Raw genomic sequence first — 72,089 nt, forward strand, 5'->3', positions numbered from 1 at the left:
CATCTTGGGTGTTCCGGTCCATAAAAAATCTCCAGGAAGTTTCGCGGTGTTTGGACTCCGTTTGATATTGATTTCCTGCGATGTAAAAAACAAGCAAAAAACAGCAACTGGCACTGGGCACTGGGTCAATAGGTTAGTCCCAAAAAATGATATAAAGTTTCTATAAAATGATTGTAAAACATCCAAGAATGATAAAATAACAGCATGAATGCTTGATAAATTATAGATACGTTGGAGGCGTATCAGCGTCCCTGTTGTTTATGATGTCGTTGAGTGGTACTTCGGATGCCACCGTTATCGAACACTCTTGAAAATAGTGTCGGAGTTTTCGGGATGCCATAAAGACCATGTAGGCTATCTTTTGGTAGTGAGGGTATCGTGATTTTCACGGTGTAAGGACCTCGAATACGTAATAGACTGGCTTTTGGATGGGGAATTTATGCCCCTCTTCCCCGCGGTCGACAACGAGTACGATGCTCACTACCTGGTGAGTTGCAGAGATATAAAGAAACATAGGCTCGCCAACGCTTGGGGCGGCTAGGATTGGATTGACTGCTAATAAGGTTTTTATTTCTTCCAATCCGGTTGTGGCCGCTTCCGTCCATTCAAAGTTGTCGGTGCATCTGAGAAGTCTATAAAGTGGTAATGCTTTTTCTCCTAATCTGGAGATGAAGCGGCTCAAAGCCGGCACGCACCTGCTACCTCTTGAGCATGCATTGGTTTTCCCTTGAAGAGGAATGGGTGATGCAGCAAAGTAGCGTAAGTATTTCCCTTAGTTTTTGAGAACCAAGGTATCAATCCAGTGGGAGACTACACGAAATCCCTCGTACCTGCACAAACAACCAAGAACCTTGCAACCAACGCGATAAAGGGGTTGTCAATCCCTTCACGGCCACTTACAAAAGTGAGATTTGATAAAGGTAATAAGATAAATATTTTTGGTATTTTTATTGTATAGATTGGAAAGTAAAGATTGCAAAATAAACGGCGGAAAAAATAGCAAATTAATAAGAAAATAATATGAAGGAAGATAGACCCGGGGGCCATAGGTTTCACTAGTGGCTTCTCTCAAGATAGCATAATCTAAGGTGGGTGAACAAATTACTGTCGAGCAATTGATAGAAAAGCGCATAGTTATGAGAATATCTAGGCATGATCATGTATATAGGCATCACATCCGTGACAAGTAGACCGAAACGATTCAACTTTCATGCAATACATGAGCGTGAGCCATGGACATAGATCTATGGGTGGAATAGAATATAATGATGGGGATTGTGTGGAGAAGACAAAAAAGGAGAAAGTCTCACATTGACGCGGCTAATCAACGGGCTAGGGAGATGCCCATCAATTGATGTCAATGCAAGGAGTAGGGATTGCCATGCAACGGATGCACTAGAGCTATAAATGTATGAAAGCTCGAGAAAAGAAACTAAGTGGGTGTGCATCCAACTTGCTTGCTCACAAAGACGTAGGGCATTTGAGGAAGCCCATTGTTGGAGTATACAAGCCAAGTTCTATAATGAAAAATTCCCACTAGTATATGAAAGTGACAAAATAAGAGACTCTCTATCATAAAGATCATGGTGCTACTTTGAAGCACATGTGTGGAAAAAAGGATTGTAGCATTGTTCCTTTTATTTCTTTTATCTTTTTTGGGCCTTTTTTTATTTGGCCTTTCTCTTTTTTTCCTTTTTTTATTTGGGACAATGCTCTATTAATGATGATCATCACACTTCTATTTATTTACAACTCAATGATTACAACTCGATACTAGAACAAAATATGACTTTATATGAGTGCCTCCGGCGGTGTACCGGGATGGGCAATGAATCAAGAGTGACATGTATGATAAATTATGCATGGTGGCTTTGCCACAAATACGATGTCAACTACATGATCATGCAAGGACATATGACAATGATGAAGCGCGTCATAATAAATGAAACGGTGGAAAGTTGCATGGCAATATATCTCGGAATGGCTATGGAAATGCCATAATAGGTAGGTATGGTGGCTGTTTTGAGGAAGATATAAGGAGGTTTATGTGTGATATATCATATCATATCACGAGGGTTGGATGCACCGGCGAAGTTTGCACCAACTCTCAAGGTGAGAAAGGGCAATGCACGGTACCGAAGAAGCTAGCAATGATGGAAGGGTGAGAGTGCGTATAATCCATGGACTCAACATTAGTCATAAAGAACTCACATACTTATTGCAAAAATCTACAAGTCATCAAAAACCAAGCATTACACGCATGCTCCTCGGGGGATAGATTGGTAGGAAAAGACCATCGCTCGTCCCCGACCTTCACTCATAAGGAAAGCAATCAAAGAACACCTCATGCTTCAAATTTGTTACACAACGGTTACCATACGTGCATGCTACGGGACTTGCAAACTCCAACACAAGTATTTCTCAATTTCACAATTACTCAACTAGCACGACTCTAATATCACCATCTTTATATCTCAAAACAATCATCAAGTATCAAACTTCTCATAGTATTCAATGCACTTTTTATGAAAGTTTTTATTATGCCCGTCTTGGATGCCTATCATATTAGGACTAATTTTATAGCCAAAGCAAATTACCATGCTGTTATAAAGGACTCTCAAAATAATATAAGTGAAGCATGAGAGATCAATAATTTCTATAAAAAAACCACCACCGTGCTCTAAAAGATATAAGTGAAGCACTAGAGCAAAATTATCTAGCTCAAAAGATATAAGTGAAGCACATAGAGTATTCTAATAAATTCCGATTTATGTGTGTCTCTCCAAAAGGTGTGTACAGCAAGGATGATTGTGGTAAACTAACAAGCAAAGACTCAAATCATACAAGACGCTCCAAGCAAAACACATATCATGTGGTGAATAAAAATATAGCCTCAAGTAAAGTTACCGATGGACGAAGACGAAAGAGGGGATGCCTTCCGGGGCATCCCCAAGCTTAGGCTTTTGGTTTTCCTTGTATTTTACCTTGGGGTGCCTTGGGCATCCCCAAGCTTAGGCTCTTGCCACTACTTATTCCAAAGTCCATCAAATCTTTACCAAAAACTTGAAAACTTCACAACACAAAACTCAACAGAAAATCTCATGAGCTCCGTTAGTATAAGAAAACAAGTCACCACCTTAAGGTATGGTAATGAACTCATTCTTTATTTATATTGGTGTTAAACCTACTGTATTCCAACTTCTCTATGGTTCATACCCCCCAATACTAGCCATAGATTCATCAAAATAAGAAAACAACACACGAAAAACAGAATCTGTCAAAAACAGAACAGTCTGTAGTAATCTGATTTGTTCGAATACTTCTGGAACTCCAAAAATTCTGAAAAAATAGGACAACCTGGATAATTTGTATACTGATCTACTTCAAAAAGAATTAGCAGTTTATCACGTTCTAGTGAAGTTTAACAATTATTTTCGTGACCACAAAGTTTCTGTCTTTTTCAGCAAGATCAAACAATTATCACCCAAGAAGATCCTATTGGTTCTACTTGGCACAAACAATAATTAAAACAAAAAAACACATCCAAACAAAGGCTAGATGAATTATTTATTACTAAACAGAAACAAAAATCAGATCGGATTGCCTCCCAACAAGCGCTATCGTTTAACGCCCCTAGCTAGACATAAAAGCAATAATAGATCTAGGTATTATCATCTTTGGTATGCAATGCATACGTGGCTCTCATAATAGATTCATAAGGTAATTTAGTTTTCTTCCTAGGAAAGTGTTCCATGCCTTTCCTTAATGGGAATTGGTATCTAATATTTCCTTCTTTCATATCAATAATTGCACCAATCGTTCTAAGGAAAGGTCTACCAAGAATAATAGGACATGTAGGATTGCAATCTATATCAAGAACAGTGAAATCTACGGGCACATAATTCCTATTTGAAACAATAAGAACATCATTAATCCTTCCCATAGGTTTCTTAATGGTGGAATCCGCAAGATGCAAATTTAAAGAACAATCATCAAATTCACGGAAACCTAACACATCACACAAAGTTTTTGGAATCGTGGAAACACTAGCACCCAAATCACACACAGCATAGCATTCATGATATTTAATTTTAATTTGAATAGTAGGTTCCCACTCATCATAAAGTTTTCTAGGGATAGAAACTTCTAATTCAAGCTTTCTTCATAGGATTGCATTAAAGCATCAATGATATGTTTAGTAAAAGCTTTATTTTGATCATAAGCATGAGGAGAATTTAACACAAATTGCAACAAGGAAATACAATATATCAAAGAACAATTATCATAATTAAATTCCTTGAAATCCAAAATAGTGGGTTCATTTCTATGTAAAGTTTCGACCTCTTCAATCCCACTTTTACTAATTTTTGCATCAAGATCTAGAAACTCCGAATCATTGGGACACCTTTTAACTAAAGTTGACTCATCTCCAGTCCCATATTTATCAAGATTCATATTGGAAAACAGAGATTTAATAGGAGACACATCAATCACTTTTAGATCTTCATCATTATTACCTTGAAAACTAGAAGAACGCGCTTTTACAAAGCAATCTTTTTTAGCACGCGTCCTAGCGGTTCTTTCGTTGCACTGATCAATGGAAATTCTTATAGATTTGAGAGACTCATTGATATCAAGCTTAGATGGAATAGATCTATGTTTCAAAGAATCAACATCAAGAAAAATTCTATCCATGTTCCTAGCCAACTCATCAATCTTAGGCAATTTTTCTTCAAGCAAAGCATTGAAATTCTTTTGCGCAATCATAAACTCTTTAACACTAGTCTCAAAATTAGAGGGCATCTTATTAAAATTTCCATAAGAGTTGTTGTAGGAATTACCATAATTGTTAGAGGAATTACTAGGGAAGGGCCTAGAATTAAAGTTTCCTCTATACGCATTGTTACCAAAATTGTTCCTACCAAAAAAATTCACATCCATAGATTCATTATTATTCTCAATCAAAGTAGACAAAGGCATATAATTAGGATCAGAAGAAACACTCTTATTAACAAACAATTTCATAAGTTCATCCATCATTCCACTCAAAACATTAATTTCTTCTATCGCATGAACCTTTTTACTAGTATATCTTTTGGTGTGCCATTGAGAATAATTAACCATAATATTATCTAGGAGTTTAGTGGCTTCTCCTAAAGTGATTTTCATAAAAGTGCCTCCCGCGGCCGAATCTAAAAGATTTCTAGAAGCAAAATTCAATCCGGCATAATTTTTTTGTATAATCATCCATAAATTCAAACCATGTGTAGGGCAATTACGTATCATTAATTTCATCCTCTCCCAAGATTGTAACATGCTCATGATCAAGTCGCTTAAAATTCATAATATCGTTTCTAAGGGAGATGATCTTAGCGGGAGGAAAATACTTAGAGATAAAAGCATCTTTGCACTTATTCCATGAATCCATACTATTTTTAGGCAAAGAGGAAAACCAAGTTTAGCACGATCTCTAAGTAAAAATGGAAAAAGCTTCAATTTAACAATATCATTATCCACATCTTTCTTCTTTTGCATATCGCACAAATCAACAAAGTTGTTTAGATGGGTAGCGGCATCTTCACTAGGAAGGCAAGAAAATTGATCTTTCATGACAAGATTCAACAAAGCAGCATTAATTTCACAAGATTCAACATGGGTAATAAGAGCAATCGGAGTGCTAATAAAATCATTGTTGGTATTGGAAAAATCACACAATTTAGTATTGTCTTGGGCCATCATGACAAACAAGCAATCTAACACACAAGCACAAAAGAAGCAAGCAAAAAGAGACGAACGAAAAAGGGCGAATAAAACGGCAAAGATGAAGTGGGGGGAGGAAAACGAGTGGCAAATGGCAAATAATGTAATGCGAGGGAGAAGAGTTTGTGATGGGTACTTGGTATGTCTTGACTTGTGCGTAGATCTCCCCGGTAATGGTGCCTGAAATCGCACGTTGGTGGGAGATCAAATCTTGACTTGACTTGGCATGAGCCTCCCCGGCAACGGCGCCAGAAATCCTTCTTGCTAACTCTTGAGCATGCGTTGGTTTTCCCTTGAAGAGGAAAGGGTGATGCAGCAAAGTAGCATAAGTATTTCCCTCAGTTTTTGAGAACCAAGGTATCAATCCAGTTGGAGACTACACGCAAGTCCCTCGTACCTGCACAAACAATCAAGAACCTTGCAACCAACGCGATAAAGGGGTTGTCAATCCCTTCACGGCCACTTGCAAAAGTGAGATCTGATAAAGATAATAAGATAAATATTTTTGGTATTTTTGTTGTATAGATTGGAAAGTAAAGATTGCAAAATAGACGGCAGTAAAAATAGCAAATTGATAGGAAAATAATATGATGGAAGATAGACCCGGGGGCCATAGGTTTCACTAGTGGCTTCTCTCAAGATAGCATAATCTACGGTGGGTGAACAAATTACTGTCGAGCAATTGATAGAAAAGCGCATAGTTATGAGAATATTTAGGCATGATCATGTATATAGGCATCACATCTATGACAAGTAGACCGAAACGATTCTGCATCTACTACTATTACTCCACACATCGACCGCTATCCAGCATGCATCTAGAGTATTAAGTTCGTAAGAACAGAGTAACGCATTAGGCAAGATGACATGATGTAGAATGATAAAATCAAACAATATGATATAAACCCCATCTTTTTATCCTCGATGTCAACAATACGATACGTGCCTTGCTGCCCCTGCTCTCACTCGGGAAGGACACCGCAATATTGAACCCAAAGCTAAGAACTTCTCCCATTGCAAGAAATATATCTAGTAGGCCAAACCAAACTGATAATTCGAAGAGACTTGCAAAGATACTAAATCATGCATATAAGAATTCAGAGAAGAATCAAATATTGTTCATAGATAATCTTGATCATAAACCCACAATTCATCGGATCTCGACAAACACACTGCAAAAAGAGTTACATCAAATAGATCTCCAAGAAGATCGAGGAGAACTTTGTATCGAGATCCAAAGAGAGAGAAGAAGCCATCTCGCTAATAACTATGGACCTGAAGGTCTGTGGTAAACTACTCACACATCATCGGAGAGGCTATGGTGTTGATGTAGAAGCCCTCCGTGATCGATTCCCCCTCCGGCGGAGGGCCGGAAAAGGCCCCAAGATGGGATCTGACGGGTACAGAAGGTTGCGGTAGTGGAAATAGGGTTTCGTGGTGCTCCAGTATGTTTTCAGGGTATATGAGTATATATAGACGAAAGAAGTAGGTCGGTGGAGCCATGAGGGGCCCATGAGGGTGGGGGCGTGCCTACCCCCCTGGCCGCGCCCTCCTACCTCGTGGCCGCGTCGTTGCTTCCTTGACGTCCACTCCAAGTCTCCTGGATTGCGTTTGTTCCAAAAACGATCCTCGCGAAGATTTCATCCCGTTTGGATTCCGTTTGATATTCCTTTTCTGCGTAACACTGAAATAGGCAAAAAAACTGCAATTTGCACTGGGCCTTCGGTTAATTGGTTAGTCCCAAAAATAATATAAAAGTGCATAATAAAGCCCATTAAACATCCAAAACAGGTAATATAATAGCATGGAACAATAAAAAATTATAGATACGTTGGAAACGTATCAGCACCCTGCTAGCTTTTGGACCTGCTTTAAGTCTGTTCGCGTAGACAATTGCGACAAGGCTCGGATTTTAGCTGGGTTTGCTTCAGTTCCTCTATGGGAGATGATGAACCCTAGTAGCTTCCCGGCTGGAACACCGAAGACACATTTTGCCGGATTGAGCCGTATGTCGTATGTTCGGAGGTTATCAAACGTGACGTGGAGATCATCCACCAATGATTCGACGTGTTTAGTCTTGATGACTACGTCGTCCACATATGCTTCAACTGTCTTGCCGATTTGTTTTTCCAAGCATGTTTGAACCATGCATTGGTAAGTGGCACCAGCGTTTATAAGCCCAAAATGCATAGTGTTGAAACAGAAAGGCCCGTACGGGGTGATGAACGCCGTTGCGGCCTGCTCGGAGTCCTTCGTTTTAATCTGATGGTATCCGGAGTAAGCGTCGAGGAAACACAATGAGTCATGTCCCGCGGTCGCATCAATGATCTAGTCAATGTGGGGCAACGGGAAAGGGTCTTTAGGGCAAGCTTTATTGAGGTCTTTGAAATTGACACAAAGGCGCCAAGATTTATCCTTTTTCGGCACCTTGACCAAGGTGTTTGATTTCTCTGATGAACCCGGACTCGAGTAGTTTGGCTAGCTCCTCCCCCATAGCTTGTCGTTTGGGTTTGGAAAATCGGCGCATCGTTTGATTGAATGGTTTGAACCCTTTGATTATGTTGAGGCTGTGTTCGGCCAGTCTGCGTGGGATCCCGGGCATGTCGAAGGGTGCCAGTCAAAGATATCCTAATTTTCTCGTAGGAACGCGCGTAAGGTGGCGTCTACCGTCGGATCCAGTTGTGCTCCGATGGACGCTGTTTTATTAGGATCCGTCGGGTGCACTTGAAATTTAACTATTTCATCTGCTGGCTTGAAAGAGGTGGATTTAGGTCTCTTATCGAGAATCACATCATCCTTGTCCACCGTGGATCATAGGGTGGTTATTACTTTGGCCGCGAAGGCTTCAGATAGTACCTCTAGGGCCAAGGATGCGGTTTTGTTTTCGGCGCGGAGTGCTTTATCTGGATCACTCGTAACTGTGATTATTCCATTGGGCCCTGGCATTTTAAGCTTCATGTACCCATAATGGGGTACGCCTTGGAAGCGTGAAAAAGCGTCCCGCCCTAGAAGGGCGTGATATCCGCTATTGACGGGAACAATGTGAAAGAGCAACTCCTCCGACCTGTAATTCTCAGGCGTGACGAATACTATGTCAAGTTTAATTCTCCCCGAACATCGTGCTTCTCGACTGGGGATGATGCCTTGAAAGGTGGTACTGCTTTGCTCGATGCATGTTCTATTAATCTGCATTTTGTCGAGCGTGTCCTCGTAAATGAGGTTAAGCCCACTACCGCCGTCCATGAGCACTTTGGTAAGTCGAAAGCCGTCCACAATGGGGTTTAGTACTAAAGCGTCAGGTGCTCGGACTGATCGGACCCTTGGTTTGTCATCAGCGGTGAAGGTTATTGCCGCATCGTTCCATGGGCTCACTGCGGTTACTTGGTGGACTTCGGCGAGGTTGCGAAGTGCCCTCTTACGTCGATTATTTGAAGAGAAAGTCTCGAAGACCGTAAGGATGTTAAAATCGTCATCCTCTAAAAAATGCTTCTCTGGAGTGGCGGTGGTGAGGATGGCCTCCCCACTTTTAGTGTTGGGGAACGTAGTAATTCAAAAAACTTCCTACGATCACGCAAGATCTATCTAGGAGAAGCATAGCAATGAGACGGGAGAGTGTGTCCACGTACCTTCGTAGACCGAAAGCGGAAGCGTTTAGTAACGCGGTTGATGTAGTCGAACGTCTTCAGGATCCAACCGATCCAAGTACCGAACGTACGACTCCTCCGTGTTCAGCACATGTTCAGCATGATGACGTCCCTCGAGCTCTTGATCCAGTAGAGGGACGAGGGAGAGTTCCGTCAGCACGACGGCATGGCGACGGTGATGATGAAGTTACCGGCCCAGGGCTTCGCCTAAGCACTACGATGATATGACCGAGGTGTTAAACTGTGGAGGGGGCACCGCACACGGCTAAGAGATTTTCTATTGTGCTTTGGGGTGCCCCCTGCCCACGTATATAAAGGAGGGGGGAGGAGGAGGCCGGCCAAGGGGGAGGCTCGCCAAGGGGCGGGGCGTCCTACTAGGACTCCAAAGCTAGTAGGATTCGCCCCCCTTTCCTTCCAACGGAGAGGAGGAAAGGGGAAAGGAGGGAGAGAGAGAAGGAAAGAGGGGGGCCGCGCCCCCTCCCCTTGTCCAATTCGGATTGGGGCAAGGGGCGTGCCCCACCTCCAGTGGTCTGCCTCCTCTCCCCCACTATGTCCCATTAGGCCCAATAACTTTCCCGGGAGGTTCCGATAACCTCCCGGTACTCCGATAAATCCCTGAACCTTATCAGAACCATTCCGATGTCCGTATATAACCTTCCAATATATCAATCTTTACCTCTTGACAATTTCGGGACTCCTCGTCATGTCCGAGATCTCATCCGGGACTCCGAACAAACTTCGGTCATAAAATCACATAACACATAATACAAATCATCATCGAACGTTAAGCGTGCGGACCCTACGGGTTCGAGAACTATGTAGACATGACCGATACACATCTTCGGTCAATAACCAATAGCGGAACCTGGATGCTCATATTGGCTCCTACATATTCTACAAAGATCTTTATCGGTCAAACCGCATAACAACATACGTAATTCCCTTTGTCATCGGTATGTTACTTGCCCGATATTCGATCATCGGTATCTCCATACCTAGTTCAATCTCGTTACCGGCAAGTCTGTTTACTCGTTCCGTAATGCATCATTCTACAACTAACTCATTATTCACATTGCTTGCAAGGCTTATAGTGATGAGCATTACCGAGAGGGCCAAAGATACCTCTTTGATACACGGAGTGACAAATCCTAATCTTGATCTAGGCCAACTCAACAAACACCTTCAGAGACACCTGTAGAGCATCTTTATAATCACCCAGTTATGTTGTGACCTTTGATAGCACACAAAGTGTTCCTCCGGTAGTCGGGAGTTGCATAATCTCATAGTCAGAGGAATATGTATAAGTCATGAAGAAAGCAATAGCAATAAAACTAAACGATCATAATGCTAAGCTAATGGATGGGTCTGTCCATCACACCATTCTCTAAAGATGTGATCCCGTTCATCAAATGACAACACATGTCTATGGTCAGAAAACTTAACCATCTTTGATTAACGAGCTAGTCAAGTAGAGGCATACTAGGGACACTCTGTTTGTCTATGTATTCACACATGTACTAAGTTTCCGGTTAATACAATTCTAGCATGAATAATAAACATTTATCATGATATAAGGAAATATAAATAACAACTTTATTATTGCCTCTAGGGCATATTTCCTTCAGTCTCCCACTTGCAGTAGAGTCAATAATCTAGATTACATAGTAATGATTCTAACACCCATGGAGTCTTGGTGCTGATCATGTTTTGCTAGTCGAAGAGGCTTAGTCAACAGGTCTGCAACATTCAAATCCGTATGTATTTTGCAAATCTCTATGTCTCCCTCCTTGACTTGATCGCGGATGGAATTGAAGCATCTCTTGATGTGTTTGGTCCTCTTATGAAATCTGGATTCCTTCGCCAAGGCAATTGCTCCAGTATTGTCACAAAATATTTTCATTGGACCCGATGCACTAGGTATTACACCTAGATCAGATATGAACTCCTTCATTCAGACTCCTTCATTTGCTGCTTCTGAAGCAGCTATGTACTCCGCTTCACACATAGATCCCGCCATGACGCTCTGCTTGGAACTGCACCAACTGACAGCTCCACCATTCAATATAAGTACGTATCCGGTTTGTGACTTAGAGTCATCCGGATCAGTGTCAAAGCTTGCATCGATGTAACCATTTACGGCAAGCTCTTTGTCACCTACATAAACAAGAAACATATCCTTAGTCCTTTTCAGGTATTTCAGGATGTTCTTGACCATTGTCCAGTGATCCACTCCTGGATTACTTTGGTACCTCCCTGCTAAACTTATAGCAAGGCACACATCAGGTCTGGTACACAACATTGGATACATGATACAACCTATGGCTGAGGCATGGGGAATGACTTTCATTTTCTCTCTATCTTCTGCAGTGGTTGGGCATTGAGTCTGACTCAACTTCACACCTTGTGGCACAGGCAAGAACCCTTTCTTTGACTGATCCATTTTGAACTTCTTCAAAACTTTATCAAGGTATGTGCTTTGTGAATGTCCAATTAAGTGTCTTGATCTATCACTATAGATCTTGATGCCCAATATATAAGCAGCCTCACCGAGGTCTTTCATTGAAAAATTCTTATTCAAGTATCCTTTTATGCTATCCAGAAATTATGTATTATTTCCAATCAACAATATGTCATCCACATATAATATTAGAAATGCTACACAGCTCCCAGTCACTTACTTGTAAATACAGGCTTCTCCAACAGTCTGTATAAAACCATATGCTTTGATCACACCATCAAAGCATATATTCCAACTCCGAGAGGCTTGCACTAGTCCATAAATGGATCACTGGAGCTTCCACACTTTGTTAGCACCTTTAGGATCGACAAAACCTTCCGGTTGCATCTTATACAACTCTTCTTTAAGATATCCATTAAGGAATGCAGTTTTAACATCCATTTGCCAAATTTCATAATCATAAAATGCGGCAATTGCTAACATGATTCGGACAGACTTAAGCATCGCTACGGGTGAGAAGGTCTCATCGTAGTCAACTCCTTGAACTTGTCAAAAACCTTTTGCAACAAGTCGAGCTTTGTAGATAGTAACATTATCGTCAGCGTCAATCTTCTTCTTGAAGATCCATTTATTCTCTATGGCTTGCCGACCATTGGGCAAGTCAACCAAAGTCCACACTTTGTTCTCATACATGGATCCCATCTCAGATTTCATGGCCTCAAGCCATTTCACGGAATCTGGGCTCATCATCGCTTCCTCATAGTTCGTAGGTCCATCATGGTCAAGTAACATGACCTCCAGAACATGACTACCGTACCATTATGGTACGGACCATACTCTGGTTGACCTACGAGGTTCAGTAGTAACTTGATCTGAAGTTTCATGATCATCATCATTAGCTTCCTCACTAATTGGTCTAGGAATCACAGGAACTGATTTCTGTGATGAACTACTTTCCAATTCGGGAGAAGGTACAATTACCTCATCAAGTTCTACATTCCTCCCTGAGGGAGTCCTGGATTAGGGGGTCCTCGAACGTCCGGGCTATGATATGTGGGCCGGACTCGTAGGCCGTGAGGATACAAGATGGAAGGCGTTCCCCCATGTCCGAAAGGGACTCCCCTTGGCGTGGAAGGCAAGCTTGGCGTTCGGATATGAAGATTCCTTTCTTTGTAAACCGACTCTGTACAATCCTAGCCCCCTCCGGTGTCTATATAAACCGAAGGGTTTAGTCCATAGACGCAATCATAATCATACAGACTAGACATCTAGGGTTTAGCCATTACGATCTCGTGGTAGATCAACTCTTGTAACCCCTATACTCATCAAAGTCAATCAAGCAAGAAGTAGGGTATTACCTCCATCAGGAGGGCCCGAACCTGGGTAAATATTGTGTCCCTGCCTCCTGTTGTCTTCGATCCTTAGACGCACAGTTCGGGGCCCCCTACCCGAGATCCGCTGGTTTTGACACCGACATTGGTGCTTTCATTGAGAGTTCATGTTTTCTGTCGGCAGAAGGTTCGATGGCTCCGTCAACCATCTACAACAACACCGCCGTGGGGGAGACTTTTCTCCCCAGCCAAATTTTTGTATTCGGCGGCTTCGCGCTGCGTGCCGACTCGATTGGCCACCTTGAGCAGATCAACAGCTACGCCCTGGTTATCAGATCTGTTTTGGGAACCTAAACTATGTCGTCGACATCCGAGGAGACTTGATCTTCGAAGGGTTCATGGCCCCAGTTGCTGCTCCGGCCTTAGATCCAGAGCGGGTTATCAGGTCCAAGGACGGGAGTCTAGAGCCCGCAGGACTCCCTGCAACTATGGAATTAGCTACCGGAGATCCGGAGGGGATGACGTCAGCGGCAAACCCAAAGACGAACCGTAGTCCCCTTGACGCTCAAGCGTCGGACACTCCGCCGGACTCTAAGTCCAAACTCTCAGGGTCCGTGTTAAGTAGGCGCGACCAGGAGGCACCAACCCCGGATAGCCCCACGGACTCTCTTTCCTCTGCCCAAATCTCGCTTTTGAACGAGGCTCTCGACATGATGCGATCACGCGCCATTACGGAAGGATCGCTTTTGGATTATGCCCAGCCCGGACTAGGGGCTGAGAGCAGGGAATCTTGCTTCCCACCCACCACCCACTTCATAGCCACTGTCGAGGATTTAACCGACATGCTCGATTACACCTCCGGAGACATCGGCGGTATAGACGACGATGCCGAAGAGGAGCATACCCAAAACACTCCGTTTACCGGATGATGGACCGCCACCTCCACATACGACTTATACATGGTGGATACACCCAAAGAAGATGACGACAACGGCAAGATGGATCCGGCTGAGCCTACCGAAGTACCTCCAAAGCGCCGACGTCAAGCGGCGCCGCTCAAAATCACAGCACAAAAAAGCAGGAATACCGTGACCGAAGACAATAACACTCTGGAGAACCCCGAAGACCAACAAGCCCCTGTCGAGCCAACATCCGATCAGGATGGTATGGAAGACGAGCAGGATAACCCTGATGATCCAATTGGGAACGAGGACTCGGAGGATAATAACTACCTACCAATTTCCGAAGAGGATGTGAGCCTCGACGACGAAGATTTGATTGTGCCAGAGGAACCCCTCGAACAGGAGCGCTTTAAGCGCCAGTTAATCGCCACGGCGAGAAGTCTAAAAAAGAAGCAGCAGCAGCTTCGAGCCGACCAAGATACGCTCAATGACAGGTGGACTAAAGTCCTGGCGGCCGAGGAGGACGGCCTCGCGTGCCCAACTAAGAGCTACCTGTAGCGCAAGCTGCTACCACAATTTGACGACGAGGCCCTCGAGCCAATACCGCCAAAGCATAAATCTGCTGATGAACCCGACCGACCACCACAGGGACCGGACAGGCCGGCTACTCGCGCTGAACACCAGCCTGCGCCACCCTGCCGTCGGGACAAGGAGGCGGCAGGCTATACCTATGACCTACGGAAGGACCTGGACAATAGAGCCGGTCAGACAAGATCATTCTATGGGTCAAGGGGGCGTGCTCCGACACGAGAGGACGGCCATCAGGCCTGGCGTGACAGGCACAACCTCACCCGAGCCGAAAATTGCGTTCGGACATCATTAGAACTACGTCACGACATCGCTCCATACAGAGGCGCCGCACACCCCTTATGCTTCACCGATGAGGTTATGGAGCACCAAATCCCCGAGGGATTTAAACCTGTTAACATTGAATCATACGATGGCACCACAGACCCCGCAGTATGGATCAAGGATTTTCTTCTCCATATCCACGTGGCTCGTGGTGACGATCTCCATGCCATCAAGTACCCCCGCCCCCTAAAACTCAAGGGGCCAGCACGACACTGGTTAAACAGCCTCCCAGAGAACTCCATCGGTAGCTGGGAAGACTTGGAAGACGCCTTCAGAGACAACTTCCAAGGTACCTATGTTCGTCCTCCAGATGCCGACGACCTCAGTCACATAGTTCAGCAACCCGGAGAGTCAGCCCGGAAACTCTGGACCAGGTTCTTAATTAAAAAGAACCAAATTGTAGACTGTCCGGACGCCGAAGCCCTAGCAGCATTTAAACACAGCGTCCGTGACGAGTGGCTTGCCCGACACCTCGGCCAACAAAAACCGAAGTCTATGGCGGCTCTTACCTCACTCATGACTCACTTTTGCGCGGGAGAAGATAGCTGGCTAGCTCGTGGAAGCAACAGCGCCAGCGACCCTGGCACCTCCGAAGCGAGAGATGGCAACGGTAAACCACGACGCAACAAACACAAGCGTCGAAACAACAATGAGGATACCGAAAACACGGCGGTCAACGCCGGATTCAGTGGCTCTAAACCTGGTCAACGGAAGAAGCCATTCAGAGGAAACAATGAGGGTCCATCTAGCCTGGACCGAATACTTGATCGACCTTGCCAGATTCATGGCACCCCTGACAAGCCTGCCAATCATACCAACCGTAATTGTTGGGTCTTTAAGTAGGTCGGCAAACTCAACACCAAACACAAGGGGAAAGGGCCACCCAGCGAGGACGATGATGAAGAACCTCGTCCACCGAACACAGGGAGACAGAAAAATCCCCCCCCCCCCCCCGAGGTCAAAACAGTGAACATGATCTATGTCATCCATATTCCCAAATGGGAGCGCCAGCGTGCACTAAGGGATGTCTACGCCCTAAAGCCAGCCGCTCCAAAACTCAGCCCATGGTCCGCTTGTCCAATCACCTTCGATCATAGAGACCACCCGACCAGTATCCGTCATGGAGGTTCGGCAACTTTGGTCCTCGATCCAATAATCAACGGATTCCATCTCACGCGGGTCCTTATGGACAGCGGCAGTAGTCTCAACCTACTTTACCAAGATACTGCCCGCAAAATGGCATTGAGCCATCAAGAATCAAGCCCACTAAAAATACCTTTAAAGGAGTAATACTTGGTGTAGAGGCCCGCTATACGGGCTCAATCACATTGGAGGTCGTCTTCGGTTCGCCGGACAACTTCCGAAGCGAAGACTTGATCTTCGACATCGTCCCTTCCGCAGTGGCTACCACGCACTGCTCGGACGAACCGTGTTCGCTCGCTTCAACGCGGTCCCGCACTGCGCTTATTTAAAGCTCAAGATGCCTGGTCCACGTGGTGTCATTACAACCAACGGAAACATGGAACGCTCCCTCCATACCGAGGAGCATACCGCGGCCATCGCGACCGAAGTTCAAACCGGCCCTCTCAAGCCGCACACCACATCGTATATTAAGCCGTCGGGCCCTATTACACAAGGCCGGCCAATTCCGCATACTGACAGCTCGGGAATTCCAGAGCTGGATTAGCAGTTTTGCCTCCGTCGGTCGCCATGTACATCCTTGAAATACGTACCGTGCATGCATAATTACGCACTCAAAATACCTCGGGCATCCGCGGAGGCACAATATGGGCAGACTTATAGTATGGTTTGACCCTATATGGCCTTCCCCTTTCTTTAATTATTTTTTCTCTCTTACCCCAGGTGAATCAAAACCTACTCATCCTACGGACTCGCAAGGACTCTCTCCGAGCCTAGTTTCATACAAATAGTCAAAGACCATTCCTCTCAAGGAATCTTTCTCTCTCAGGCAAAAGCGGCGCAGACGTGCGGCAGGAAGGTGCAAAGGATTTTGCAAACCACAAACCTGTATAGAGCTTTTTTCCTTAGTCCTAGACCCCCGGCATGTAAAATGGCTTTCGTGATTATGGCACCCTCCGTAAGATTACGTTTTCATGTATCAATCAGAATTCCAGCGAACAAAATTCTTATTCGGTATCGTCTTTATTTACAGACATTATTCCGTCTCTTTAGTTGTCTCACGCACACACCTCGACACAAATTGCCAGGGGCTCTATATGGCAACATAGGTGTTGCCAAACTAAAGTCCGAACAGCTTTTCAGCACAATTCGACATCCCAAGCTTGGCATTATATGCACCGGCTCCGAATCATGTCTTTGGTCAATAGTTGGGTTGCCCGGCTCCTGTGCTTGCTACCTTACGTTCCGTCTAATCGGCTAGGGTAGTAAAGGGAGAACTACTGCGATTGTGTTTCTGGTTCGTCCGGTCAAACACCTTAGTAGAGAAAGCCGAAAATGACTGTCATGATGCGGCGAGAGCTGGTCAGCCACTCGGCGACTTAGTAAAATCTTTTAGCGATTTTTTCCGTATTACAGGAAGGACTGCTTTCCGGTCATATATGTAGCACATCCACATTCGGATAGCCGCGCACATACCAGGGGCTATCTAGTAGACCCATTGTCAAACTCCTATCGCTAAGTGAGAGTGATAAAGCCTCATAATCTGATTGCCTAGTTCGCCGCACTAACACCTCCTTCATGGACCAAGACGTTGCATCAAGTGTGACCAGGTGCTATTCCGAACACCCCCGTAGCATCTACATGGGGGCTGAAGCCGACGACTGGAAAACTCTCAGGAATAGAAAAACGGCCGCACAGGAGGATAGAACTTTCCATTAAAGTCACAAATACATCATAAAGCTTTAATGCATGATAGAAACATCCAGGCGGTTCGGTACATTCATTCGAACATAATGTCTTTTGAACATTGCCCCTCTATCAGGCGGGCACCCTCTAGGACGTCGTCTAAGTAGTGCTCTGGTGTCCGGTGGTCCTTGCCTCCGGGAGGGCCCTTAACGGCAACATCGGCAGCCTTCATCTTTGCCCAGTACATCTTGACGCGGGCGACGGCCATCCATGCACCCTCTATGCACACCGACCGCTTGACGGCGTCAATTCGCGGCACTGCATCAACCAGTCGCCGCACCAATCAAAAGTAGCTGCCCGGAAGGGGTTCGGTTGGCCACAGCCGAACTATAACATCCATCGTGGCCGCTCCGGATATCTTATGCAGCTCGGCCCATTGCGCCATTTGGTCGTTCAGCAGTGCCGGGCGCTCCTGCGCCACGAACTGTGTCCAGAATAGCTTCTCCGTCGCGTCTCCCTCCTGAGTCTGGAAGAATTGTGCGGTGTCGGCGGCACTCTTCGGAAGATTCACGAAGGCGTCTGGAGAACTCCCCAGCCGATTAAGCAAGGCATATCTCTAATTGCCAAACTTAGTCTGTAAAAGAAAGGGCTTACCAGCCGCTATCTGTCTGGCTTGCCGGGTCTCCTCGCGAGCCGCTCTCGATTCGGATCGCGCGTTTTTTGCCTCCTAAAGGGCCTTGTCGAGTTCGATTGCCTTGGCCTTATTCTCCTTCTCGAGGGACTCGCACTTGCAGGCGGCGTCCTTGAGCTCTTGCTCTATGACGAATATTCGCTCCTCGCATTGGCGCCGGGTGGCCTGTTCGGCCTTCAAGTCCGCAGCCGCTTTATCAGCGGCCGCATTGCTCACCCTAGCCTGTTCTTTGGCCTGGGAAAGTTCACCCCTGAGGGTCTCAACCGCGGCGGCACCATCTGCAGTTACGCAAATAACATCGTTTGAATTTCAAACTAGTATTCGCACATTCATATAGGCATAAAAGGAGTGATTAAGAATACCTTGCACCTCGTCTAACCGCCTGTTAGTAAGGACAATGTCCTCATCGGCCAGCTTCAGTTTCTGCTTTAGTTCGGAATCCTCCGCGGCCTGGGCGGTTGCCGCTAACAATGAAGCCTGTTTTTTAATTAAATAAGTATGTTAGTTCCCTCAGATATCTATAGATCCTCTGCTTGCCCTTTTGCATGGACCACCAGAGTCTCAGGGGCTACTATCTATATACAGGTGTATTTGTTCATATACAGGGTGGCTAAAGACATTACATCGCATACCTCGAGGCCTGTTAGTAGGCTCGTGAAGGCTTCATTCAGCCCACTTTTTCTGGACTGAATCTTCTCAAACACCGTACCCATTAAGGTACAGTGCTCCTCCATGATGGACACACTCTGTAGTACGCCCATCAGGGTATTTGGCGCCTCCGGGTTCATGGAGGTCGCCGTAGTGTTAAGCGCTCCCTCCTTTGTAGAGGGTCGCTCACCTGACTCTGGATCTGTCTCCGGAGCGGTATTCGGCTGGGGGTCGAACAATCCTGGGCCCCCATCGTTGGTCTTCATGGGGGCCGCACCTCCTATGCCCCCAACAACCAAGTCATTCCCCTACAGTGCCGTGTTGAGGGTCCCTTGTGCCTCTCGGCGATATGGAGAAGTCCTCCGGGATGACACCTCAATGTCGTCTGCCCTTGGGGGCGGGGAAGCTTGTGGGGGCGTCTCGCTCTCCATCATCTCCGGCGGTAGATCCCCCGATGACGATGATACTTGAGAAGGATCGCGGGCCGGGCTGCAGCGCGTAATTTAATATTATTCCCGCAAGGAACTGGATGTGTATAGAGCGTCCTTAGTTACTTACGATTCGGCAAGGGGCTTGACCCTGGGGCGATGCTCTAGGACGGCTTCAGCTTCCGAATCCGAGCCATGCGGCAGGGTTATTTTCCCCCTCTTGGGTGCCTCTACCTCCAGGTCTTCGGAGGCCGCCCTCTTCCTTCCTTGGGGAGGAGGGTTCTCACCCTCTTCCTCCTCTTCGTCTTCGCCTTCGGAGGAGGGAGACTCGGCCACCCGGACTTAGCGTACGATGTACCTCTAAAGAGTAGGTCACCCTCGGCTTTCTTGCTCCTCTTCTTCTTGTCCTTCGCCGGTGCTTGATACAGCACGGGGACCAGCATCTTCATTAACAGAGGATCGGTGGGTGTTCGGGAAGAGGGGCTGAACACTGGATTCGCTCCTCCTTCTTTATCCAACCCTGGTTAAAGAGGGGGAATCCTCAGTACATCACCCTAGATTAATAGACTAAGCTATAAGCACTTACCAGGGTGTCCGGATGGTTGCAGTCGAGGCCGATGTCCTCAGATGTATTCAGCCATGACTTTTGAGTCTTGAAGAGCAGTTCCCGATCCCTTTGTGCGTTGTGCCAAAGAAATGCTGCAGGGTTCGCGGCCCTTCCGGATTAAACTCCCACATAAGGAGACACCGTCGCTGGCACGGAAGGGTTCGGCGGACAAGCATCACCTGGATCACGTTGGTAAGTTTGTTGTCTTTGTCGATGATGCTTTTGATGCGATTTTGCACCATCAACACCGCGTCGGACGATCCCCAGTCCAGACCCTTATTGGTCCATGATGCAAGCCGTAGTGGAGGGCCAGATCTAAATGCAGGGGCGGCCGCCCATTTGGTGTCGCGGGGTTCGGTGATGTAAAACCACTCCTGCTGCCATACCTTGACGGTTTCCATGATGGCTCATGTTGGCCAGGTAACGTTGGCAAGCTTGCTCACCATAGCACCGCCGCACTCCGTGTGCTCCCCGTCAACCACCTTCGGCTTCACATTGAATGTCTTGAGCCACAAGCCGAAGTGTGGGGGGATATGGAGAAAAGCCTCACACATGACGATAAACGCCGAGATATGGAGGAAAATCGTGAAAATCTAGCCCGTAATAGAACATAAGACCACAAACGAAGGGGTGAAGTGTGAACCCTAACCCGTAGAGGAAGTGAGGGATAAATACAACCCTCTCACCGGGCTTTGGTGTGGGGATGAGCTGCCCTTGGGCAGGAAGCCCGTGTGGTATTTCCGTAGTCAGGTACCTCGCCTCCCGGAGCCCCGCGATGTCCTCCTCGGTGATGGAGGAGGCCACCCACTTGCCTTGAGAGCCGAACCCGGACATGGCCGGAGTGCTTGGTGGCAACAGAAGAAGTCAAGATTTGGGCGTTGGAGCTCAGGGATGGAAAGGCTGAGGAGGAACAAAGGCGCAGGGGAGAAAGATGGGTCTTTATCCCTTTATAAAGGCAATGAATACCAAGTGCCTCCTCACAAGCCTTAAAACTCGCCTGCTCCCAAGGGGTCGTACAAACGACGCGGTTGGGTTATCCAAACCAATGTTAATGAGAATCCCTCAATAAGGGGACGAGATCTCTGCTTGGACAAGACGTATCGATGCGGGCCGTGCCTCGAAACGCGAAGCGAGAGGTTTAAAACGGTTCAAGATAATAACGAAGCCAAGCGTAAACGTCATGTCGAAAAAAGGGTTGTTGATAGACGTAACTTGTTGTTGAATATTTTGTTCCTGTGATAACGGGTGGTAACTTTTAAGCAGATCCGGATATAGTTCTTGTTGATCAGACTACCTAGAAGTGTTTAGAAGAGGAACCCGCCTTGCAATGCCGAAGACGATCTGCGCGCCGGACATATCATCATTGAAGCCAGGTTCAGGGGCTACTGAGGGAGTCCTAGATTAGGGGGTCCTTGGACATCCGGGCTATGATACGTGGGCCGGACTCGTAGGCCGTGAGGATACAAGATGGAAGGCGTTCCCCCATGTTCGAAAGGGACTCCCCATGGCGTGGAAGGCAAGCTTGGATTTCGGATATGAAGATTCCTTTCTCTGTAAACCGACTCTGTACAACCCTAGCCCCCTCCGGTGTCTATATAAACCGGAGGGTTTAGTCCGTAGAGGCAATCATAATCATACAAGCCAGACATCTAGGGTTTAGCCATTACGATCTTGTGGTAGATCAACTCTTGTAACCTCTATACTCATCAAAGTCAATCAAGCAGGAAGAAGGGTATTACCTCCATCAAGAGGGCCTGAACCTGGGTAAACATTGTGTCCCTGCCTCCTATTACCTTTGATCCGTAGACGCACAGTTCAGGACCCCCCTACCCGAGATCTGCCGGTTTTGACACCGACACTCCCACTCACTTCTTTCGAGAGAAACTCCTTCTCTAGAAAGGATCCATTCTTAGCAACGAATATCTTGCCTTCGGATCTGTGATAGAAGGTGTACCCAACAGTCTCCTTTGGGTATCCTATGAAGACACATTTCTCCGATTTGGGTTCGAGCTTATCAGGTTGAAGCTTTTTCACATAAGCATCGCAGCCCCAAACTTTAAGAAACGACAGCTTGGGTTTCTTACCAAACCACAGTTCATATGGTGTCGTCTCAATGGATTTAGATGGTGCCCTATTTAACGTGAATGCAGCCGTCTCTAAAGCATAACCCCAAAGCGATAGTGGTAAATCAGCAAGAGACATCATAGATCGTACCATATCTAATAAAGTACGGTTACGATGTTCAGACACACCATTACGCTGTGGTGTTCCAGGTGGCGTGAGTTGTGAAACTATTTCACTTTGTTTCAAATGAAGACCAAACTCATAACTCAAATATTCACCTCCACAATCAGATCGTAGAAACTTTATTTTCTTGTTACGATGATTTTCCACTTCACTCTGAAATTCTTTGAACTTTTCAAATGTTTCAGACTTATGTTTCATTAAGTCGATATACCCATATCTGCTCAAATCATCTGTGAAGGTCAGAAAATAACGATACCCACCGCGAGCCTCAACACTCATCGGACCGCATACATCAGTATGTATTATTTCCAATAAGTCAGTTGCTCACTCCATTGTTCTGGAGAACGGAGTCTTAGTCATCTTGCCCATGAGGTATGGTTCACAAGAATCAAGTGATTTGTAATCAAGTGATTCAAAAAGCCCATCAGCATGGAGTTTCTTCATGCGCTTTACACCAATATGACCTAAACGGCAGTGCCACAAATAAGTTGCACTATCATTATTAACTTTGCATCTTTTCGCTACAATATTATGAATATGTGTGTCACTACAATCGAGATTCAACAAAAATAGACCACTCATCAAGGGTGCATGACCAAAAAAGATATTACTCATATAAATAGAACAACCATTATTCTCTGATTTAAATGAATAACCATCTCGCATCAAACAAGATCTAGGTATAATGTTCATGCTCAATGCTGGCACCAAATAACAATTATTTAGGTCTAAAACTAATCCCGACGGTAGATGTAGAGGTAGCATGCCGACGGCGATCACATCAACTTTGGAACCATTTCCCACGCGCTTCGTCACCTCGTCCTTAGCCAATCTTCGTTTAATCCGTAGCCCCTGTTTTGAGTTGCAAATATGAGCAACAACACCAGTATCAAATAACCAGACGCTACTACGAGCATTAGTAAGGTACACATCAATAACATGTATATCAAATATACCTTTCACTTTGCCATCGTTCTGATCTACCAAATACTTGGGGCAATTCCGCTTCTAGTGACCAGTCCCTTTGCAGTAGAAGCACTCAGTTTTAGGCTTAGGTCTAGACTTGGGCTTCTTCACTTGAGCAGCAACTTGCTTGCCATTCTTCTTGAGGTTCCCCTTCTTCCCTTTACCCATTTTCTTGAAACTATTGGTCTTGTTAACCACCAACACTTGATGCTCCTTCTTGATTTCTACCTCCGTAGCCTTTAGCATCGCGAAGAGCTCGGGAATTGCCTTTCCCATCCCTTGCATATTATAGTTCATCACGAAACCTTTATAGCTTGGTGGAAGTGATTGAAGAACTCTGTCAATGACACTATCATCAGGAAGATTAACTCCCAGCTGAGTCAAGTGGTTGTGGTACCCAGACATTCTGAGTATGTGTTCACTGGCAGAACTATTCTCCTCCATTTTGCAGCTATAGAACTTGTTGGAGACTTCATATCTCTCAACTCGGGCATTTGCTTGAAATATTAACTTTAATTCTTGGAACATCTCATATGCTCCATGACGTTCAAAACATCTTTGAAGTCCCGATTCTAAGCCGTAAAGCATGGGACACTAAACTATCGACTAGTCATTAGCTTTGGTCTGCCAGACGTTCATAATGTCCGGAGTTGCTCCTGCAGCGGGTCTTGCACCTAGCGGTTCTTCCAGGACGTAATTCTTATGTGCAGCAATGAGGACAATCCTCAAATTATGGACCCAGTCCGTGTAGTTGCTACCATCATCTTTCAACTTAGCTTTCTCTAGGAACGCATTAAAATTCAAGGAACGGTAGCACGGGCCATTGATCTACAACAACATAGATATGCAAAAAACTATCAGGTACTAAGTTCATGATAAATTAAAGTTCAGTTAATCATATTACTTAAGAACTCCCACTTAGATCGACATCCCTCTAGTCATCTAAATGATCACGTGATCCATATCCACTAAACCATGTCCGATCATCACGTGAGATGGAGTAGTTTTCAATGGTGAACATATCTATGTTGATCATATCTACTATATGATTCACGTTCGACCTTTCAGTCTCAGTGGTCCGAGGCCATATCTGCATATGCTAGGCTTGTCAAGTTTAACCTGAGTATTCTGCATGTGCAAAACTGGCTTGCACCCGTTGTATGTGAACGTAGAGCTTCTCACACCCATCATCACATGGTGTCTCGGCACGACGAACTGTAGAAACGGTGCATACTCCAGGAGAACACTTATACTTTGAAATTTAGTGAGGTATCATCTTATAATGCTACCGCCGTACTAAGCAAAATAAGATGCATAAAGGATAAACATCACATGCAAAAAAATATGTGACTTGATATGGCCATTATCATCTTGTGCCTTTGATCTCCATCTCCAAAGCACCGTCATGATCTCCATCGTCACCGGCTTGACACCTTGATCTCCATCGTAGCATCGTTGTCGTCTCGCCAACTATTTCTTCCACGACTATCGCTACCACTTAGCGATAAAGTAAAGCAATTACATGGCGATTACAATTCATACAATAAAGCGACAACTATAAGGCTGCTGCCAGTTGCCGATAACTTTTACAAAACATGATGATCTCATACAAAAATTTATATCGCATCATGTCTTGACCATATTGAAAGAAATATGCCCTAGAGGCAATAATAAATTTTTTATTTATATTTCCTTATATCATGATAAATGTTTATTATTCATGCTAGAATTGTATTAACCGGAAACTTAGTACATGTGTGAATACATAGACAAACAGAGTGTCACTAGTATGCCTCTACTTGACTAGCTCGTTAATCAAAGATGGTTAAGTTTCCTAGCCATGGAAAAAGAGTTGTCATTTGATAAACGGGATCACATCATTAGAAAATGATGTGATTGACTTGACCCATCCGTTAGCTTAGCACGATGATCGTTTAGTTTGTTGCTATTGCTTTCTTCATAACTTATACACGTTCCTATGACTATGAGATTATGCAACTCCCGAATACCGGAGGAACACTTAGTGTGCTATCAAAAGTCACAACGTAAATGGGTGATTATAAAGATGCTCTACAGGTGTCTCCGATGGTGTTTGTTGAGTTGGCATAGATCGAGATTAGGATTTGTCACTTCGAGTATCGGAGAGGTATCTCTGGGCCCTCTCGTTTATGCACATCACTATAAGCCTTGCAAGCATTGTGACTAATGAGTTAGTTGCGGGATGATGCATTACGGAACGAGTAAAGAGACTTGACGGTAACGAGATTGAACTAGGTATTGAGATACCGACGATCGAAACTCGGGCAAGTAACATACCGATGACAAAGGGAACAACGTATGTTGTTATGCGGTTTGACCGATAAAGATCTTCGTAGAACGTGTAGGAACCAATATGAGCATTCAGGTTCCGCTATTGGCTATTGACCAGAGATGAGTCTCGGTCATGTCTACATAGTTCTCGAACCCGTAGGGTCCGCACGCTTAACGTTCGGTGACGATTGGTATTATGAGTTTATGTGTTTTGATGTACCGAAGGTTGTTCAGAGTCCCGGATATTATCACGGACATGACGAGGAGTCTCGAAATGGTTGAGACATGAAGATCGATATATTGGATGACTATGTTTGGACATCGGAATGGTTTCGAGTGAGTTCGGGCATTTACCAGAGTACCGGGGGGTTACCTGAACCCCCCGGGGAGTATATGGGCCTTATTGGGCCATAGTGGGAGAGAGGAGGAGGGAGCCTAGGAGGGGCCGCGCCCCCCCCAAGCCCAATCCGAATTGGGTGGGGGGCACCCCCCTTCCTTCCTCCTTCCTCCCCCTTCCTTCCTCTCCTAGTCCAACTAGGGAAGGGGGGATCCTACTCCCGGTGGGAGTAGGACTCCTCCAGGGCGCGCCATAGAGGGTCGACCCTCCCCCCTCCTCCACTCCTTTATATACGGGGGAGGGGGGCACCCCATAGACACACAAGTTGATCTCTTAGCCATGTGGGGTGCACCCCTCCACAGATTTCCACCTCGGTCATATCGTTGCATTGCTTAGGCAAAGCCCTGCGTCGGTAACTTCATCATCACGGTCATCACGTCGTCGTGCTGACGAAGCTCTCCCTCGACACTCAGCTAGATCGAGAGTTCGTGGGACGTCACCGAGCCGAACGTGTGCAGATCACGGAGGTGCCGTACTTTCGGTACTAGGATCGGTCGGATCGTGAAGACGTACGACTACATCAACCGCGTTGTCATAACGCTTCCGCTTACGGTCTACGAGGGTACGTGGACTACACTCTCCTCTCTCGTTACTATGCATCACCATGATAGATCTTGCATGTGCGTAGATTTTTTTTTTTGAAATTACCGCGTTCCCCAAACGCATATCACATCACAACATGCCCTACAAAAACAAGTTAGACGTCCTCTACTTTGTTGTTGCGAGTTTTACGTGGCTGCTACAGGCTTCTAGCAAGAACCGTTCTTACCTACGCATCAAAACCACAATAATTTTTCGTCAAGTGTGATGTTTTAACCTTCAACAAGGACCGGCCGTAGTCAAACTCGATTCAACTAAAGTTGGAGAAACAGACACCCGCCAGCCACATGCGTGCGAAGCACGTCGGTAGAACCAGTCTCATGAACGCGGTCATGTAATGTCGGTTCGGGCTGCTTCATACAACAATACCGCCGAATCAAAGTAAGACGTTGGTGGTAAGCAGTATGACTATTATCGCCCACAACTCTTTGTGTTCTGCTCGTGCATATAGCATCTACGCATAGACCTGGCGCGGATGCCACTCTTGGGGAACATAGTAATTCAAAAAAATTCCTACGATCACGCAAGATCTATCTAGGAGAAGCATAGCAACGAGACATGAGAGTGTGTCCATGTACCCTTGTAGACCGAAAGCGGAAGCGTTTAGTAACGCGGTTGATGTAGTTGAACGTCTTCACGATCCAACTTATCCAAGTACTGAACATACGACACCTCCGTGTTCAGCACACATTCAGCACGATGACATCCCTCGAGCTCTTGATCCAATAGAGGGACGAGGGAGAGTTCCGTCAGCACGACGGCGTGGTGACAGTGACGATGAAGTTACCAGCGCAGGGCTTCGCCTAGGCACTACGACGATATGACCGAGGTGTTAAACTATTGAGGGGGCACCACACACGGCTAAGAGATTGTGTGTTGTGCTTTGGGGCGCCCCCTGCCCACGTATATAAAGGAGGGGGAGGAGGAGGCCGGCCAAGGGGGAGGCGCGCAAAGGGGGGAGTCCTACTAGGACTCCAAACCTAGTAGGATTCGGCCCCCCTTTCCTTCGAACGGATAGGGGGAAAGGAGGGAGAGGGAGAAGGAAAGAGGGGGGCCGCGCCCCCTCCCCTTGTCCAATTCGGATGGGGCCAAAGGGGGCGTGCCCCACCTCCTGTGGCCTGCCTCCTCTCCTCTACTATGGCCCATTAGGCCCAATAACTTTCCTAGGGGGTTCCGATAACCTCCCGGTACTCCGATAAATCCCCGAACCATATCGGAACCATTTTGATGTCCGTATATAACCTTCCAATATATCAATCAACACCTCTCTACCATTTCGAGACTCCTTGTCATGTCCATGATCTAATCCGGGACTCCGAACAAACTTCGGTCATCAAATCAAATAACTCATAATACAAATCGTCATCGAACGTTAAGCGTGCGGACCCTACGGGTTAGAGAACTATGTAGACATGACCGAGACAAATCTCTGGTCAATAACAAATAGCGAAACCTGGATGCTCATATTGGCTCCTACATATCCTACGAAGATCTTTATCGGTCAAACCGCATAACAACATACGTCATTCGCTTTTTCATCAGTATGATCATACCTAGTTTAATCTCATTACTGGCAAGTCTCTTCACTCGTTCTGTAATGCATCATTCCGCAACTAACTCATTAGCCACATTGCTTGCAAGGTGTAACGCCCACGATGCGGCTATATCTCCCACGTGTCGAGGCACAACTTAGAGGCATAACCGCATTGTGCTTTTGTCGCAAGAAGGGTCATCTTCACACAATCCCATGTAATGAACAAGAATGGGATAACGAGAGTTGGCTTACAATCGCCACTTCACACAGTACATAAATATAATTCATACATCATACAAAATACACACATAGACCGACTACGGTCAAGATCCAAATGAAAATAAGATAACCCCAAATGCTAGATCCCTGATCGTCCCAACTGGGCTCCACTACTGATCATCAGGAAAAGACACATAGTAACGACCACGATCCTCATCGAACTCCCACTTGAGGTCGATCTCATCAACTGCACTGGCATCGTCGGCACCTGCAACTGTTTTGGTAGAATCTGTGAGTCACGAGGCCTCAGCAATCTCACACCCGCGAGATCAAGACTATTTAAGCTTATAGGAAGGATGGTGTAATGAGGTGGAGCTGCAGCAGGCAATAAGCATATATGGTGGCTAAACATACGCAAATGAGAGCGAGAAGAGAAGCAACGGAACGGTCGTCATCTAGCAATGACCAAGAAGTGATCCTGAACTCCTACTTACGTCATTCATAACTCAAACCGTGTTCACTTTCCGGACTCCGCCGAGAAGAGACCATCACGGCTACACACACGGTTGATGTATTTTAATTGGGTCAAGTGACAAGTTCTCTACAACCGGACATTAACAAATTCCCATCTGCCTCATAACCGCGGGCACGGCTTTCAAAAGATAATACCCTGCAGGGGTGTCCCAACTTAGCCCATCATAAGCTCTCACGGTCAACGAAGGATAAACCTTCTCCCGGAAAGACCCGATCAGTCTCGGAATCCCGGTTTACAAGACATTTCGACAATGGTAAAACAATACCAGCAAAGCCGCCCGAATGTGCCGACAAATCCCGATAGGAGCTGCACATATCTCGTTCTCAGGGCACACCGGATAAGCGAAGCGTACAGGTACCAACATAACCCAAGTTGCCAAGGGATGGTCCCGCACGGTGCTCTAGTTTGGACCAGCACTCAGAGGAACACTGGCCCGGGGGTTAAAATAAAGATGACCCTCGGGCTCGCGAAAACCCGGGGGAAAAGGCTTAGGTGGCAAATGGTAAAACCAAAGTTGGGCCTTGCTGGAGGAGTTTTATTCAAGGCGAACTGTCAAGGGGGTCCCATAAATCACCCAACCGCGTAAGGAACACAAACTCAAGGAACATAATACCGGTAAGACAGAAACTAGGGCGGCAAGAGTGGAACAAAACACCAGGCATAAGCCGAGCCTTCCACCCTTTACCAAATATATAGATGCATTAATTAAATAAGAGATATTGTGATATCCCAAAATATCCATGTTCCAACATGGAACCAACTTCAACTTCACCTGCAACTAGCAACGCTATAAGAAGGGCTGAGCAAAAGCGGTAACTTAGCCAAACAACGGTTTGCTAGGAAAAGATGGTTAGAGGCTGACATGGCAATATGGGAGGCATGATATAGCAAGTGGTAGGTACCGCAGCATGAAAATAGAACGAACAACTAGCAAAGCAAAGATAGAAGTGATTTCGAGGGTATGGTCATCTTGCCTTCAAGGTTCTCAGAGTTGTCGAAAGCTTGATCCTCGTAAGCGTACTCAACAGGTTCCTCGTTCACGAACTCGTCTCCCGGCTCTACCCAAGACAAGAACACAAGCAACAGAACCACAATCAATCACGGGAAATGCGCAAGCAACATGATGCAATACATGAATGATATGCAAGATATGATATGCGATGCATATGCGTGCTCCGGAAGGAAAATGATGAACAAGGCAGTAACTTGGCAAACTAAGCATGCCACTGGAAAGATGAGATGATTTCGGTTCAAATCGATATAAAGCTCACCAGAAACGGATGCACGGTTTGCAAATGGCAAGCAAAACAAGAATGGCACGAATCTGCGATTAACAGCATGATAGCCCTTAGAATGCAACAAGTAACAATGCTAATCACTCCAACATAACAACAAGGCATATGACAGTAATCTACAGAAGATTCTTGACAAAAGATGAATACTGAGCTACGGCTAGATCACAAGATAACAATCTCAAACAAGCATGGCAAAAGTGCAAAAGATAACAGGTTCACAGACTTAGCAGAAAACAGAGCATGGCAGAAGCAATAATATGTAGGCATCTTGGTGAGCTTGATGCACTCACTACAGAGCAATGCATGACAAAACAAGCATACCTACAGCAAGATGGCATGTTTATGAAGCTATCCATGGCAAGATCAAGTACATAGCATGTATGAAACAACTACAACAAGCTTGGCAAAATTTAATATCATGTAACAATCTGCCAGAAATATTTTATAGCAAAAGTAGAGCAAGATTGAGTCATGCTATGGCACTCTATAATTGCAAACAAGGGAAGTAATGGATCAACTACAACAATAGCTACAAAACATCCTTACTGAACATCACTAAAATATCCTTGGATATCTCTGTAGCATCAAGTTTACATGGCAACAAAATAACAGCAGACAAAGACTTAGAGAAATTACTAAGTCCCTGAAATCAGAAACATTACGGAGCCTAGTTTGCATGCTTGTGCTAGTCACCACAGAGATCACAAAAATACATGGCAAACACATATGTAAATATGGCATGACATACAACAAAACACATGTAGAGCTCATTCCCATAAGATGCACAGATTAAATGCAACAAAAATAACAAATCTCCAAGTTCTGATAAGTAACAGCAGATAACAGCAACTAGCACTCTTGCACCAGAGATTTGGGCATCAAGATGGACTCCAATGAACATGATGTAATTTAACAAAATGTAGAGCATCACGAGGCAAACATTTCGATATATTACAAGCACGAAACGGAGCTATATGCAGAGAGTTACAATGCAATGAACAGGGGCATATTTCGTAAAAATATAGGGACTTAGAAGAAATCGGGAGAGGGCAGAGTCAACCTGCGTTGACTGGATCGGGATCGAGGCACGGTAGCTCGTCGTGGCTGGGGCTGCCGGAGCTGGGGAAGAGGAGGAGGCGGCCGGCCGGAGGGAGGAGAGGCGGATGAGGAGCGGCCGGAGGTCGAGCGGCGCCGGGCGGTAGAGGAGGAGGACGCGCGGCGTCATGCGGCGGGGTAGCGGGCGCGGCACCAGCGAGCTCGGGCCCGTGGCGGCGGGGAGTGGCGGGGCCGGCGGAGCGGCGACGGGCGGCGACCGCGGCGGAGGGCCCCTGCGGGAGGCGCTCGGGGCGCGGAGGAGGTGCGGGCAGGGCGCGCGGCGCCGTACGGGCCGGGAGGGCCCGCGGCGGGCTTGGCGGGCCGGCGGCGGAGGAGGGCGGCGCGGGACATGTGTCAAGCTCTGACTGGCTGCGGGCGGCGGCGGATGCGTCCGGCCTCGGAGAGGGCGATGGCTAGGGTTTGGACTGCGAACGTTTTCGGGAGGGGTGCAAATATATAGGTAGAGGGAGCTAGGAGAGTCCAAATGAGGTGCGGTTTTTGCCCACACGATCGTGATCGAACGACCTAGAGCATGGAAGTGACTTAGAGGAGTTTTGGGCTGGTTTTGAGGGGGGTTTTGCTGCAACACACAAAAGGACTTTGCGGATGCCCGGTTAACCGTTGGAGTACCAAACGACCTCCAAATGGAACGAAACTTGACCGGTGGACTCCCGGTAGTATACCAAGGCCACTTGACAAGCCTCGGTCCATTCCGAGAACGTTTGACACCGGTCACGAAAAGAAACAAGAGGGGTGCACCGGAGGAGGTGGGAGCGCCGGATTGCAAAACGGACAACGGGGAAAAATGCTCGGATGCAAGAGACGAACACGTATGCAAATGCAATGCACATGATGACATGGTATGAGATGCATGACATGAACAAAATGCAAAACAAAAGACAAAACCCGACCACGGAGGGAATATCATAACACATAGTCGGAAATGGCAAGAGTCGGAGTTACAAATATGGAAAGTTACATGCGGGGTGTTACAACGCTCCACCACTACGAGAGGATCTCATCCCGAGATCTAGGACTGAAAGAACTCCGGATATTCGGAACGGAGGTGGTCCTCGCGTTCCCAGGTGGCTTCTCGGTCGGAATGGTGCGACCACTTCACTTTTAGGAATTTGATTGACTTGTTGCGAGTCTTGCGCTCAGTTTCTTCAAGAATAGCAACGGGGTGCCCATGATAAGACATATCTTCTTGGAGGTCAATCTCTTCGAAGTTGATGGTGCGCTCAGGCGTCTTGAAGCACTTGCGGAGCTGTGACACGTGGAACACATCGTGCACGTTCGCGAAGTTGGAAGGAAGCTCAAGTTGATAGGCGAGGTCGCCTCTTTTGCCAATGTTCTTTAAAGGGCCCACGTATCTAGGGGCAAGCTTCCCTTTGATACCGAAACGACGAGTGCCTTTCATTGGAGAGACGCGGAGGTAGACATGGTCTCTGATCTCGAAAGCCAAATCACGGTGCTTACTATCATAGTAACTCTTCAGGCACGATTGCGCGGCTTTGAGATTTTCACGTATGACTTTACACATTTCTTCAGCCTCTGTGATTAAGTCATTGCCAAGAAGTTGGCGTTCACCAGTCTCTGACCAATTGAGAGGAGTACGGCACTTTCTGCCATAGAGGATCTCGAATGGGGCCTTGCCCGAACTTGCTTGGAAGCTGTTGTTGTAGGAGAATTCAGCATATGGAAGACAATCTTCCCATTTCATGCCAAAGGAAATGACACAAGCCCTGAGCATGTCTTCAAGAATTTGATTGACTCGCTCGACTTGGCCACTAGTTTGAGGATGGAAAGCTGTGCTGAAGCGAATGTTGGTGCCCATAGCCTTCTGGAAGGAGTCCCAGAACTTAGAGGTGAAGATGCTTCCACGATCCGAAGAAATCAATTGTGGAATGCCGTGCAAAGAGACAATTCTGGAGGTGTATAGCTCTGCCAACTGAGCTGCTGTGATGGATTCTTTGATTGGAAAGAAATGAGCCACTTTAGTAAGCTTGTCAATGACAACGAAGATAGCATCATTCCCTCGCTTGGACTTTGGAAACCCAGTCACGAAGTCCATTTCGATATGATCAAAATTCCATTCTGGGATAGCAAGAGGTTGGAGGAGACCAGCTGGTCGTTGGTGTTCTGCTTTCACTCTTCGACAGACATCACATTCATTCACGAATTGAGCGATTTCTTGCTTCATTCGAGTCCACCAATACGACTGCTTGAGGTCATGGTACATCTTCGTACTTCCAGGATGAATGGAAAGAAGAGAATTGTGTGCCTCGTTCATAATGACTTTCCTTAGATCACCTTTAGGAACCACAATCCGGTTCTCGAAGAATAAAGTGTCTCTGTCATCAATGCGATAACACTTGTATTTGGGAAGACCCTTGTCGATACCACGTTTCACCTTCTTCACCATGGTATCCAGGATTTGTGCCTCACGAATCTGATCTTCCAAAGTAGGAGAGACTATGAGGTTGGCAAGAAAGCCTTGAGGAACAACTTGGAGATTCAGCTTGCGGAAAGCATCACAAAGATCCGGTTGGAATGGCTTGAGAATTAAGCTGTTGCAATAAGCCTTCCTGCTTAAAGCATCTGCAATGACATTGGCTTTGCCTGGAGTATACTCAATACTCGGATTGTACTCTTGAATCATTTCGACCCATCGAGTTTGCCTGAGGTTGAGGTTGGGCTGAGTGAAGATGTACTTGAGACTCTTGTGGTCGGTGAATATGTCCACTTGTCTTCCCAACAAGAGATGTCTCCACGTTATTAATGCATGGACAACTGCCGCCAACTCAAGATCGTGAGTGGGGTAGTTCTTCTCATTGGGCTTCAACTAACGAGAGGTATAGGCCACAACTTTCTTCTCTTGCATTAACACAGCACCGAGACCTTGGAGAGAAGCATCACAGAAAACTTCAAATGGCTTGGATTCATCAGGAGGAGTCAAGATAGGAGCTGTGACGAGTTTCTCTTTGAGAGTGTTGAAAGCAACGTCACACTCAGGAGACCAGACATACTTCACATGCTTCTGGAGGAGGTTGGAAAGAGGCTTTGCAATCTTAGAGAAATTCTCAACGAATCTTCGGCAATAGCTTGCAAGACCAAGAAAACTGCGGAGCTGCTTGACGTTCTGAGGAGGTTCCCAATTCACAATTGCGGACACCTTCTCGGGGTTAACAGCGATGCCCTTGGCAGAGATGATGTGACCAAGGTAAAGAACTTCATCGAGCCAAAACTCACATTTTGAAAACTTCGCATAGAATTGATACTCTCTGAGCTTGTCGAGCACCAATCGCAAATATTTGGCATGATCCTTCTTATTCTTGGAGAAGACCAAGATATCATCGAGATACACCAGGGCGAATTCATTGGTATAGGGGTTGAAGATGAAATTCATCATCCGAGAGAATGTTGGAGGAGCATTGACAAGGCCGAAAGACATGACAGTATATTCATAAGAACCAAAGCTTGTTCTGAATGCTGTCTTGGGAATATCTTCTTCACGAATGCAAATCTGATGATAACCCATACGAAGGTCAATCTTGGAGAATAGTTTAGCACCTTTGAGTTGCTCGAATAGCTCATTGATGCTGGGAAGTGGATACTTGTTCTTGATTGTCTTCTTGTTCAATGGACGGTAGTCGACACAAAGTCGGTCCGTGCCATCCTTCTTCTGGACAAAAAGAACACCACAACCCCATGGAGATGAACTCGGTCTGATCAAACCCAGACGCTCTTGTTCATCGAGCTGTTTATTCAATTCCTTCAGCTCCTTGGGTCCAAGCTTGTATGGACGCTTGCAAATGGGTTCAGTGCCTGGCTCAAGATCGATAACGAACTCAACTGGCCGGTGAGGAGGCATACCCGGAAGCTCTTCTGGAAAGACATCTTGGTACTCACAAACGACTGGAATTTGAGAGATGGCATTCAATTCGCCCTTCTCATTGAGAGAAAATAACCGAATGGTTTCATCATGAGCGGCATAGATGATAACATCCTCAAAAGAGTGTGTCAATTGAATTTCCCTGGCAGCACAATCAAGTTGAGCCTTGTGCTTAGAAAGCCAGTCCATCCCGAGAATTAGATCAATATCCGAGTCACCAAGAACAACTGGAGAAGACAGAAATTTATAGTTCCCCATCTTGATAGAAACATCCGGGACAATCGAGTTGGCTCTCATTGACTTCCCCGTAGAAACAACACCCAATGGTTTATCCAGATAAGACCAAGTAAAATCATTCTTTGCAAAGAACGATCTCGACATGAAACAAAGCGATGCACCAGTATCAAAAAGAACTTTTGCAGGAATATCATTAACTGAGAGATTACCCATTATGACATCAGTAGATTCCTCCGCTTGAGCTGCATTCATCATGTTCACCTTTGCAGACTTTGGATTATGCTTGACCACTGCATTGCTGGAAGATCTGACAGGAGGAGGAGGCGGAAGGCGCCTTTTGTTGAAGCACTTGTTAGCATAGTGACCTTTCTGCTGACACTTGTTGCAAGTCACCTCTGAGAGTGGACGATGATAAGGAGCATTGGACTTTGGAGCTTGATTCTGAGACTTGTTCTGATAGCCAAAGTTGGAAGAGTGGGAAGATCCATGGCCACCTTTGTTCTTCTGCTGGTAAGGCTGACGAAACGGGGGAGGAGGAGGCAACCAGAACTTCTGTTGCTTAGCTGCCACAAGTGAGGAAGAAGAAGACTGAACTGCGTCCCTGACTCTCTTCTTAGAAGCCTCACACTTGAGCTGAGCAGCCTCTTGCTTCAGTGCCATATTATAGAATTGATCAAACTGAGTAGGCTCAACAAGAACAAGAGCTAACTGCAGATCCTCTCTAAGGCCACCTCTGAAGTGATAGATCATGCTCTTTTCATCAGGAACGTCTTGTTTAGCGAAGCGAGCAAGTTTCTGAAACTGGATGTTGAATTGATACACAGACATGTTGCCTTGCTTGAGATTGCGGAACTCCTCACGCTTGCTCTCAACAACACTTTGTGGAATGTGGTGCGCTTTGAAGTCCCGACAGAAGTCAGTCCAAGTGATCACACGACCTCCTCTGGAATCTTTGTATTGTTGATACCAATCAGCAGCTTGGTCCTTGAGCTGAAAAGAAGCGAACTTGACATAGTCCTCAGGCCTGACATTGCTACATTCAAAATGCTTGTTGATGTCCATGAGCCAATCATCGGCATCCGTGGCCTCGGCACAGTAGCTGAAAGACTTGGGCTGATTTGCGAGAAACTGGTTGAGGGTAGCAAAGTGAGACTGATTGTTGCCTTGACCTTGATTCCCTTGATTGCCTTGCCCTTGGGTGCGTTCTTGCAAGAGTTGCAGAATCATCTGAGCATTGGCGTTGGTGGCTGCCATGATAGCTTGCCATGCCTCCGGAGGCGGAGGTGGTGGCGGAGGGTTCGCCTGACTCCCTTCATTGCGATCCGGATTCTAACGCGTTGGCGGAGCCATCCTGCAGAGGGTGACATCCGTTAGCATCTTGATAGACAAATAGGCAAGTAGAATCAACGGATAGAAATTGCAACATATAGTCTTCACAATAAACATTCGAACGAGGATGAACGAATCAATTCCATAGTAAATCATCACACTTCCATAAGTTGAGAAGCCACTTAGAAAAAGGTATGGAATAAACATTTGATTTCGAAGCAACTCGAATACCACAATTCAAAACAAAACAAAGTATTGGCTTGCAGAATAAGCCGGAACAAACATATGATAGAGATTTCGTCCGAAGTTTTCGTGGTGGGGCCCACACGGGCTCGATCGTACAGCACCATCATGTACAAGGCAGTGCACATGACATACGAAGCATCCCCGAGTCGGCATAGCCAAGGACTCTTTAAGACACTACGAGACCACTGTAAAACCAACCGTGGAAAGGCGGACCACTAGACGTCGAACCCCAATCTCATATCATGCGTCTGCCGGAAAGATATCCTAAGAGCTACTTGAATTCCCACTTATAAACTCCCGAAAATTTCTGGTTATGCAATCTGGTGTTGGGGATACAGGGGACACAAAATATATCACCCAAACTAGCAATCCCTAGATCCAGCTGTATCCATCCGTCAACACATAACCAAGAAACCTTCGGAAATCGTTTACCTCAACCTTCGAAAAACATCCGTTATACGAGTTATGGCAATACTCCCGAACTCCCGCCCCAGTACTGGGTGGCGCCGAGGTGATCTCACCAACAACTGCATAAAAGAGATTTCGATGTCGGCGAAACTCAGGTATTCCAGAACTGCAACGATAAAATTGTGACGACAACACCTCGGAGCTCAACTCCCCGGGACACTGCCACAACCCCTAAATGACAGGAGGCACCAAGAACAATGTTCTCGTCACAAAACCATCGGAACGATTCTAAGATACCCGCGTGATCCTAAATTTTTTTTAGTGAAATTTGAGGAGAGAAGAGTCAAAACTTCTACGCCAGGAGACCTCACCGGAGCGACGAAGGGACTGAGGAGTAAAAAGAATCCTACTCTCCGATATATATAATCCTAAGACTCAAAACATTTTTGTTCTAGACTCAACAACGCCAGCGATTCGATCAAGCAGGGGGCTCCTAAGTCGGGGATGGCTCTGATTACCAACTTGTAACGCCCACGATGCGGCTATATCTCCCACGTGTCGAGGCACGACTTAGAGGCATAACCGCATTGTGGTTTTGTCGCAAGAAGGGTCATCTTCACACAATCCCATGTAATGAACAAGAATGGGATAATGAGAGTTGGCTTACAATTGCCACTTCACACAGTACATAAATATAATTCATACATCATCCAAAATACACACATAGACCGACTACGGTCAAGATCCAAATGAAAATAAGATAACCCCAAATGCTAGATCCCCGATCGTCCCAACTGGGCTCCACTACTGATCATCAGGAAAAGACACATAGTAACGACCACGTTCCTCATCGAACTCCCACTTGAGGTCGATCTCATCAACTGCACTGGCATCGTCGGCACCTGCAACTGTTTTGGTAGAATCTGTGAGTCACGAGGCCTTAGCAATCTCACACCCGCGAGATCAAGACTATTTAAGCTTATAGGAAAGGATGGTGTAATGAGGTGGAGCTACAGCAGGCCATAAGCATATATGGTGGCTAAACATACGCAAATGAGAGCGAGATGAGAAGCAACGGAACGGTCGTCATCTAGCAATGACCAAGAAGTGATCCTGAACTCCTACTTACGTCATTCATAACTCAAACCATGTTCACTTCCCGGACTCCGCCGAGAAGAGACCATCAGGGCTACACACACGGTTGATGTATTTTAATTGGGTCAAGTGACAAGTTCTCTACAACCGGACATTAACAAATTCCCATCTGCCTCATAACCGCGGGCACGGCTTTCGAAAGATAATACCCTGCAGGGGTGTCCCAACTTAGCCCATCATAAGCTCTCACGGTCAACGAAGGATAAACCTTCTCCCGGAAAGACCCGATCAGTCTCGGAATCCTGGTTTACAAGACATTTCGACAATGGTAAAACAAGACCAGCAAAGCCGCCCGAATGTGCCGACAAATCCCGATAGGAGCTGCACATATCTCGTTCTCAGGGCACACCGGATAAGCGAAGCGTACAGGTACCAACATAACCCAAGTTGCCAAGGGACAGTCCCGCACGGTGCTCTAGTTTGGACCAGCACTCAGAGGAACACTGGCCCGGGGGTTAAAATAAAGATGACCCTCGGGCTCGCGAAAACCCGGGGGAAAAGGCTTAGGTCGCAAATGGTAAAACCAAAGTTGGGCCTTGCTGGAGGAGTTTTATTCAAGGCGAACTGTCAAGGGGGTCCCATAAATCACCCAACCGCGTAAGGAACGCAAACTCAAGGAACATAATACCGGTAAGACAGAAACTAGGGCGGCAAGAGTGGAACAAAACACCAGGCATAAGGCCGAGCCTTCCACCCTTTACCAAATATATAGATGCATTAATTAAATAAGAGATATTGTGATATCCCAAAATATCCATGTTCCAACATGGAACCAACTTCAACTTCACCTGCAACTAGCAATGCTATAAGAAGGGCTGAGCAAAAGCAGTAACTTAGCCAAACAACGGTTTGCTAGGAAAAGATGGTTAGAAGCTGACATGGCAATATGGGAGGCATGATATAGCAAGTGGTAGGTAGTGCAGCATGGCAATAGAATGAACAACTAGCAAAGCTAAGATAGAAGTGATTTCGAGGGTATGGTGATCTTGCCTGCAAGGTTCCCAGAGTTGTCGAAAGCTTGATCCTCGTAAGCGTACTCAACAGGTTCCTCATTCACGAACTTGTCTCCCAGCTCTACCCAAGACAAGAACACAAGCAACGGAACCACAATCAATCATGGGAAATGCGCAAGCAACATGATGCAATACATGAATGATATGCAAGATATGATATGCGATGCATATGCGTGCTCCGGAAGGAAAATTGTTGAGAATATAACCATTGGAATCACCCGCCCAGGAGGGGCCGGGTTACTCATAATGGTCATCATGCGAAGCCCAGCACCAAACTTGAAGACGGCGGGTCAATCATGGGCTTAAGACCCGGAGGTGGCTTAAGGCCCGTAGTGTTAACCGCCGTTAGGGTGAAACTTGTAGTGTAAGGCAAGAATAGTTAAGAGTCCGAGCCGGACACTGTTATGAGCTGGCCGGGACTCTGAGAGCCGCTGGGCGTCAACCTCTCTATATAAAGGGACGACCCGGCGACGGTTTAGGGACAATAAAGAGAAGATCGATAACCAGGCAGGACGGTTTAGCTCCTGGTCATCGAAACCCCAATCAATACAACCTCAATTGGACGTAGGCTTTTACCTTCACCGTAAGGGGCCGAACCAGTATAACCCTCGTGTTCCTTGTCCCGTTTAACCCCTTTAAGCTTCCTAGCTGCAATGGCTCCACGACTAAGTCCTTGCTCGAGGACATCTGCCGTGACAATTCCCCGACAGTTGGCGCCCACCGTGGGGCCAGCGCACGGTGGATTTGAGTTCTTGAAGGGCAGCTTCGAAGGGCTCAAGGGATACGCTGTCGGCCGGATGACCAAGAGTCGTCGCGGCAAGCTCTACATTGACGATGCAAACTGGGGCCCCGACGCCGGCTCAATTGAGTACGGGTACCGGGTCCCCTTCGACGGAATTCATGTCTTCATTGGCAAGATTGGTGAGCCGGGCCCTGAGCCGGATCTCTGCGCCGATCTCATCGAGACGGCTCAGCGTGCATGACCCGCCTGGGCTTCACCTGCCTTGAAGCATGCTTTCGTGGGATGTATCCACGGAGGACTCTCTGGAGGATCTGGATCTGGTGATGAGACGGCCGCCGGCTCTGACGGCGAATCGTCTACGGATGAGTCAAACTCGTTGTATCAACTTCAAGATGGCAGGCTCAGGGGTTGTTCCGATGACGACAGCATTCCGGACCCCTTTGAGCCGCCGAGCCGGGTTGGAATCTTCATGGCCGGCGCGCAACCTGTTCAAAACCCCGCCTCCGGGTCAGGAAGCCCGGTGCCTTCGCCGGCTCAGGTGCTGATGGATCTCACGGACAAGATGACGGTCCTGTTGACCGCTACGGTGGCTCCGGCGGATCAAGTTCAACATGACGCGGAGGTGGCACAGTTAAAGTTGGATCTAGTAAAGGCCAAGGAGGATCTGGCGGTGGAGGGGATCAGGATGGCTGCAGAGAGGGCGGCTCTCGACGCCCAGACTCAGTTGATTCAGGCACAGTCCTTCCGTCTCATGATGGATCAGAACGCGTCCAATGAGGTCATGAGAAGGAGGCATCAAAAGGCCCAATCTCGACTCCCTCCGGTTTACGATCCTCGAAACCTCTTCAACACGCTGGGCGCAGGGTCTAGTAACCCGCCGGAGATCATAGTGCCCGGGGCTGGGACGCCAATTCAGCCCCAAGTGATGGGACCTCCCCGGGTGAACCCTGCCCCGCCTCAGTACGTGCCAATACCACCGGGTCATTATGCCAACCCGTTGGAAAACATGGTTGCCACGGCAGCGCGGCTGGCGGCTCTCCCAATTGATGGTGACTCTCCAACGGCGGTTGAAACCTGCCGGGTCAGAGAACTCCTTCAGACGGCTCTGGCGCAGCAAGAGGCATATTCTTATAGCCGGGACAGGATTCATTCAACCCCTCGTCCAGGCCGGAGCCCGAGTTATAGCAGACACATGGTCTCAGCGACTGGCTCAAGTAATGTCCGACGCCATGACTTGCCACCTGGCCATGGCCCGGCTCATAACGGAGCCTTTCACGCAGCAGACCAAGATAGGGCACGACAAGAGGCGGAGCAGGTGCCTCAGTTGATGACTTACCAGCCACCCCCGGCTTATCCGACGGCTTCCATCGACGTGGGTATCCCTACAAGGACTGGAGGTGTCCCTTGTCTAGTGCCGGCTCTCCGCAATGAACGTCTGCCCAAGGATTTCAAAGGGCCTAGGAAGGTGCCTAATTACACGGCTGATTTACAACCTGGAGCCTGGATCGAGAGTTATGAGATGGCCATGAAATTGCTGGAGGTCAGCAAAGCGGCGATGGCCAAGTACTTCACCATGATGTTAGATGGAACTGCCTGCACTTGGTTGAAAGGGCTGCCACCGAATTCTATCGGGTCTTGGGCTGAGCTGAAAGCCCGGTTCATCCAAAACTTCAAAGATACCTGTAGGCAGTCTATGTCAATTGTGGATTTGACTAACTGTAAACAGCAGGAGGGTGAGTCTACGACACATTGGGTTCGCCGGGTCAAAGAGATAATACATTCATCTGATAAGATGGATGCCGGCTCTGCAGTCTTAATGTTGGAGAAGAATTGTCGTTTCCTGCCCCTGAAGATGAAACTCGGGCGGCTCAAGCGCGATTGCAATGATATGGGTACGCTGATGGCGGCTCTCATCAAGTACGCCGACTCTGATAGTACCAAGGACCCCACGTCAGATGATGAAAGGACAGGGAAGGGAAAGAAGAACGGCAATGGGAAGGGTCCTCAGCATAACCCGGCGAACCAAGGAGGTAACAAGCGTAAGGCTGATGGCAGCATGAAGTTTGTGGCCAATGCCAGCTCACAGGGTAACAACCAGCGACGTAAGGGGAGGCCACCTCCCCGAGCCGGCGGTTCAGGCCCAACGCTTGAGCAGTTGTTGAATGAGCCTTGTCCAAGGCATGGCTCTAGGGAGAAGCCAGCTACTCATCTATGGAAAGATTGCGCAATCATGAAAGCCTTTAAGAATTCCAATACCTATAATGGCAACAATGGCTCGGGCGGCGGCTCAGGCGCCGGCGGCTTTCATGGCCCGAGCGGCGGCTTAAATTCCAATCCTCAGAATGTTCAAGGGGGCTTTAATCAGCAGTCCGGCCAGGGTCATCAACAGCAACAGGGGGGATACCAGACCAATCCAAAGCAGCTCAATGGTGGACAGTACCATGTGTTTACCACCAGTCTGTGTAAGCGAGATCAGAAGCTTCATAAGAGGGCTGTGAATGCTGTTGAGCCGGCGGTTCCACGCTATTTAAGATGGTCTGAGCAGCCTATTGTGTGTAGTAGGGAGGATCACCCTCCCCGGGTTGATAATCCGGGTCACCTGGCCCTGGTGGTGGCTCCTCAGGTGGGAGGATATAAGTTCATTAAGGTGCTCATGGATGGAGGCAGCAGCATCAACATCCTCTATTATGAGACCTTCCGTCGTATGGGGTTGATTGATAAGAACCTCAGCCAGTCCAATACTGTTTTCCATGGGGTGGTGCCTGGTAAGTCGGCTTATCCAGTTGGTAAGATCGAACTGGAAGTGGCCTTTGGAGATGAATACAACTACAGGGTGGAAAAATTGACCTTTGAGGTGGTCAAGATAAGAAGTCCGTATCATGCCATATTTGGGCAGCCGGCTTACGCCAAGTTCATGGCACGGCCGGGTTATGTATACTTACAGCTCAAGATGCCGGGTCACAATGGGACATTACGGTTCATGGCAGCCAAAAGATAGCCTTGGAGTGTGAGGAAGGTGACGCGGCTTATGCAGAATCTGTTTGTGCAACAGAGGAGTTGAAGTTTTACAAGGATAATGTTGACCCAACAGATATGACATCTCTGAAAAAGCCGACCACGGAGCATGAGCCGGCAATGAAATTTAAGTCTGCTGATGAGACTAAACTTGTTGATTTCGTTCCAGGTGACTCATCTCAGCAGTTTAGCATCAGCGCCAATCTGGATCCAAAATAGGAAAGCGCGCTCATCGAGTTCATCCTTGAGAATAGGGACATTTTTGCATGGAAACCTTCTGACATGCCAGGTGTACCTAGAGAACTCGCTGAGCACACTCTCAATATTGATCCAAAATTTAAGCCGGTCAGGCAATTCCTTCGGTGGTTTAATGAGGAGAGGCGGAAAGCCATTGGTGAGGAGGTGGCCCGGCTCTTGGCGGCCGGGTTTATTGTCGAAGTCTTTCATCGAGAATGGTTAGCTATCCCGGTGCTCGTGCTCAAGAAGAATGGCACCTGGCGGATGTGTGTGGACTACACGGACTTAAACAAGGCGTGTCCGGCTGATACTTTTGCTCTCCCCCGTATTGATCAAATCATTGATGCTACGGCGGGTTGTGAACGCTTAAGTTTCTTGGATGCTTATTCTGGATACCATCAGATTAAAATGGCAGTTAAGGACCAGGAGAAGACGGTGTTCATCACTCCCTTTGGAGCCTTCTGTTATGTGTCTATGCCTTTTGGACTCAAGAGTGCACAGGCGACTTACCAGCGTTGTGTGCAGAATTGTCTGCATAACCAGATTGGGCGCAATGTTCATGCCTATGTGGATGATATCGTGGTTAAATCCAGGGAGAAGGAGACCCTAGTCGATGACCTTAGAGAAACCTTTGATAATCTCCGGGTTTACAAGATGATGCTTAACCCGGCCAAGTGTATTTTTGGTGTTCCTGCAGGCAAGCTCTTGGGTTTCTTGGTTCTAACAGAGGCATTAAAGCTAACCCAGAAAAAATCAAGGCAATCACCTCTCTGGCTAAGCCGGCGTGTATAAACGACGTCCAGCGTCTAGCAGGTCGCATCGCTGCTTTGAGCCGGTTTATAAGCCGTTTGGGTGAAAAGGCCATGCCACTGTACCAGTTGATGAAGAAAACTGATGATTTTATCTGGAATGATGCTGCTAATACTGCTTTCGAGGATTTGAAGAGATAGCTGGCTGAGCCCCCAGTCCTTGCTGCTCCGGTTGACAAGGAGCCCTTATTACTGTATGTAGGTGCTAACACACGAGCCGTCAGTGTGGCTGTGGTGGTGGAGCGTAAGGAAGAGGGTAAGGAGTATCCGGTTCAGCGGCCGGTTTACTACGTCAGTGAAGTGCTCATTGAGTCCACACAGCGGTATCCACATTGGCAGAACCTTGTTTATGGTGTGTTCATGGCAAGCCGGAAGCTTAAGCATTATTTCTAGGGTCACCCCATCACTGTGGTTAGTTCTGCTCCCCTTGGAGATATCATCCAAAACAGAGAAGCCACAGAAAGAGTGGCTAAGTGGGCTATAGAGCTTGGGCCTCATGGTCTGAAATATGTACCACGCACTGCTGTTAAATCTCAAGCTTTGGTGGATTTCATCAACGATTGGACAGAGCTACAGGTGCCTGAAGAAAAGCCAGATAATACATATTGGACTATTCACTTTGATGGGTCTAGGCAATTGGAGGGCTCGAGGGCTGGAGTTGTACTGGCTTCCCCTAAAGGTGACAAGTTTCATTATGTGCTACGGTTGATGTTTCCTTGTACTAACAATGTGGCTGAGTACGAGGCCTTGCTCCATGGTCTTCGGATGGCTAAGGAGATGAGCTTGAGCCGGGTGAGGTGCTTCGGCGACTCAGACTTAGTGGCTCAACAAGTATCAGGCAAGTGGGATTCCAAGGACCCTCTCATGGCGGCTTATCTCCGTGAAGTTGATGCCATTGCTGGACACTTTCAGGGTTACCAAGTAGAGCACATCGATCACAGGAAGAATGAGGCGGCTGATGCATTAAGCCGGCTGGGCTCTCAGCGAAAGCCGGTGTCGCCTAATACTTTCTTGGACATCTTACATAACCCTTCTGTTAAGTTACCTACAGAGGAAGATTTGGCTGTCCCTGACCCGGAGGCACAGTTGGTGGTGGCTCTCCACATCACCCCAGACTGGACAGTACCATACTTGGCTTACATGACCCGGGGAGAGTTGCCTGAGGATGAAACTTTGGCCAGACAGATAACCCGGCGGTCTAAGTCAATGATAATTATCAATGGTGAGCTACATCGCCGCAGTGTCACTGGATCTTTCCAGCGTTGTGTTTCCCCTGAGGAAGTCCAAGATATTTTGCGTGAGATTCACGAGGGGGATTGTGGCCATCATGCCGGCTCAAAATCTCTTGTGGCCAAAGCTTTTCGTCATGGTTTTTATTGGCTGACGGCTCATGCTGATGCGGAAGACTTGGTCAGTCGATGTGACGGTTGTCAGAGATTCTCGCGACGGGCTCATGTGCCGGCTCAGGAGCTGAGGATGATTCCAATCACTTGGCCCTTTGCGGTTTGGGGGGCTTGATACGGTTGGGCCTTTTAAAAGGTCCAAGGATAAGAAGACCCACCTTTTGGTGGCAGTTGACAAGTTCACAAAGTGGGTTGAGGCAGAGCCAGTTAGCAAGTGTGACGCGGCCACGGCGGTTCAGTTCATGAAAAGGGTGATATTTCACTTCGGCTTTCCACACAGCATTATAACTGACAATGGTACCAATCTGTCTAAGGGCGCCATGGAGGAGTTTTGTCAACGAGAGCATATTCGACTTGATGTTTCATCAGTGGCTCATCCTCAATCCAATGGTCAAGCTGAGAGAGCTAATTAGGAGATCTTGAAGGGCATTAAGCCCCGGCTTTTGGTCCCTTTGCAACGGACGCCGGGTTGTTGGGTGGAGGAGTTACCCTCCGTGTTATGGAGCATCAATACTACTCCTAACAGGTCTACGGGTTGCATGCCTTTCTTCATGGTTTATGGAGCGGAAGCAGTCCTCCCCAGTGACATCCGTCATGACTCGCCTCGAGTGGTGGCTTATGTTGAGGCGGATAATGAACGGGCGCGCCAAGATGCTCTTGACTTGTTGGATGAACAGCGTGATGTGGCAGCAGCTCGCTCGGCGATTTACCAACAAGACCTGCGCCATTATCACAGCCGCCGGGTTAAGTCCCGGGTCTTCCAGGAAGGTGATCTGGTGCTCCGGCTCATCCAAGATCAAACAGATGCACACAAGCTATCCCCGCCTTGGGAAGGGCCTTTTGTGGTCAGCAAGAACTTGCACAACGGGTCATACTACCTTATCGATGTTCGGGAGCACAAGGATTCACGCACGTCGGAGGAAGAGACCCGTCGGCCGTGGAACATAGCTCAGCTTCGGCCTTATTACACTTGAGCCACCGGCTCTCATAATGTACATATTTCTATAGCCATGTATATATTATGATAAATAATAAAGCAAGACCTCTGTCCTTTTCTCCTTCAAAGGTAAACGTGTTATTCCCATTACAATATCACATGGTCACTTGGAGGCGGATCCGGCTTACGATCGTATTCGAATGTAGCCGTAAACAATATGATCATTTGGGGGCTTCCTGTTCAAACATAGGTCGTATTCGAACCAAAGAGAACATAGCTGTCGATACCCACTTGATTGGCAAATTGCCGAGCTCACTGGGGAGTTTTCTTTGATCATATTTGAATCATAGCTCAACCCCCTTTGGGAACCGACGTGGATCGTATTCGAATCAGCGTCGTTAAACAACTCTTAAGGTCATTTGGGGGCTTCCTGTTCAAACATGGGTCGTATTCGAACCAAAGAGAACATAGTTGTCGGTACCCTCTTGATCGGCATCGCCAAAGCCACTGGGGGCTATATGATCGCATTCGAATCTTAGCTTAACCCCTTTGGGACGGTTCTCTGGTCGTATTTGAACCGGAAGCCCCTAAGTTTTGATCTTCTGACTTACAACAAGTTCTTTTGGTCACATCAACAGTGTGCAAGGGCGGTTTTTACTTCGTCGGCTTAATTTTGATTCACAACGTTGATAACACATAGTAAAGTATTCTTGATGAAAGTAAACCGGAGTTGAGATCTTCAACTCATTATTCGGGTTACATAAACTGGAAGTATACTTGAAGGCTTGTAAGTATGCTATATGATTACGTCAAAGATATAATTGAGGGCCAGTCTTTGGTGGTTTTTGTTCATATTCCGGGTTATATATATAAGATCTATGATTCTCAGTGCGGTAAGCCGCCTAGAGACTTGTGACTTGTTTTCTATGCAGGATGGTTAAAGACAGCTATTCGAGATTAAGGAAAATAACTAATCGATTATAACCCGGAGGAATAAGAAGAAGCAGTTTCAATGGAGTTAACAATTCAACATGTGCACGATGGCACGACAAAGTTAAGTGTTTGTCCTACTCTATTACAAGACTCCCCGAGTCCAAAAAGTGAGGCATTGTTTTAAGGTGCAACCATGAGCCGCAAAAGTCAAGGTGCTTGTTGAGTTGAAGCTTCCGCCTCATCCCTCTCCGCTCCTCCGGCTGATTCCATGACCTGGAAGGTTGATGATTTCCAATCAATGCCGCTCAAAGCCTCAAATTGAGCCTCGTCATCAATTAACCCGGCCGGGTCAACATCTGGGGCAAAGGTGTGCTTACGAGTCGGCGGGATCAAGCTGATGGCTTCATAACGTGGAGTAGGGATCCTCTGATTTTCTGCGTCGTAGCCCGGCTGGTACTTGGTAAGGTCGGTGTCATTTCCAATCAGGGTGGCCACCGGGCACACGATCTTCACACAGGCAGCAAAGTCTTTTTGGTCGAAGGGGGTGCCGTCTTCCTTCAGGCTGGGGTATCCAAGCGCGATGTCGGCCGGGTCTAGCTCTGGAAGAAAAGCCTTGGCCCGGCTCAAAGCAGCTATCGCTCCGGCTCTTGCAGAGGCCCGTCTTAGCTCGTGGAAGCGCTGAGGAAGAACGGCAAGCCGCCTGAGTACGTCCGCCAAGTGAGTCGGAACCTCGTTGGACAGGGCCACAACGGCTAACGCATGCTGTGACCCGGTGTAGAGTTGCTCCACCAAAGTGTACACGGCCTTCAGCTTCGTCAGAACATTCTGGTTCAGCTTGGAGCTTCTGGGACCTGTTTAAACAAAGTCAGGTAAGCCGGAGACAGCAGGGGGACTTATGAGACATAAAGAATGAAAACTTGGTAAAAGCTTGCAGAATGGCTTACCGAAGATGGCGGAGACCATCTGTGACACATGGCGCTTTAAGCCGGAGAGTTTGGCGGTTCTCTCAGTTAGAGCAGCCTCTGCTTTTTCGGCCCAGCTCAGCAAGGCGGCTCTCTCTTCAGCCCAAGTCTTCCTCTCTGTCTCAAACTTCTTCTTCAGCTTTTCTTGTGTAGCAACACTAAACTCAAATTTGGCGTTGGCCTTCCGGGTCTCAGTTTCCTGAGTCTTCAGGCGGTTCTTTAACTCAGAGATTTCAGCTTCAAATTTTTTGCAGGCAGCCTATACAAATTCCGGGTTACAGAGTAATTATTATGAAACATTAAAGTCCCAAGCACCTTGCAAGCAAAGACACTTGGCACTTGGGGGCTAATGTATGCTGAAAGATTTTGTTTCTAATTGCTGGTAATGAAGGTAAGCCGGAAGTTAAGTCTACAACATATTCTATCATAAGTAATAGACTTGGGGGCTAGTATGGTAAGGATGACTATGCAGTAAGCAAGAGAGTTGTACCTCAGATTTCTGCTGTATCTGCTTCACCATGTCAATCTCCAAGTCCCGGCTGTTGTGCACTTGACCAATATAACTTGAAACAATGTCTCCAATCCTCAAATTCGCATAGTCAGTGATCTCCAGCCTGGCCCTACGGCACTCTAGCAGCTCTTCCTTGGCAGAGCATTTCGCCAGCGCAGTGGGTCTCCCCGGCTCGACAAATTCCGTCCGGGTGATTACAACATCCGGGTCATCGGTCGGCTGAGCTGGGATGGAGATCTCCAGGTTAGTTGAAGCTTCTATGACTGGCTCGTCAGTTGGAGCGGTGGCTTCAGGAGCTGAGGTAGATGGCGGTTCTTGAGCTGAAGCTTCCGGTTCAGTCAGGACCGGTTCTTCGACCGGTTTATTCTTCTTCGCCCTCTTACTGAGCTTTGCTTGAGCACTGAAAGGACAGAAGGTTAGTACAAAAGCATGAGTGAAGATAAGCACAACATAAGATGATCATCATTACCGGGGTGCGGTCTTGAAAGCCGGCAGGTTCGATTGCATAGAATCACCAGAGGAAGGTGAAGTTTCCTGATAATTTGAATCAGAAGAATTGAGCGGTTGACCTCGGTCCGGCGCTTCCTTGATGCTTCAGGTAAGCCGGAGGAGAGGTCTGCATCCTTGTTGGTCCGGGTGTGCCGCCGGCTCTCATGAATCTGTCGCTTCAAAAGAAATTGAGGATCTTGATAAGCTAAAGGATGTGAAAATCGTACTTTCCGGGTTACTCTTCGGACTTTCAGCCTTGGCAAGGGCTCCGAGTCAGAGGAAAGTGTAGTTACCTCTTCAGTCACCGGGTTACTCGCTCCGGTATCCTCCTGCTGATAATCAGTATCGATAAGGGGGATAGGAATACATAAGAAACAAAAGAAGAGCCTAAAGAATCAAGGGTTACCTCTGCCTCGGAGCTATCACTTAGCTGAAGCAGCTCTGAGGCAGTAGGCCTGCTTCCCTTCTTGCGGGGAGCGGCTCTCCTGGCGGCTTTCTTAGCCTTCCTGGCTTTTTTAGCCGCCTCATGGTCATATTTGACCTTCCAGAACTTGTCGTTAGCCTGAAAAATACAACAAAGATTTCTTCAAGTTCAGATGAAAACTATTAAGAGGGAAACCAAGGTGTTCAGGTCAGTGGCTTACCGCCGGAGCCGGGTTAGCTTGGCAGAAGGGGTTTAAGCCGGTCCTCCCACAGTCGGCTAAGCTCTCATTCAGGAGAGACTTGGTCATGTCGTCCACAACGTCCTCAGGAAGATCGTTGGGGCTATGCCGCAGAGGGTCATCCTTCCGGCCCGTGTAAGCACACATTAAGCCGGGGCGGCGGCTCAAGGGGATCACCCGCCAAGAGATCCAGACCCGGACCAGATCAATGCCATTGAGGCCGTTTCCCAGGAGAGCATTGATCTTATTGATGGTGGGGATCAGAGGTTGACGCTCAGCTTGAGATAGTTTGTCTGGCAGAGGGTGATTTGGCTCCAGACGCAGGGCACGAAAGCCGGCCAGAGGGCTCTCGTCAGCCGGAGAAGTGTCCTGACAGTAGAACCACGTCTGGTTCCAGTCCTTTGGATGGCTTGGCGGTTCAGCATAAGGAAAAAGGCAATCTCTCCGTCGTTGAATGGAGATTCCGCCAAGTTCCAAGCTAGGCCCGTTGGCGCACTCATTCTGGCAATTCAGATAGAACAACTCCCCTAAAGAGCAGTAGGCTGGGCTCTTCTCCAAGATAGACTTCGTAGAATACTTGGAAGTTGCAAATATTTGACACGGAATTGGGTCCTATGTCTTGCGGCCGCAGATCAAAGAAGTTCAGAACCTCTCTAAAGAATTTTGAGAGGGCGGTGCGAAGCCCCGGCTCATGTGATCAGCAAATATCACCACCTCGCCATCTCTAGGTTGAGGTCTCTCCTTCGATGGGTCAGGGGCACGATAAGACATGACCTCCTTTTTGGGCAGGTAACCCATCTTCACGAAATAGGCTAAAGTGTCATCGGTAACATTGGATCTCATCCAGTTGCACGTGATGGGTGCCTTGGGAGCCTTGGGTGGCATTGTGAAAGATGAAGCCTGTGACAAAAGGGAAATGTCCGGTTCAACTATAAGCCGGAAGAAATTTACAGTTCAACACTTAAAATGGCGGCTTATGAAGGGGCCTAATGACATATGGCTAATTGCGTCGGGTTATCTAAGCCGTTGTGGGCGTCGTGAGTAATTCAAGTTGTCTACAGCTTGATCATAAATGAGCCGGAAATTTTATAGCACGTGGCCTCTTTTAAGCCGGAAATGTGAGCCGCCATAGCTAAACATATGCAATTTTTGACTAAGTGTGGCGCAAACAAGTTTCACAAATCGTAGAAATTATTTTGGATCAAACGGTCGGCTAAAAAGAAAAATTTCTAGACCTAGAACTGACACCGAGGAAGTTCATAGGCTCGAACGGGGCTTATGTGCAGTAGAAAGGATCTATGTGCATTTGGAAATGGGTGTGAAACAGCTACCGCAGCAGTTCTATACTATCTAAAGATCAAGAAGGGGTGTTAACAGTGGAATCTATCAAGTGTTTGTGACGAACGGCGATGAACACCGACGAACTCGAAGGTCACTAATGCGGATCTGAGGAACAGGGAGGAGAAAGCTTACAGATGCGGAGTTACTGCGGAGGTTCGTCGCGTTTTTCTGGTCACGTCAGGTTGATGAAGTGGCCTGAGTTGGTGAAGACGAGGAGACCCGCGGCGGCGGCGGCGGAGCTCGAGCGGCAGCACAGTAGCGAGAGGAGGAAGAAGATGGAGGCGACAAGTGACGGAAGACTCATGGGCCGGGCTTATTTATAAGGTGCGGCCAGTAAGTGGGCGCGAGAAACGAGGAGGCCACGACGTGATTATCGTGCCACGAAAACGCCTCGATTTTTGGGATAGCCATTAAAGATAAGATCCGTTGGGATACGGTGGAATAAAAAATGAACTTAATGGAAGATGACGTCACAGCGGGTTACCAGGAATCCAGAAGATGACGTCATGGCGGGTTATAACCTTCACATGAATATAAGCCGGAAGATTTTTTCTCTCAAAGGAATTGAAGATTGACATGAACCGGTTCAAATCAATCTGGGGCCTAATGTTGAGAATATAACCAGTGGAATCACCCGCCCAGGAGGGGCCGGGTTACTCATAATGGTCATTGTTGAGGATATAGACCTTAGAGTCACCCGCCAGGAGGGGCCGGGTTACTCGTATGGTCGTTGCCAGAAGCCCGGAGCCAAGCTTGAAGATGATGGGCCAGAGATGGGCTAAGACCCGGATACGGCTTAAGGCCCATAGTTACAATCATTATTATGGTAGAACTTGTAGTATAAGGCAAGTATGATTGAGAGTCCGAGCCGGACACTCTTATGAGCCGGCCGGGACCATAAGGGCTGCTGGGCGTCAGCCTCCCTATATAAAGGGATGACCCGACAGCGGTTTAGGGACAAGAATCATCTCATCGAGAGCCGGGCAGAGTAGTTTAGCTCCCTGGTGATCGTAACCCTAATCAATACCACCTCAAACTGGACGTAGGCTTTTACCTTCACCGTAAGGGGCCGAACCAGTATAAACCCTCGTGTTCCTTGTCCCGCATTAACCCCTTCAAGCTTCCTAGTTGCGATGGCTCCATGACTAAGTCCTAGCTCGAGGACATCTGCCGTGACAATTCCAGGACAGTTGGCGCCCACCGTGGGGCCAGCGCATGGTGGATTTGAGTTCTTGAAGGGCAGCTTCGAAGGGCTCAAGGGATACGCTGTGGGCCGGATGACCAAGAGTCGTCGCGGCAAGCTCTACATCGACGATGCAAACTGGGGCCCCGACGCCAGCTCAATTGAGTACGGGTACCGGGTCCCCTTCGGCGGAATTCACGTTTTCATTGGCAAGATTGGTGAGCCGAGCCTTGAGCCGGGTCTCTGCGCTGATCTCATCGAGACGGCTCAGCTTGCGTGACCCGCCCGGGCCCGGCCGGCCTTAAGGCATGCTTTTGTGGGGTGTATCCATGGAGAACTCTCCGATCGATCTAGATCTGGTGATGAGACGGCCGCCGGTTCTGACGGCGAGTCGGCCACCGATGAGTCAAACTCGTTGTACCAACTTCAAGATGGCAGGCTCATGGGTTGTTCCGATGGCGACAGTATTCCGGACCTATTTGAGCTGCCAAGTCAGGTTGGAGTTTTTATGGCTGGTGCGCAGCCTGTTCAGAACCCCGCTGCTGGAGCGGGAAACCCGGTGCCTTCTCCGGCTCAGGTGCTAATGGATCTCACGGACAAGATGACGGCCCTGTTAACCACCACGGTTGACCCGGCGGATCAAGCTCGGCATGATGCGCAGGTGGCACAGTTAAAATTGGATCTAGTGAAGGCTAAAGAGGATCTTGCAGCGGAAGGGATCAGGCTGGCTTCGGAGAGGGCGGCTCTCGATGCCCAAACTCAGCTGATCCAGGCGCAGTCCTTCCAACTCACGATGGATCAAAACGCGGCCAATGAGGTCCTGAGAAGGAGGCATCAAAAGGCCCAATCTCGACTCCCTCCGGTTTACGATCCACGCAACCTCTTCAACACGCCAGGTGCAGGGTCTAGTAACCCGCCAGGGGTTATAGCGCCCGGGTCTGGACCCCTTATTCAGCCACGAGTGATGGGGCCTCCCCAGGTGCCCCCTGCCCCGCCTCAGTATGTGCCAATACCCCCGGGTCATTATAATAACCCGCTAGAGAACATGGTCGCTGCGGCAGCACGGCTAGCGGCTCTACCAGTTGACGGCGACTCTCCGACGGCTATTGAGACCCGCCGGGTCAGGGAACTCCTTCAGACAGCACTGGCGCAGCAAGAGGCATACTCCTACAGCCGGGACAGGATCCACTCGACCCCTCGTCCAGGCCAGAGCCCGAGTTACAGCCGGCACATGGTCTCAGCAACCGGCTCAAGTAACGTCCGACGCCATGACCCGCCCCTGGCCATGGCCCGGCTCATAATGGAGCCTTTTACGCAGCAGACCAAGCGCGGCAAGAGGCGGAGCAAGTACCTCAGTTGACGGCTTACCAGACCCCCCCCCCCGGCTTATCCGACGACTTCCATTGATGTGGGTATCCCTACCAGGACCGGGGGTGTCCCTTGTTTAGTGCCAGCTATCCGTAATGAACGTCTACCTAAGGACTTCAAGGGCTCTAGGAAGGTGCCTAACTACACAGCTGACTTACAACCCGCAGCCTGGATCGAGAGTTATGAGATGGCTATGGAGCTGCTGGAGGTCAGTGAGGCGGCCATGGCCAAGTATTTCACCATGATGTTAGATGGGACTGCCCGCACTTGGTTGAAAGGGCTACCACCGAATTCCATTGGGTCTTGGGCTGAGCTGAAAGCCCGGTTCATCCAAAACTTCAAAGATACCTGTAGGCAGTCTATGTCAATTGTGGATTTGACTAACTGTAAGCAGCAGGAGGGTGAGTCCACGACACATTGGGTTCGCCGGGTTAAGGAGATCATACACTCGTCAGACAAGATGGATGCCGGCTCAGCGGTTTTAATGCTGGAGCAAAATTGTCGCTTTGTGCCCCTGAAGATGAAACTCGGGCGGCTTAAGCGCGACTGCAGTGATATGGGTACACTAATGGCAGCTCTTGTCAAGTACGCCGATTCTGATGGTACCAAGGATCCCCCTTCAGATGATGAAAGGACAGGGAAGGGAAAGAAGAACGGCAATGGCAAGGGTCCTCAGTTTAACCCGGGGAACCAAGGAGGAGGCAAGCGCAAGGCAGATGGCAGCCTAGAATTTGTGGCCAACGCCAGCGCACAAGGCAACAACCAGCGACGCAAGGGGAGGCCCCCTCCCCGAGGCGGCGGGTCAGGACCTTCACTGGAGCAGCTGTTGAATGAGCCTTGTCCGAGGCACGGCTCTAGAGAGAAGCCAGCGACTCATCTATGGAAGGATTGTCCAATCATGAAGGCCTTTAAAAACTACAATGGCCCGGGCGGCGGCTCAGGTGCCGGCGGCTCAGGCGCCGGCGGTTTTCATGGCTCGGGGGGCGGCTCAAATTCTGGTCCTCAGAACGGTCAAGGGGGCTTTAATCAACAGTCTGGCCAGGGTCATCAACAGCACCAGGGGGGTTATCAGACCAATCCAAAGCAGCTCAGCGGTGCATGTGTTTACCACTAGTTTGTGCAAACGGGATCAGAAGCTTCACAAGAGGGCTGTGAATGCTGTTGAGCCGGCAGTCCCACGCTACTAGCGGTGGTCTGAGCAGCCTATAGTGTGGAGTAGGGAGGATCACCCTCCCCGGGTGGACAACCCGGGCCACTTGTCCTTAGTGGTGGCTCCTCAAGTGGGAGGATATAAGTTCACAAAGGTGCTTATGGATGGAGGTAGCAGCATCAACATCCTCTATTATGAGACTTTTCGCCGTATGGGGTTGGTGGATAAGAACCTCAGCCAGTCAAACACTATCTTCCATGGTGTGGTACCTGGTAAGTCGGCTTATCCAGTCGACAATATCGAATTGGAAGTGGCTTTTGGTGATGAGAACAACTACAGGGTGGAGAAATTGACCTTTGAGGTGGTCAAGATAAGAAGTCCATACCATGCTATATTTGGACGGCCGGCTTACGCCAAGTTCATGGCACGGCCGTGTTATGTGTACTTACAGCTCAAGATGCCGGGTCACAATGGGACCATTACGGTTCACGGCAGCCGGAAAGTGGCTCTGGAGTGTGAGGAAGGCGTTGCGGCTTATGCGGAATCTGTTTGTGCTACAGAAGAGTTGAAGTTTTATAAGGACAATGTTGACCCAACAGATATGACCTCTCTGAAAAAGCCGACCACGGAGAATGAGCCGACAATGAAATTTAACTCGGCTGATGAAACTAAGCTTGTTGATTTTGTTCCAGGAGATTCATCTCAGCAGTTTAGCATCAGTGCCAATCTAGATCCAAAATAGGAGAGCGCGCTCATCGAGTTCATCTGTGAGAATAGGGAAATCTTCGCATGGAAACCCTCTGACATGCCAGGTGTACCTAGAGAACTCGCTGAGCATACTCTCAATGTTGATCCTAAATTTAAGCCGGTCAGACAGTTCCTTCGGCGGTTTAATGAAGAGAGGCGGAAAGCTATTGGTGAAGAGGTGGCCCGGCTCTTGGCGGCCGGGTTTATCGTGGAAGTCTTTCACCCAGAGTGGTTGGCTAACCCGGTGCTCGTACTCAAGAAGAACGGCACCTGGCGGATGTGTGTGGACTACACGGACTTGAACAAGGCGAGTCCGGCTGATCCTTTTGCCCTCCCCCGTATTGATCAAATCATTGATGCTACGGCAGGTTGTGCACATTTAAGTTTCTTGGATGCTTATTCCGATTATCATCAGCTTACTTTCTGGGTTACCCTTCGGACTTTCAGCTGTGGCAAGGGCTCCGAGTCGGAGGAAAGTGACATTACCTCTTCAACCACCGGGTTACTGGCGCCGGTGTCATCCTGTCAATGAGCAAGTGTTGATAAGGCGGACAGCAACAAACAACAAATACAGCAAGGATTTAAAGGCTTAAGGGTTACCTCTGACTCGGAGCTGTCGCTTAATTGCATCAGCTCCGAAGCGGTAGGTCTGCTTCCTTTTTGCGAGGGGCGGCTTTCTTGGCGGCTTTCTTCGCCTTCCTGGCCTTCTTGGCCGCCTCGTGGTCATATTTGACCCGCCAGAACTTATCATCAGCCTGAAAATACAAGGATGAATTCTTAAAACGGTTCAGATGAAGGTTATAGGTAGAAGAAGATAAAAAGTTAAAGTCAGCGGCTTACCACTGGGCTGGATTGGTCTTGCAGAAGGGGGCTAACCCGGTCCTTCCGCAGTCTGCCAGGCTCTCGTTTAAAAGAGCCTTGGTCTCCTCCTCTGCAACGTCTTCTGGAAGATCATTGCGACTGTGCCTCTGAGGGTCATCCTTTCGCCCGGTGTACTCACACATTAAGCCGGGGCGGCGGCTCAATGGGATCACCCGCCATGAGATCCAGACCCGGACCAGGTCGATTCCGTTCAGACCGTTGCCCAGGAGGGCCTTGATTTTATTGATAGTAGGAAGCAGAGGCTGGCGCTCCGCTGGAGTCAGCTTGTCCGACAGTGGGTGAGTCAGCTCTAGACGCGTTGCGCGAAAGCCGAGCAGCGGGCTTTCGTCAGCCGGGGACGTATCTTGACAGTAGAACCAAGTCATGTTGCAGTCCTTGGGGTGGCTCGGCGGCTCTGCATAAGGGAACAGACAGTCCCTACGCCGCTGGATGGAAATGCCACCTAGTTCCAGACTTGGCCCGTTGGCGCACTCATTCTGGCGGTTTAAGTAAAAAAGCTCTCTGAAGAGCAGCAGACTAGGTTCTTCTCCTAGGTAAACCTCGCAAAAGACTTGAAAATTGCAGATGTTGGATACGGAGTTGGGTCCTATATCTTGAGGCCGCAAGTCGAAGAAGTTGAGCACGTCCCTCAAAAACTTTGAGCCAGGCGGTGCGAAGCCCCGGCTCATATGATCTGCGAAAATCACTACCTCCCCGTCCTTTGGCTGTGGTCTCTCTTCTGACGGGTCAGGGGCACGGTACGACATGATTTCCTTCTTAGGCAAATATCCGGACTTAACAAAATTGGCTAGGGTCTCGTTGGTGACGTTGGACCTCATCCAGTTGCAAGTGATGGGAGCCTTGGGAGGCATGGTGAAAGTTGGTGGTCTATGACAAAAAGGAAAATGTCCGGGTTAATTATAAGCCAGAGATCTACAGTTCAAAACTAAGGTGGCGGTTTATGAAGGGGACTAATGGTATATACTCAAATACAGTGGGTTATTTAAGCCGGAGGATTCTACGAAGCATGGTTTCCTTAAGCTGAAAGAGTCTACGTCGCGTGGTTTCTTTAAACCGGAATTGTAAGCCGCCAAGATTCAATGGTTGCAGTTTTTACTAAGTGTGGTAAAACAGGTTTCACATATTGCAGTAACTTTTTTGGATCAAAATGGTCGGGCAAAAGGAAAAATTTCTAGACCTAGAAACAGCAGTGAGGGAGTTCTTGGGTTCAAACAGAGTTCTTATGTAGTTCAAGGAAGGCTACTTGCGTGTGAAATGGATCTTAAACAACCACCGCACTAGTTCTATGCAGGACTAACATCAAGCAGGAGCAGTAACTAGGAGAACCACCGAACTTGCGGGCAATGGTGACGAACACGAAGAACGTGGAGGAACCCTACTGCAGATCTACTCTACGGGGTGGTGAGAACTTACCGGAGCTGAAGAGGTGTGGGAGTCGCCGCCGTTTATCTGGTCCGAGTCAGGGTGATGCAGCGGCCGAGGTTGACGAAGACCAGAGGCGAGACGACGGCGGTGGAGTGCAAGCTCAGTGAGAAAGGCAGCGGCGCGAGGAGGAAGAAGGGAGCGTGAGAAGAGCCCGTCGGGCCGGCCTATTTATAAGGCAAGGTCATAAGTGGGCGCGAGATTCAAGGAGACCACGGCGTGGTTATCTCCCCCCATGACGCCTCGATTTTCGGAATGACAGTAAAAGCAAAGATCCGTTGCGGATCTGGCGGAGTAAAAAACGGACTTAATGGAGGATGACGTCACGGCGGATTATCCGGATTCCAGAGGATGACGTCACTCCGGGTTATGGCCTTCACATGAATGGTAAGCCGGAGATTTTTTCTATCAGAAGAGTTGAAGATTGACATGAGCCGGCTCAAATCAATTTGGGGCCTAATGTTGAGGATATAGACCTTAGAGTCACCCGCCAGGAGGGGCCGGGTTACTCTTATGGTCGTTGCCAGAAGCCCGGAGCCAAGCTTGAAGATGATGGGCCAGAGATGGGCTAAGACCCGGATACGGCTTAAGGCCCATAGTTACAATCATTATTATGGTAGAACTTGTAGTATAAGGCAAGTATGATTGAGAGTCTAAGCCGGACACTCTTATGAGCCGGCCGGGACCCTAAGGGCTGCTGGGCGTCAGCCTCCCTATATAAAGGGACGACCCGACAGCGGTTTAGGGACAAGAATCATCTCATCGAGAGCCGGGCAGAGTAGTTTAGCTCCCTGGTGATCGTAACCCTAATCAATACCACCTCAAACTGGACGTAGGCTTTTACCTTCACCGTAAGGGGCCGAACCAGTATAAACCCTCGTGTTCCTTGTCCCGCATTAACCCCTTCAAGCTTCCTAGTTGCGATGGCTCCACGACTAAGTCCTAGCTCGAGGACATCTGCCGTGACAATTCCACGACAGTCATCATGCGAAGCCCAGCACCAAACTTGAAGACGGCGGGTCAATCATGGGCTTAAGACCCGGAGGTGGCTTAAGGCCCGTAGTGTTAACCGCCGTTAGGGTGAAACTTGTAGTGTAAGGCAAGAATAGTTAAGAGTCCGAGCCGGACACTGTTATGAGCCGGCCGGGACTCTCAGAGCCGCAGGGCGTCAACCTCTCTATATAAAGGGACGACCCGGCGGCGGTTTAGGGACAAGAAAGAGAAGATCGATAACCAGGCAGGACGGCTTAGCTCCTGGTCATCGAAACCCCAATCAATACAACCTCAACTGGACGTAGGCATTTACCTTCACCGTAAGGGGCCGAACCAGTATAACCCTCGTGTTCCTTGTCCCGTTTAACCCCTTTAAGTTTCCTAGCTGCGATGGCTCCACGACTAAGTCCTTGCTCGAGGACATCTGCCGTGACAATTCCACGACAAAAATGATGAACAAGGCAGTAACTTGGCAAACCAAGCATGCCACTGGAAAGAGCTCACCGGAAACGGATGCACGGTTTGCAAATGGCAAGCAAAACAAGAATGGCACGAATCTGCGATTAACAGCATGATAGCACTTAGAATGCAACAAGTAACAATGTTATAGCACTCCAACATAGCAACAAAGCATATGACAGTAATCTACAGGATATGCTTGACAAAAGATGAACACTGAGCTACGGCTGGATCACAAGATAACAAGCTCAAACAAGCATGGCAAAAGTGCAAAAGATAACAGGTTCACAGACACTGAGAAATTATTGGACATGACTGAAACAGCATCAGGTAGCAATGTTCAGAGCAAGAAAACAACATGCTACACGAACTTAACATGGCAAACGAAGGCATGGCAGTATTCTACAAAATGCATATGACATAAGTCCCTTACTGACCATAAGCCAAAAAGGACCAGAAGATATGATGGCAACCATGTAAACATAGCAAGTTTCGTTAACAGGTTTCAGACTTGGCAGAAAACAGAGCATGGCAGAAACAATAATATGTCGGCATATTGGTGAGCTTGATGCACTCACTACAGAGCAATGCATGACAAAACAAGCATACCTACCGAAAGATGGCATGTTTATGAAGCTATCCATGGCAGGATCAAGTACATAGCATATATGAAACAACTACAACAAGCTTGGCAAAATTTAATATCATGTTAACAATCAGCCAGAAATATTTTATAGCAACAATAGAGCAAGATTGAGTCACGTTATGACACTCTATAATTGCAAACAAGGGCAGGAATGGATCAAATACAACAATAGCTACAAAACATACTTACTGAACATCACCAAAATATGCATGGATATATCTGTAGCATCAAGTTTACATGGCAACAAAATAACAGTAGACAAAGACTTGGTAAAATTACTAAGTCCCTGAAATCAGAAACATTACGGAGCCTAGTTTGCATGCTTGTGCTAGTCACCAAAGAGATCACAAAAATACATGGCAAACACATCTGTAAAGATGGCATGGCATACAACAAAACACATGTAGAGCTCATTCCCATAAGATGCACAGATTAAATGCAACAAAAATAACAAATCTCCAAGTTCTGATAAGTAACAGCAGATAACAGCAACTAGCACTCTTGCACCAGAGATTTGGGCATCAAGATGGACTCAAATGAACATGGTGCAATCGAACAAAATGTAGAACATCACGATACAAACATTTCTATATATTACAAGCACGAAACGGAGCTATATACAAATAGTTACAATGCAATGAACAGGGGCATATTTTGTATAAATATAGGGACTTAGAAGAAATCGGGAGAGGGGAGAGTCAACCTGCGTTGACTGGATCGGGATCGAGGCGCGGTAGCTCGTCGTGGCTGGGGCTGCCGGAGCCGGGGAAGAGGAGGAGGCGTCCGGCCGGAAGGAGGAGAGGCGGAGGAGCGGCCGGAGGTCGGGCGGCGCCGGGCGCCGGAGGAGGAGGACGCGCGGCATCGTGCGGCAGGGTAGCGCGCGCGGCACCGGCGAGCTCGGGCCCGTGGCGGCGGGGAGTGGCGGGGCCGGTGGAGCGGCGACGGGCGGCGGCGGCGCGGGGCCTCCGCGGGAGGCGCTCGGGGCGCGGGCAGGGCGCGCGGCGGCGTACGGGCCGGGAGGGCCCGCGGCGGGCCTGGCGGGCCGGCGGCGGAGGAGGGCGGCGCGGGACACGTGTCGAGCTCTGATTGGCTGCGGGCGGCAGCGGGTTTTCGTCCGGCGGCGGCGGACGCGTCCGGCCGCGGAGAGGGCGATGGCTAGGGTTTGGACTGCGAACGTTTTCGGGAGGGGTGCAAATATATAGGTAGAGGGAGCTAGGAGAGTCCAAATGAGGTGCGGTTTTCGCCCACACGATGGTGATCGAATGACCTAGAGCATGGAAGTGACTTAGAGGAGCTTTGGGCTGGTTTTGAGGGGGGTTTTGCTGCAACACACAAAAGGACTTTGCGGATGCCCGATTAACCGTTGGAGTACCAAACGACCTCCAAATGGAACGATACTTGACCGGTGGAATCCCGGTAGTATACCAAGGTCACTTGACAAGCCTCGGTCCATTCCGAGAACGTTTGACACCGGTCACGAAAAGAAACAAGAGGGGTGCACCGGAGGAGGTGGGAGCGCCGGATTGCAAAACGGACAACGGGGAAAATGCTCGGATGCAAGACACGAACACGTATGCAAATGCAATGCACATGATGACATGGTATGAGATGCATGACATGAACAAAATGCAAAACGAAAGACAAAACCCGACCACGGAGGGAATATCATAACACATAGCCGGAAATGGCAAGAGTTGGAGTTACAAATATGGAAAGTTACATGCGGGGTGTTACACAAGGCTTATAGTGATGAGCATTACCGAGAGGGGCCAGAGATACCTCTCTGATACACGGAGTGACAAATCCTAATCTTGATCTATGCCAACTCAACAAACACCTTCGGGGACACCTGTAGAGCATCTTTATAATCACCCAGTTACATTGTGACGTTTGATAGCACACAAAGTGTTCCTCCGGTATTCAGGAGTTGCATAATCTCATAGTCAGAGGAATATGTATAAGTCATGAAGAAAGCAATAGCAATAAAACTAAACGATCATAATGCTAAGCTAACGGATGGGTCTTTTCCATCACATCATTCTCTAATGATGTGATCCCGTTCATCAAATGACAACACATGTGTATGGTCGGGAAACTTAACCATCTTTGATTAACGAGTTAGTCAAGTAGAAGCATACTAGGGACACTCGGTTTGTCTATGTATTCACACATGTGCTAATTTCCGGTTAATACAATTCTAGCATGAATAATAAACATTTATCATGATATAAGGAAATATAAATAACAACTTTATTATTGCCTCTAGGGCATATTTCCTCCATTTAACTACCTGCCGGAGTACCCAACATGCTCGAAGGCTATGAGTTGAGTCAGCGCTCGGCGTCGCATGAATCGAACAGGGTTTGTCGAGGAGTTCGTCAAGAACGGACCTGTATCCTTTAAAGGGTTTGTTTTTCTTGCCGACGGGCTTATGGTCGGGTGCCTCGTAAGGGTGTATCTGTTTTGCCCGGGCAGTACATTTCTTGAAGGCAGCAGGTTCCAACCGGGTTTTCTGGGCCTTCCATGTGCTTTCCATCGCACAGTACCTCCGTACTAAGTGCGATAATTCCATGAAACTCTGTATGCAACGGCGGTCAAGGGCGTTCAGAATTCCCTCGTCCATACAATTGCGATGAAAGAGTGGAACTGCATCATCATCGCAGCAATCTTTAATCTTGTTTTTGACAAGTAGGAACCTGGCCCAAAAGTGATGGACCATTTCCTAAGGTTGCTGCCGTACATACATTAGGTCGCATGTGTCTGGAGGGCCTGAATTACTTGGAGACTATTGATTGTGGTTGGTGGGTAGGTTAAAACTCGAATCCCGACCCAATATTGTATCCGGAGCTTGTAAAATCTCTGAGGTCACCAGTTCGGGTCCGGGAAGATCCAAGTGCTCCCCGGACCCTATGTCCGACCCTGAGTTCGGGGGACACGGAGTCTCATCCAAAGGAAGGATATCCGACTCAAGGGGTTCGGAGATCCGAACATAGCTGGTCTTTAATTTAGGGGAAGAAGTGTTTTTGGCTCGTTCGTCGACGACCGCTACCAGGTGAGTGATCGCGGGAGATTGATTTCCCTCTGGTCAGGTTTATGCCCGATCCGATCATAGTCCGTTGAAAGCCCCAGGGCGGCGATGCGATCTAGCAGCTCGTTTAAGGATGAGATGTCCGCCGGATCCATCTTTTCGGAGTATTCGAGATCGATGCGGGGGTGGTGTTTGGCGATCACGGGGGACGTTGTCGGCTTGATGGCCATGCGGGCACCCATGGTGAAACCGCCGAGCTGAAGGACCTGTCCTGAAGTTAGGCTCCTTCCAGAAGTGATATCGTTGTGGATGACAAGGCGAGCCATAGATCACTTTTTGTCACTACACAACGGAGCTCTCAATGAAAGCACCAATGTCGGTGTCAAAACCGGTAGATCTCGGGTAGGGGGGCCCAAGCTGTGAGTCTAAGGATCAATGGTAACAAGGGACAATGGGGACACAATGTTTACCCAGGTTCGGACCCTCTTAAAGGAGGTAAAACCCTACGTCCTGCTTGATTGTATTCGATGAGTATAGGGGTTACAAGAGTTGATCTACCTCGAGATTGTAATGGCTAAACCCTAGCTGTCTAGCCAATGATTATTCTGATGCCCTCTATGGACTAACCCCTATGGTCTATATACACACTAGAGGGGCCTAGGGTTATACAAAGTTGGTTCACAGACGAAAGAGTATTACACCCGGACACCAAACTTGCCGTTCTACGTACATAGGAGTCCTACCCCGACACGAGAGGTGGTCTTCTGCCTTGTCTTCTTGACTGAGGGAGTCCTGGATTAAGGGGTCCTCGGGCGTCCGGCCTGTTGGACATGGGCCAGACTGATGGGCTGCGAAGATACAAGATCGAAGACTTTCACCCGTGTCCGGATGGGACTCTCCTTGGTGTGGATGGCAAGCTTGGCGTTCGGATATGAAGATTCCTTTCTCTATAACCGACTTTGTACAACCCTAGTCCCCTCCGGTGTCTATATAAACCGGAGGGTTTAGTCCCTAGAGGCAATCATAATCATACAAGCTAGACTTCTAGGGTTTTAGCCATTATGATCTCGTGGTAGATCAACTCTTATAATACTCATATTCGTCAAGATCAACCAAGCAGGAAGTATACCTCCATAGAGAGGGCCCGAACCTGGGTAAACATCGTGTCCCCTGTCTCCTGTTACCATCGACCTTAGACGCACAGTTCGGGACCCCCTACCCGAGATCCGTCAGTTTTGACACCGTCATTGGTGCTTTCGTTGAGAGTTCTGCTGTGACGTCGAAGACAGGGTTGATGGCTCGCCTTGTTATCAAGGACGGTATCACCTCCGGAGGAGCCCTGGCCTCAGGCCAAACCCTCCGGCTGGGCGGCTTTACCATGCCTCCTGTACAGACGTCAAGCCGACGATGACTTCTCGGGTCATCGAAAATCACCTCCGTGTTGACTCCAAATACTCCAAACAGATGGACGGAATTGTCGTCTTTAAACGAACTCCTAGATCGCGTCGCCGCCTTGGGGGTCGCTACAGACTACGATCGGATTGGGCTTAAACCCGATCAGAGAGAAACCAAATCTCCACCGATCACCCATCAGATAGCGGTAGTAGAGGAGCAAAACAACGACTCTTCCTCTATATTGAGGACGAACTATGTTCGGATTTCTGAGCTCAAAGAGCTGTATACCTGTCCGCGGAACGACATGCCCTGTCCTCCGAACCTAGAATTCGGTGATGGGCCTGAAAAATCAGTTGATATCCCGGAGCCCGAACCATTAAGCTCGAAGATTTCTCAAACTCCGGATCCCAAATTGGGTCAGGGTTCGGATTTAAAGCCACCCACCCACCCAGATATACGCGATCTCATGTACATACGGCAGCAGTCTCAGGAAACAGTCCATCACTTTTGGGCCAGATTCCTCCTTGTCAAAGACAAGATTAAAGATTGCCGTGACGAAGACGCGATCTCAGCATTCTGCAATAATTGCACGGACGTAGGAATCCTCAACGCCATCAACCGTCGTCGCGTATTACACTTTGCTGACTTGGCAACCATCGTACAGAAGTACTGCGCAATGGAAAGCGCCTGGAACACTCAGGCAGCTCGCTGGGAACCACCAGTTTCAACTCAATCCTTCGTCCGAGCAAAAAGGATGCATCCTCGCGGGGCACCCGAACCAATAGTAAAGAAATCTAAGCCCATCACGGGACGCGGAACCGTTCTGGAGGGATGGCTCAATAGGCCATGCAAAATACACACAACACCGGACACCATACCAACCCACGGCCTTAGAGCATGTTGGATACTCCGGCAAGTGGCCAAGAGCGGCAAGGATATCCTCACCAAAAATACCCCAGAGCAACACCCCCCGGAAGACGACGACCTCAGCGTATTGATGGTCTTCGAGACTTTTGCTTCAAACAATCGGCATAAAAGGGCCATCCGCGACCTCGCCGAAGTCTGCCAAGTCACGACAACAAACCCTTGGAACGACACGGCCATAACTTTCAATGGCAGTGACGAACCAAAATTATGGACAGTCCGGGCCCCGGCCGCCTTGGTCCTCAATCCAATTGTGGACGGTTTTCGGCACACCAAAGTGCTCATGGACGGCGGCAGCGGACTAAACCTCATCTACGAGGATACACTCAAAAATATGGAAATAGAAAGGAGCCGCATCGAGCAAAGCAGCACGACCTTTCGAGGAATCATTCCTAGTCGGGAGGCGCGATGTGCGGGAAAAATCACACTTGACGTGGTATTCGGCACGCCGGAGAATTATCTGTCCCAAGAGATAACCTTCCAAGTGGCCCTTTCAACAGCGGGTATCACGCCCTATTGGGGCGAGATGCATTTACACGCTTCCAAGCTATACCTCATTACGGGTACATGAAGCTCAAGATGCCTGGGCCCAATGGTATCATCACTCTTGCCAGTGATCCGGACATAGCACTCCGCGCCGAAAACAAAACCACATCCCTGGCCCTCGAGGCACTGTCTGAAGCCCTCGCGGCCGAAGAGCTAACCGTGCTACGCTCCACTGTGGATAGGAACGACGTAATCCTGGACAAGCGACCCAAATCCACCTCCTTTAAACCAGCAGATGAAATAGTCAAATTTCAAGTCCACCCAATGGACACCAAGAAGACAGCATCCATCGGGGCACAGCTCGACCCAACGGTTGACGCCGCGCTACGAGAGTTATGCGCGAGAATTGGGACATATTCGCCTGGCACCCTTCTGATATGCCAGGAATCCCACGCAGGTTGGCCGAACACAGCCTCAACATACTGAAGGGATATAAACCGGTCAAGCAAACATTGCGGCGCTTTTCCGAACCCAAACGACAAGCTATGAGGGAGGAGCTAGCCAAGTTAATCGAGGCCGTATTCATCAGAGAAATAAAACATCCGGACTGGCTAGCAAACCTGGTGATGGTGCCAAAGAAGGATAAATCCTGGCGCCTATGCGTCGATTTCAAAGACCTCAACAAGGCCTGCCCTAAGGATCCCTTCTCCCTCCCTCGCATCGATCAGATTATTGATGCTACCGCAGGGCACGACTCACTGTGTTTCCTCGACGCATACTCCGGATAGAAAAAAGTCCATTTTACTCCCCTGAACAAAGTGGGTGGTTCGCTTTACCCCCTGATCTTTATTTTGGCTCCTTCTACACCCCAAAATAAACCAAACCGGACATAAAACCCCCGCGGCTGGTTTGTCTCCATGCGATGCTGATGTGGCACAGTCAAAGGGCGGTTTTGACCGCGGTGGGGCCTACTTGTCAGGTTGACTGTAATAGACCTGTCGTTCCCCGTTGCGTTCTGGATCAGAAATCCCTTTCTTCTTCTCCCCCATGTCGCCGTCGATGGCTCCCTCGGGGCGGCGCTAAACTCCGACCAGCAACGGTGGTCGGAGTGTTGGTGGTGCCGGCGGCGGCGGTGCAACCCATGAATCTTCCCCGACCTGTTCCTTCTACCACGGCCGCTATCCTCCCCCTTCCTCAAACCCTAAGTCGACGGCTCTGTCGATGCGGCGGCGGCTGCTGCGGTCTGTGTGATTTCACGGCGGCGCAGACGAACTGAGGTGAGTCCCATCCCTCCAATCCCCTTCCCTTGGTGTACTTGCTCTGCTCTAGTTAGCTGTTGTATGTAGGTTCTAATTGAAGATTGGATGTTGTTTTAATCTGTAGGCTAAGCAATGGATAATCTAGATTGGTTAGGCATCCGTTTTTTTTACAATGGCCAATTTGAGAAGTCAAACAAGCAATTGTCATATGTTGGTGGTAATATAGAGCTCACATATGTTGAGAGGTACAATATATCCTTAGCTAATGTCAGGGAGCAGTTAGCAAATATAAAGATGGCCTACCATGGTGAAGAGCTAACAGAAAAGCACTGGCTTTACTGGTTGTTTCCTGGAAAAAATGTTAGAGATGGGCTGAGAGGACTGGACACTGATAAAAATGTGTTCTTCATGGATAGGTGTATTACAGATTGTGGGGTTGTGGATGTGTATGTGAATTATGAAGATGATGTTGATGAAGCTTGGCAAAATATGTTCTCTTCTGGCACAAACAAAGAAGCTCACAATTGTATCATTTCACAAGACAGCATAGTACCAACACATTACACAAATAGAAATTTCACACAAATATTTGGCACAATTTTGGCACAAATTCAGTACACACCAAGCAGTACAGTTGCTTCACCACAACAACCAGGACAAAGTAGAACTGAAGACACAGTACAACACTACAGATTCTTAACACATAGTACAACAAACCAAGTGCCAAAGTGCCAAATAACAGGATACAAACTCAAACTCCTTCAGCAACGTCAGTGCCATCGATCTTGCCCAGCACAGTCTTGAAGATATGCTTGCGAGTCAGGTCCTCGCCTTCTACTGGCAGCCACTCATCAGGCAGTCCTTCAGCAAGCAGAGGACCACGATCGACAACCTCCTTCATGTGGCAAATGACAGGATACAGTAAGCTGTTCTTCTTCCTCGGCGACGACGGTCCGTAGTCACCCAATTCAAATTGCATTGCTTCATACTCATCCATGGACTCGGGTGGCTTGTTTGTCAGCTTCGGCTCAGGTATCTCCACTGTCACCACCTTGCCAACAGACGAAGGGTCACGAAGCCACGCAATTACCTCAAGCTCGCGGCGGCTTGCCGGCGGCAGGATCTTGATCAGCTCGCCACCCAGCTGCTTGAGAACATCTTTCACGAACGCCGTCGTCCAGGCCTGGTTAGGGAGGCCTTCAAAGCTGAGCTTGCTCTTGTACTTCAGAGCACCTGGCTGAGCACGAACCATTCTGCACCAACGCGAAAATTGAATCCAACGCCGGCAACACTTGATCCTCATTGACAACAAGAGCACCTCAGAGCACTTCTCCTCCGTCGAGAATGTCAGCCACAGGTCGTGTGGTGGGCACGCGACCTCAATGACCACCTCAGACGGCACCACCCCGCAATGCTGCCGCAAGGTCGCCAGCATGGCTGCCGGCGTCACTGCCTGCTTGCCGTCTCCGACCGCGGTTGCCAGAAGCACGTACCGCCCAAAGCGCAGCTCCAACGCATCCATTGACGGAGTGCGGGAGATCAGGACATGGCTCGCCTCTCAACGGAGCTCCGGCTCTCCCCGCTGCCACACCTCCTGCGGGAACCGTTGTTCCAGCAAGCTACGGCTCGCCGGGGCTGCTACGACGATCGGGGCCGCGCCTCCACCGTCGGCGGTGCTCACGGCGTCCGGTGACACGGTGCTGGAGCTCACGCTGCCGCCGCCCATGGAGAATAGGGTTAGGGATTTGGACTGGGAAGTGGGGGATTTCTGATCCAGATCGCAACGGGGAACGACAGCTCTATAACAGTCCTACCTGACAAGTAGGCCCCACCGCGGTCAAAACCGCCCTTTGACTATGCCACATCAGCATCGCATGGAGACAAACCAGTCGGGGTTTTTTTCCGTCCGGTTTGGTTTTGTTTGGGGTGTAGAAGGAGCCAAAATAAGGATCAGGGGGTAAAGCGAACCACCCACTTTGTTCAGGGGAGTAAAATGGACTTTTTTCCTCCGGATACCATCAAATCAAAATGAAGGAGTCTGACCAAGCCGCAACCACATTCATTACCCCATACGGCCATTCTGGTTTAACACTATGCCCTTCGGGCTCAAAAACGCCGGGGCCACCTACCAACACATGATTCAAACATGCCTGGAGAAATAGATCGGCAAGACAGTTGAAGCATATGTGGATGACGTTGTCATCAAAACTAGGCACGTCGAGTCATTGATAGACGATATGCATCTCACATTCGACAACCTCTGTACATTTGACATCAAGCTCAATCCGGAAAAGTGTGTTTTCGGCGTTCCCGCTGGAAAACTGCTGGGCTTCATCGTTTCCAATAGAGGAATTGAAGCAAACCCAGCCAAAATCCGAGCTTTGTCACAATTGGCTACGGCAACAGACCTTAAACATGTCCAAAAACTAGCCGGATGTGTGGCAGCTTTAAGCCGCTTTATCTCCAGACTAGGAGAAAAAGCACTGCCATTCTATCGCCTTCTCCGACGCACCGACCACTTCGAGTGGACGGATGCGGCAAGGGCCGGACTGGAAGAAATAAAGGTTCTTTTAGCGAGCAACCCAATCCTGGCCACACCGAACGTCAGCAAACCCATGCTATTATACATATCGGCAACGCACCAAGTGGTGAGCGTGGTGCTCGTCGTCGAGCGAGAGGAGGACGGACACAAATTCCCGCTTCAGAAGCCGGTATACTACGTATCCACTGTCCTCACACCATGCAAATCCTGGTACCCTCATTACCAAAAGATAGCATACGCGGTCTTCATGGCATCCTGGAAGCTACGACACTACTTTCAAGAGTGCTCAATCACAGTGCCTTCCGAATTACCACTCAATGACATAATAAACAACCGCGATGCCACGGGCCAGATTGCCAAGTGGGCCATTGAGCTCCTTCCATTCGACATAACATACAAACCGCGCCAGGCCCTTAAATCCCAAGTACTGGCTGGCTTTGTCGCCGAATGGACAGAGGCCGAACTCCCTAAAGAGTACGGCACATACTCCAACTGGGTCATGCATTTTGATGGTTCCAAAATGCTGGCGGGCTTAGGAGCGAGCATTGTCTTAACGTCCCCCACCGGAGACACAGTTCAGTACGTACTCCAAATATTATACACAGACTCCAACAATGCAGCCGAATACGAGGCCTTATTGCATGGTCTTCGGATGGTTGTCTCCATGGGCATACAACGCCTGGAGGTGCACGGGGATTCAACCTCGCAATATCCCAAATAAATGGAGACTTCGACGCCAAAGATCCGAAGATGGCGGCCTATCGTAACGTCGTTCTCAAAATGTCGGCTCGGTTTGAGGGGCTCGAGTTTCATCGTGTGGCTCGAGAGAGTAATCAAGCGGCCGATGTCCTTGCTCATATCTGTGCCAAACGCGACCCCGTCTCGCCTAACATATTCCTGGAAAGGCTCTTCAAGCCATCTGTGGTGTGGCAAGGAGAGAGCGGCAACACCAGTCCAGATCCGATTATACCCCCAGATTGCGAACACAATACCGATATCATCGGGGCTTAGCCACCGAAATAACACCATCGTCCCATCTTACCATGGCAGTAATTGCCTCATGGACTGAACCCTTCTTGGCCTACCTTAATAGGCGAGAGCTCCCTGACAACCAGAATGAGGCTCGCTGCATTGTCCGGCGTTCAAAAGCCTACAAGGTCCATGATGGAGAGCTCTACAAGAAAAGTGCTACCGGAGTACTTCAAAGATGTATCTCCGAAGAAGAGGGACGACAGCTCTTGGCTGAAATTCATGCCGGTCTCGGTGGTCACCACGCCGCGGCTCGGGCCCTTGTAAGTAAGGCCTTCCGTACAGGTTTCTATTGGCCGACGGCCCGAGCAGATGCACAGGACCTTGTCCAAGGTTGCGTCAGATGACAACTTTTCGCCAACCAAAGCCATATGCCACCCACCGCTCTACAAACAATCCCCATCACTTGGCCTTTTGCGGTCTGGGGGCTTGATATGGTCGGACCCCTTAAAGGAGGAAGCCATGAGAAAAAATATCTGCTGGTCATGGTAGATAAGTTCATTAAGTGGATAGAGGCCAAACCAGTTAAAACGGCCGAAGCCGGACCAGTGATAGACTTCATATCCGGTGTCGTGCACCGTTATGGTGTCCCACATAGCATCATCACCGATAACAGTTCCAACTTCACAGCCGATGAGGTGAAAACCTGGTGTGCTAATCTGGGCATTAAGCTCGATTACGCCTCCGTTTATCACCCGCAAACAAACGGCCAAGTCGAACGAGCCAATGGTCTTATTATGAGTAGCATCAAGCCTAGACTAGTGCGGTCTTTGAAAGAATCAGACAAGCACTGGGTTGAGGAGCTCGACTCCATACTCTCGGGGTTGCGGACCACGCCCAATCGCAC

The sequence above is a fragment of the Aegilops tauschii genome, chromosome 6, assembly GCF_002575655.3.
Source record: "Aegilops tauschii subsp. strangulata cultivar AL8/78 chromosome 6, Aet v6.0, whole genome shotgun sequence".
NCBI lineage: Eukaryota > Viridiplantae > Streptophyta > Magnoliopsida > Poales > Poaceae > Aegilops > Aegilops tauschii.